The sequence below is a fragment of the Trachypithecus francoisi genome, unplaced genomic scaffold (assembly GCF_009764315.1).
Source record: "Trachypithecus francoisi isolate TF-2019V2 unplaced genomic scaffold, Tfra_2.0 Lachesis_group3, whole genome shotgun sequence".
In the NCBI taxonomy this organism is placed as follows: domain Eukaryota; kingdom Metazoa; phylum Chordata; class Mammalia; order Primates; family Cercopithecidae; genus Trachypithecus; species Trachypithecus francoisi.
In genome coordinates, this window is record NW_022681468.1 from 21,202,574 (window position 1) to 21,274,662 (window position 72,089).

At 38.0% G+C, this 72,089-nt stretch overlaps 1 protein-coding gene across 1 annotated transcript; it reads left to right on the forward strand.

The window, feature by feature from the left end:
* Positions 1-42,407: 42,407 nt before the first annotated feature.
* Positions 42,408-45,992, forward strand: LOC117071002 (eukaryotic translation initiation factor 4 gamma 2-like; the record flags this gene model as incomplete). Its single annotated transcript, XM_033190822.1, is given in 4 exon segments — positions 42,408-43,122; positions 43,125-43,721; positions 43,724-43,747; positions 43,750-45,992. Coding segments are annotated over 4 exon segments (2,808 nt in total), but the record flags the coding sequence as incomplete, so codon positions are not given.
* Between the last annotated feature and the right edge of the window lie 26,097 nt (positions 45,993-72,089).

Sequence of the window (72,089 nt, forward strand, 5' to 3'; positions counted from 1 at the left end):
CATATGTTTATGAAATTTTCTTTAATTAATAAACTAAAGATATTGAAATAGATCAAGTACTTACAATGTGTCAGTAACAGTGCTAAGAACTTGGCAAGCATTTTTTATTTAATTTCACATCAACTAAGTGAGGTTGGAACTAAAACCATCCCTATTTCAGATGAACAAAATGAAGCTACTAAAAATTAAATTTTGCTTAAGGCATATAATTAGTAAATGAAGAACTAGAGTTTAAAGATGATTGTATTTATCCCTTTAAATAAGTTCTTTACCACTATATTCTGCTGATTTAAATTAATCACGGATCAGTTGATGTGCTGGGTAGGAAATAGAAGCAGAGCTCGTTACAGACCAGTAAAAGTATTTGAGAGTCTATCATGTGCCAGGTGAGATACGCAACTGAGTAACTGAATTGGATAAACTTGGAAAGGCACAATCAGTATTTTCATTTTCTTCACCAGTGCCTTCAAGTGCAGTCTGAAGTATTCCTGTTCTCTGACATGGGGTTATAGTGGGTCAGATTGTAGTAAATTTCAGCTCTAAGGATAGTCTAACTTTCAGGAATTAAAAAGTCTGCATAAAAGATTTCTAGTTTCAGCCATGTTGGAGTAATTATCCAGAGCTTCCCTTCCAACCATAAGCAACAATAAAACTCAGCAAAATGTAAAAATAAAAGTTTTCAGACTTTGGATAAAAGTCTATGCAAGTCGTGATATTTCAGAAAAGGGAAATAAATGAAGTAAACCCTACAGTAGTCCTGGTGTTCTTCTGTGGAGGCAACTGCTCTTAGAGAAGTGGAAGTCAAACAGGACCCTGTAGTCTTGCTGAGTTCAGGAGACTCGAGTAAGAGTTTGAGGAGGAGGCTAAGGCATGGAAAGTTTTTGTGGCAGAGTTTCATAAAAACTGGAACAACACAGGAAATGAGCTCAGGAAATTTGCATAGAGATCCCTTTACATATTTGCTGAGTATTAAATCATGGATATTATGTCAATCAGGGATCAATCAGAGAAATAAAATCAACATAATGGATGTATACATCCATTCTACTGGTTTAATTGATATATATGTATATTAGATGTAATATATATTATATATGTATTTTATATATATATATATAACATGTAATTATTATAAAGAATTTCCTCATGCAATTTGGTGGAGTAGGGGTGCAGTGTGGTAAACTGAGCTGAAGCAAGGTGGACAGAGTTAGGAAGTGAAGATCATGATCAGGCTGGAACTCTGAATTTAAGCTGATGCTTGAGTTCACAGGTGGGCAAGTAGAAAGGATAGATAGAGCGGAAAAAAAGAGGGAGCGATTTCAGGCCTCTCTGCTGCTTGTATTCTGTCTTCTCTGGGAAAGCCTAGGCCCTCTTTTAAGGACTTCTATATGAATCAGATCCCTTTAGGATAACTTTGTTTTGATTACCTCAAAGTTAACAGATTTTGATTTTAATTCCATATGCAAAATTCCTTTAAAACAACATCCAGATTAGTGTTTAATGGATAATTCTGGAGAAGGTATATATAGCTACAAAATGGTCGATGTCTCCCCTGTAGCCCATTCTAACCTGCAACATATTAAAAAGGGAATCTAGGGAGTATTGCTCATATAGAAAACTTGGCACCTCACAAAGTGATCACAGATGTGAAAAGTAAAATTTCAAAAGACAAGCAATGAAGGAGCAATTCCCTAAACTCACATAATGAAGAGAAAATGTGAGTTCCAACAAGCCAGGGTAGAGAAACTCGAGGAGTCTATCTCTGGAATAAAAATTACTCTAACTACGTCCTAGAAAAGTTTCAAAACAGGATTGAAGAGATCAGACTGATCTTCCAGTAACATGACTGTCTGCTAAAACAAACATCAATGCTCCTTAAAGAAAGAAAACAAAATCCAGACACTTAACAAGATAATATCAAAATGTTCAATAAGCAATCAAAAATTAGTAGACATCTCAAGAGAAAGTAGTGTGACTCATGAGCAGAAGAAATGTCAGTCAACTGAAGCACTCCCAGAAGTGGGAGAGATAAAAGAATTAGCCAACAAGGGTGTTACAACTATGTTCAAATATTCAGAGGAAAACAGGAATATAGTAAAGTTATATTGTAAATGAAAAATACAAAAAAAAAAAAAAAGCACCAGATGGAACTTCTAGATATAAAAAGTAAAGTTTCTGGAATGAAAATTTCACTGAATGACATTAATTATGTATGAGACGGTACAGAAGAAGATTTTAGTGATATTGAGACAGAGCAATAGAAACTATTTGTAATGGAGCAAAGAGCCAAAAAAAAAAAAAGACTGAAAGAAAATGAACAGAGCCTAAAATACTAGCGGGAAAATAACAAAAAACCTAAAGTACATGTATTTGGCATTCCAAATTATAAGACAAAAGAAGAAAATGGCAAAAACAATGACAGCAGCAACAACAAAAAACAAACAGAAAAACACCCCAACATATTTGAAGAAATAATGAATATTTTCCAAATTTGATTGTAAAACACACCACACGCGCACACGTACATACATATGCACACACACATATACGTACACCCGCATACCCACAGGTCAAAGAGCTCAAAGAACCCAAAAGAGGATAAATACAGACACAGATATACACTCTTCAAGACATATCAAAATCAGATTGCTACAAACAAATCATAAGTAAAAAATCATAAAGGCAACCAGGAAAAATAAACAATTATATATAGAAAAGAAAGGTTGAGAATAATCATAAATTTCTCTTATGTTTCCAAAGCATTAAGAGAGCTGGAGGTCTTATAATCAGACTAAGGTCCAGAAGAAGGTATATTATCAGAGATAAAATAGAAATTTTATAGTGATAAAAATAGCTATTAATAAAGAAGACCTAACAATGCTAAATTGGTATGTATCTTAAATTAGAGTTCCAAAACACAGAAAGAAAAAATGGATAGAATGAAAACAAAACAGACTAATTTAAAAGTATAAACGGGTATTTCAACACTCCTCTCTCAAGAGTCAGTAAATTATAGTTAGGAAATGAATATTTATACAAAAGATTCTAAAACTATCAACCAACATGACTTAATTGACATTTACAGAACACAATCAGACTGCACATTGTTTATGGGTGCACAGGCAACATTACCAGGATAAGTCATGTTTTGGCCCACTAAACAAGTCTTAATAAATAAATACAAAAATATTAGAGCAACATAAAATTCTCTAACCGTAAAACTAAACTGTTACCAGTAGTAGAATGGTTGGTAATAGGAAAATATTTGGAAATTATATAAAAGACAATACGTTTCTAAATAACACATAGGTAAAAGAAAAAATCACAAAAAAATGAGAAAATATTTTGAACTAAACAAAATAAAAATTACAACATATCAAAAGTGTTGGGTGCAACTAAAGCCATGCTTAGAGGAAAAATCATATATTTAAAATTTATGTTAGAAAATAAAAAAAAAACAATTATCTAAGCGTCCCCCTTATGAAGCTAAAAAAAAAATAGAGTAAATTAAACCCAAAGTAAATATGAAAAAGAATATAAGGGTGAGAGCATAAGTCAGTGAAATAGAAAACTGAAAAACAAATATTTGAAACCAAATGTAAACATCAAAAATGAGAAAACTCCAGCTAGAAAGACTGAGAGAGAGGAAGAAAACAACTTCCCAATATCAAGAATGAAAGAGGAAAAATTATAGGAAATGCTTCAGATGTCAAAAGGATAATAAAAAATATTACAAGTAACATTAAACCAATAAATTTTAAAAAATAGTTTACGTAAGCTAATTCCTTGAAGGTACAAACTGTCAAACAAGCTAAAGAAAAAGGTAATCTGACTATCCCTATGTCTGCTAAATGAATGAAATTTGTAATCAAAAACTTACTCACAGAGAAAACTCTAGTCCTAGATAATTTTTCTTATCAATTCAAACTTAATAAGGCAGAAAAAATATCATTCCTATACCAATTCTTTCATAAAGTAGAGGAGTGATTACTTTGAAACTCATTTTATAAGGCTAACATTATCCTGATATTAAAGTCATAATATTTTTCAAAAAAGATAACTAGAAATTAATATCTCTTATGAATGAAATTCTTAACAAAATATCAGCAAATATAATTCAGCAATAGACAAAAAGAATAATCCATCATGCACAAATTGGACTTATCCTAGGAATGCAAGGCTTGTTTTACATTGTAGAAAACCAATCAATGCAGTACACATTAACTGACTTAAAAAGAAAATGCGCTATGATTACTCAGTGTGAACAGAAAAAACACTCGAGGAAACTCAACACCAATTATAATAAAAATTCTCAAAAATTAGCAATAAGAAGGAAGTTCCTCAACTTGTCAAGGGAATCTACAGAACACCTACAATTAATATCATGGATAGGGTGCTATTTAATTTCTGCCTTTACTACTTCTAATCAAGGTTATATTAGCCATCCTATCAATAAAAAGTAGTAAAAGAAATAAAATTGAAGGACTTGCATTAGCTGATTTCAAACTTATGTAATACAAAATAATCAAGAACTTTGGTACCTGTGTATAGTTCAGAATTAAACCCATTTATACATAGTTAATTCATATTTGACACAGGTACCCAGATGGGGAAAAGATAGTCTTTTCAACAAATGTGGTTGAAGCAATACAAATTTTAATTTAGAAAAAAAGCAAAGTCAGGCATTTATCTCTTGACATACACAAAAATTAACTTTAAATGGATCATAGATCTAACTGTAAAATCTAAAACTAGAAAAGTCCTGGAAGAAACCATAAGAGAACATTTTTACAACTCTGGGATAGATTTCTTAAACAGGGCTCCAAAAGCATGCAACGTAAGAGAAAAAAATAATTTGAACTTTACAAAATGAAAATATTCTCTTTTGGTAACACACGGTTTATAAATGAAAAAGATAAGCCACAAATTTGGAGAAAATATTTGCAATATGCTTATTGCAAATAAATACAGCATATTTATTGCAAATATTTTATATATACTGAGTACAAACTCCTTGTATTTGCAATAATCCTCACAGAGTATTATTATACTTTTGTTTCCGGTATTTGTATCCAGTATATACAAAAACTTCTTACAACTCAATAAGAAGACAAACAGCCTAATGCAAAAGTCTTTGAACATTTCTCAAAAGAAAATATATTAATGGCAATAAACACATTAAAAATGCTCAAAATCAATAATCAACAGGGAAATGCAAATCAAACCAACAGTGAGATGGCACTACTCACTTACTAGATTAGCTAAAGTTAGAAACACCATATCAAGTTTTGGCAAAGGCGTGGAGCAACTAAAACTCACATATACTGCTCATACAAACTAGTGTGACCTGGAAAATAGTTTTATAGCTTCTTATAAAGCTAAACATACTTACCAGACAATATAGAAATTCCACTCCTAGGTATTTACCTTAAAAAATGAAAGCTTATGAGTGCATAAAGACTTTATTCTGTGTAACAACTCTATCCATAATAGCCGAACACTGGAAACAACCCAAATGTCCATCAATAGGTGAAGGGACAAATTGTGGTATATCCATACAATAGAATACCAGTCAGAATTCAAATGGCGCAAACTACTGATATGTGCAACAACATACATAATGTCAAAAACATGAGCTAAACACTCTGCAATATTTGTTTGAAATTTGAAAAAAGACCAATCTGTAGTGACAGAAAGCAAATCAGTCATTGCTCGGGGCTGGTAACGGGGACTGGGAGGCAGTATCTTATATAGGCCTCAAGGAAACTTCTAGAGATGATTGTATTTTGGTTGGGTGGTAATTACATGGGTGTGTACCTTGTCAAAATTCATCAAAATATGCACTTAAAACAAGATGGTTTGTAATAAAATATTTAGCACTGTCTGGTTCTTCCATTGCTCTTCCCCAATGGTGCGACTTTGTCTTCTAATGCCAGGGCTCCCCTATGTTGGGAGTGGGATTACAGGAAACCAATAAAGCCTTGGGTACTATGATCGGTATCAAAATACTGTCCCTTGATCTTAAAGTTCATGCGGGGGATTTTTCCAAGGCACTTTCTTCTCCAACTCTCCTTCAAACACTGGATTGCACCTTTTCCTGACAAAGTAATGGACCTGGCTGACAAGTGATCCCCTTCTGTTTCTGCCCCCAGACACTAATATCTACAGCTTTTTTTCTACGAAGGTCCCTTTGGGCTACCGGAGAATCAAAGGCCAGTTTCTTTCTGAATAATACTTGGTCACTAGTAACTAGGTCATTTCCCTCTGAGAAATAAAAATAATGGCTTCCCCATGGCAGATCTTTTTTCCTCTTGTCCAGCTATAAAGGACACCACTAGATATGCTCCTCTCACCCCCGTTCTGCCTTTTCCAGATAAAAAAGCAGGCACAATTATCTCCACATATACACATCAGATTGTCAGATCACTTCCATCCTCTGTCAGCTCCTGTAATAGCACAGGAACAGCCTACATCTCAGCAATAGTCTGGGTGGGAACAAAGATGCCAGATGCCATAAAAAAAAAAAAAGAAGAAGAAGAAAGAAAGAAAGAAAACTCTCAAGTGCTTATGAGTGATTCTTCCAGTTTCCCCTTCATTTAGCCTGAGGGACAGGGAGAAACATCTGGTTCTTTCCTTCACCTTAATGCAAGAGAAAGTACCATTACATTTTCTTCTTTTTTGTTATAGGATCACTTTGTTCAAACTTTTATTTTAGTTTCAGGATACATGTGCAGGTTTATTACATAGGTACATTGTGTGTCACAGAGGTTTGGTATACATACATATATATATATATTTTTTTTTTAATTATACTTTAAGTTCTAGGGTACACGTGCACAACGTGCAGGTTTGTTACATATGTATACATGTGGCCATGCTGGTGTGCTGCACCCATTAACTCGTCATTTACATTAGGTGTATCTCCTAATGCTATCACTCCCTGCTCCCCCCACCCCAGGACAGGCCCCAGTGTGTGATGTTCCACTTCGTGTGTCCAAGTGTTCTCATTGTTAATTCCCACCTATGAGTGAGAATATGCGGTGTTTGGATTTTTGCCCTTGGGATAGTTTGCTGAGAATGATGGTTTCCAGCTTCATCCATGTCCCTACAAAGGACATGAACTCATCCTTTTTTATGGCTGCATAGTATTCCGTGGTGTATATGTGCCACATTTTCTTAATCCAGTCTATCATTGATGGACATTTGGGTTGGTTCCAAGTCTTTGCTATTGTGAATAGTGCTACAATAAACGTACGTGTGCATGTGTCTTTGTAGCAGCATGATTTATAATCCTTTGGGTATATACCCAGTAATGGGATGACTGGGTCAAATGGTATTTCTAGTTCTAGATTCTTGAGGAATCGCCACACTGTCTTCCACAATGGTGGAACTAGTTTACCATCCCACCAACAGTGGAAAAGTGTTCCTAATATAAGACCTCCCATTTCTTATTGCAAAGCTTCGTCCTCTTAGCTTATTTTCTGATCAGACTGTGGGTTCCTCAAGAGATGACTCTCTCTGTGACTATCACTGGGTTTAACTATCTTGCATGGAAATGATTTGTTCATCTGACTATATGTTCTACTTGCCTGCGGTCTTCTGGGAGGGTGAGAATACCTCTTACCCCTATTGGGCTCCTTATCCCAGGAATCCAGGACATGTCACAGAATGCCAAGTGGAACTTTTCTTCATGTCTCTGTTTGTCTAAGGAGCCAAAGCTGGAGCCAGTAGGTGACAGGAAATCCTACATATATATTTTTAAATTTCTAGTCTTATCCTGAAGATCAGTATGGTGTTGGTAGTCAGTTTGCCCAACTCTTACTAAATCTTAAAGAAACGTGTGTAGCAGCCCTCATAACTCAGGATTTCCTATCACCTACTGGCTCCAGCTTTGGCTCCTTAGACAAACAGAGACATGAAGAAAAGTTCCACTTGGCATTCTGTGACATGGGCTGGATTCCTGGGATAAGGAGCCCAATAGGGGTAAGAGGTATTCTCACCCTCCCAGAAGACCGCAGGCAAGTAGAACATACAGTCAGATGAACAAATCATTTCCATGCAAGATAGTTAAACCCAGTGATAGTCACAGAGACATTCATCTCTTGAGGAACCCACAGTCTGATCAGAAAATAAACTAAGAAGATGAAGCTTTGCAATAAGAAATGGGAGGTCCTATATTAGAGAAAACGACAAGACAGAATGAAAGTGCGGAGGAGAAGCACACAGGACAGCCTCGAACTCCTCACCCATTACATTCATCCCTACTACTTTTAGTATTTGTTGTACATAATGTTCTCTGGTTGCTTTATTTAATTCCATGCCTTTGCAATTAGCTGGCTCTTCTTTATTTTTTTCAGGCAATCACCATTTGATATCTCCCTAGAAATTAGATATAAATATAGTTTTCTAAAATTCTTCATGTTTCTCCATCTGGGGGCTACAGAAATTTACTGGAGGCATGGTTGGCTTAAATAAAATGCTTAACATCAGTATTATATGCATTCAATATAGGCATTTATGTATATATCCATATTTATGTAGTTTTACACAATAAGTATAATTTGCCAGTGTAATTACCAGTTCTAAGGATATCTAACTGCCCATAAGTAATTGTAAAAACTAAAAATTCCTACTTCTATATTTACCTAAGTTAAAGAATATAATTAGCAAGTTAAATGTAATTGAAGGTCTGTGACTTTAGTGTCAGATCTGTATGAAACTGAAATGAGTTAACTTCAACAATACTGGATTGCCAAGAAATATATTGTGTCTTGGATATTTCTGTTTCTCTATCTCGCTTCTTACTTGCCTTTCTCCCACCTCTCTCCAGATGTGATATAAATATTAAGCAATTGAAATAATTCTCAACGAAAAAATATACATGTGACTTAGAAATGTTTTGTTTTGTTTTGTTTGTTTGTTTGTTTGTTTTGAGATACAGTCTCCCTCTGTTGCCCAGGCTGGAGTGCAGTGGTGAGATCTTGGCTCACTACAACCTCTACCTCCTGGGTTCAAGTGGTTCTACCTCAGCCTTCCAAGTAGCTGGGATTACAGGTGCCTGCCACCACCCCCAGATAATTTTTGTATTTTTAGGAGAGACAGAGTTTCATCATGTTGGACTTAGAATTTGATCAAATATCACTTCACTGCCATTCAGTAGTATTAGGTTTGCAAACCAATAATAAATGAGGTGATTTAAAAGATAAAAAAGGAGTGAAAGAGAGAAATAAAATTCACTGGGCTAATGCCCATCTGAGTGTTTTTACCATAAGCTAATCCTGAATTAACAGGTGTGCTCTTGGATAAACAAATCACTTGGCTCACCTACACACATTTCGCATGTAGTCTGAAACAAAATTATTTTGCAACTCACACATTACTTAAAATTAAAAATATAAAAATGTATAAATTTGCTATTTCCTTTTAAGCGACAAGTAGCTCAAAGGGACCAAAAAAAATGGCATGAAAAATAGTATTTTTCATCCTTCCCATTATATACCAGGTTCTATCCTAAAGAGTACATCTTAAAATAGTTTCATTTAACAAACACTTTGACAGTGCCTACTGTGTGTAGGACTCTGTTTTAAGCCACTTTATATATTAACTCATGTAATTATCATAACCGCCCTAAGAGTTGGATAATATTAGTCCCACTTTACCCATAGGGAAACTGACAAACTACAAAGATGCAACGGAGCTGGGAATTAACCCCCAGGCCTTCTGGTTTCAGCAAGTTACTTTTATTCTGAAAGAAAGCAAAAGAAAGTTTGATTCAGTCACATGTCTTATGTTTGGCAGAGCTGTAATTTGAACTTTGTTATATTTGCTATCAGCATTGGTGATCTCTATTTTACAACAGTAGGTGTAGCAATTCAGATCAAACCAGTTAGCTACAAGTGAAGAGAGCACCTCTACAGTTTGGAGTTAGTAAAAATTGACATGTATCACGCTCCAACTATGCATATGCTAGGTCTGAGGAGAAACTACAGCAAAGAAAAAGTTTTCACAATTTTTCCATCAGTGAACCTGATGATTTATACTTGTAAGTATACGGTAAATGTTTCTCGCATGAATAAATGTTTAATAGATTTAAAAATTACCTACCCTCAGTGAACTGAATTTGAGGGTGGAGAGCTTAAAAGAAAGATCGAGGATCTAATTTGTTCTAGGCAGGGGCAGAGGCAGATGCAGGAGAAACTTTCAGAGGGAGTAACAATTGATCCGAGATTCAAAGAATTAAAAAAAAAAAAAACAAGGCGAAAAAAGACACAAGAACCAGATGGCCATTCCAGCGTATGAAGTAGTGCGCTTCCGTTGTTGAATTATGCTAGATTCACTTGTTTATTCCTTCTTAACAAACATTTCCAAAATTAATGGTTTAAAACAATGGTTGATTACTACTGTCATGGTTCCTGAGGTGATAGTTGAGCTGGGAGGTTTTTCCTGCTCCAGGTGTTTTCAACTTGTTCATATTCAGCAGGTAGACAGGCAGGTCCAGTAGATATAAACCATGCCTGGAACCTTTACAGGGATGCCCCCCAAATGCTGGACTCAGCTTAGAATGTTGAGCCAGGAGCCTACACCATGATGGTGTTGGTTCAAGGGGGGCACTTGTGAACTTTCTTACATGGCAGTGCAAGAAACACTAGGAAAAGAATTCCAAAAGACCTGAGGGGAATCTGCCAGGCTTCTTACAACCTAAACTTGGAATGTCCAACCATTACTTCCTTCACATCTTATCAGTGGAACAAGTCACTTAGGCCAGCCCCAGGGGAGTGGAGTTAGACTCTGTTTCTCAAAGAACTTCTAGCTGTCTTTAATCTACCACACTCTGGTAGCACGTTGAACTTCAAATCACAATGCAGACATACATCCAAAAAATAGTAACTATGCTAATACTTCTGATGGATGCAGAAGACCTTAATGACCATCCTAACAACACCCATGTGATCTGAAGCCCAGCCTTAAACATAAGGGAAACAAATCCTATGGCTTCACTTTTATGGATCAAGCGTTTGCTGTAGAATGTAATTAGCAAACAGTGAAAACAGTCAAAATAAAAAGGTAGATGATAAATGTTGTTTCCCAGCAACCTGAAGTTAAGGTACCTCTGGATTTAGCCCTTACCACAGGTGGAAATGCAGAGACAGGAATCCCATCTGTGCAAGAAAGATTACTGGATTGGTGTTCCTCTCTTTTTGGTAAAACCAGCTGAAAGCCCATTAGTGGAAACGTGCAGTTCCCTTTACATGTGAGTGCTCTGAAATTTCCTCTCTCCCTTTATTCCCCATCCCTCCCCACCAATTCAAAATAAACCTCACTAAATTAAAGCCATATTTGTGGATCATAAAAGGAAATTCATCTTAGTAGCCAATAAATAGTAGTAGGTTTTGACTCTTGTACATGTGCAGTTTGCTGTCCTGAGCGGTTCACTTTATTTAGCATTGCTGGGAGATTGGTAATGGATTTCCCCGACAGATACATCTCTGGGTAGATCAGGTCAGGGAAATGAGCTCTTTTGGGGCACAGGCTTGTATGGAATTGTAACAGTATGTGTTCACCGACCCCAAGTTGAAGGAATGTTTCATTCCCCTCCCCTGAAATGGAAACCGATAGTCTCTGTTGTTTTCATTGCTTAAACTGCATATTATTATGAGGGACTTCATTTTAAACTAACTTGAGTGATAGCGTAGCTTTTCACAAAAAGAAAAAAAATAAATCAAATGCTTCATATTTTGCTGGCAGCATATTGGTTAACTAAAAAATGTCTTTATGCCTTTATAGAAAAGACAGCAAACTCCTGAATTTAAGGTGAACTAACAGTAGTATTTCTCTCTCTCTCTTTCTTTCTCTCTCTCTCTCATTTTTCTATGCACTTGAATAAGAGTAATACATTCTTTCACTCGCTTAAAAACTCTCTGGCCCAATGCCTTTGAAAAGAATCTCTGAAATCTTAGTTTGAACTGAGTCTGAGTTCATAACCGTCAAAGATGTCTGCCTGAAGTTGTGCTGTCTTCGAATTTTAGTTTCCCTTGGACACAGTATTTGCAACCAAAGCAATCTCTAGAATGGAAGACCAGAAGCTGGCCAGCCTGCGTCTGACCTTTCTGGCAGATGTTTTTAAATGGAATGGATTGCCTTTCCCAGCCCGAAATGCGTAATCTTTGGTTAGGGTTGTTTTCCATGCAAATACTTAGACAGACTGTGGTTTCTGCTGCTGGGCATTGGAAACGGGATATGCACAGAGCTCAGGTCACTGACTAAACCAGCTGGATCAGAAATGACCTTTTTAAATCTTAGGATGAAAGTTTGATACATTAGGGAAGTTAGTTGATCTGGTCAGCACTTTTTCTTCTTTTCTTTTCTTTTTTTTCTTTTCTTTTCTTTTCTTTTCTTTTCTTTTCTTGTGAAAGACCAAATTATGATCCAGACAACTCATTGGCATGATGAACAGAAGAAATAGAGATATATCTTAATTCTGATTTGACCAAAAAGTTAATTGGCCAATGCAACTATAAATATGTCTCATCAAGTGATGTAATAAGATGAGGCTACATATGGTTGTTTAATGGCTGGTGATCAGCAGATAGAAAGAAAGCATGGGAATGCTTCCCCCTGAATGCCTCTATTTGCACAAGGAATTCATGCAATTGAAAAGACTGGGGAAACACAGTCTCATAGCAGTCTGTGAACCAGTGTTCAGGGAACGAAAGTCTTATGCTTATTTTATGGTAGTGGGGTTCCTGAAGGGTGTATTAGCCATTCTACTAAAAGTTAAAAACAATAACAAAGCTTATGACTGATGACTTACAGGTAGCTTCCTTTCTTTTTTTTTTTTTTGAGAGGGAGTTTCGCTCTTGTTGCCCAGGCTGCTGGAGTGCAATGGCATGATCTCAGCTCACCTCAATCTCCGCCTCCCGGGTTCAAGCGATTCTTCTGCCTCAGCCTCCTGAGTAACAGGAATTACAGGCATGTGCCACCACACTTGACTAATTTTGTGTTTTTTTAGTAGAGATGTGGTTTCTCCGTGTTGTTCAGGCTGATCTTGAACTCCTGGCCTCAGGTGATCTGCCCACCTCGGCCTCCCAAAGTTCTGGGATTACAGGCATGAGCCACCGCGCCCGGCCACAGATAGCTTCTTAAGAGGAAACACTGCAACGAACTGTGACTCCCCGGATGATGGACCAGGCAATTCATATTGCACTGGACTCCTCCAGAGAGGTGAAGGAAACCAATAATGAATGTGTCTCACAAGCAATAAGGGCCCTTTTGGGGGCAGAAAGTTTACTGCAATGAAAAGAGCAGAGTTTGGGTAGGTCAGCTGACCTGTATTAGATTTCATTTCTGCGACTTTTGTTTATCTGGCCTTGGGCAAGTCATTTAACCTGCCTGAGCTCATCTTGTAGGTAATACCTTGAGTTTTATAGCAAGGGTTAGTAAAACTGTATGTAAAGCATGTAGCATTATGCCTGGTACATGGTAATGACTTATAAATTGCATTCTCTATGATCCTTCTTGTTTTACATGACAATATCATTTAGTGAATGAGACAGAACCAGGTCTGAATACCAGATTTAACCCCTTTGTAGCTGTATGAATATAAACAAATTTCTTTCCCTCGTTAAATTTCAGTTTCTTCATTTTATAATGGGGAAAACAAAAATTACCTTGTAGGAATTACTTAATCAGTAAATCAAGGCTCCTCTGATATAATAAAGTGCCTAAGAGAGTTTGTGATGTATAATAGTGTCCATTGGTGTCATTTTTGTACACACACTTCCACAGATTGCGGTGTAGATGAATAGGAAAACTTGTCAAGGGTCCTTGTTAAATCTGGGGGGAAGATAGAGCCAGATTTGAGCTCGCCCTTAAGACAGAACTATCACAGCAAAAAATGTGCCAATAAACTCTGAGGAATTTGTTACATTTGAAGGTGGTAGAGCACATCCATGGAGAAGAAGACACAGGGAAATAGGGATGAAATTAAAGTAGTCACAAAAATGACTCCTGACACAAACAGTGGGACTTGTAATTGAAAAAATAAAAATAAAAAGAGATTCAAAGGGGCTGAGAGATGTAACTAGTGCTTGATTTGCCATTAACGGGGAAACTTCAGTGGTTTTCGTTGGGATGATAACCAGTTACAGACTTGAAACTCCAGGCACACTTCTCTTTCTTTAATGTGCTTCAACTAAGTTTGAAGTGATTTACTCTTCCAATTTTATTTGATTTCAGCATTTTCCCATATTTTTCTCTTTTGGAACATTCCAGGTCTTTTTACATATTTCACTTTAAAGCTATAGAGCATGCCAGGAGCTTCAGGGAATGAAAGAACTGATATTTATGCTGCTGTGATACTTAAACGTTTCCCCCTGAACTCACACCCAAAAACTTGTCTGTAGGCCAATTTGCATTTTGGCCACATTTGGAGGAGTTGGCAGCAATAACCATGCTGCAAACTCACATCACATGTGGTACTAATTGGCGCAGTTGGCAGTTTAAGAAGAGAGGCTAGGGATTGAGTGGGCATGGAAACCTAACAATGCCTTCACACAATGGTTCTCAACAGGAGATAGAAATTAGAACTGTGAGGGAAATGACAGGCCTCTGTGGCAGGGCAATAAGATGAATTGCTCAGTGCTTTGCAAAAGCAACCAAAATCCAGAAAAACAAAACAGGGAAAAGGCTTGAAGTAGACACTGTATCTTTTTACCAAACTTCCAGAATAGACCAAGGAAAACTTGTTCAGGTAACATGTACAGTCAAGGAGCATAAATACACAGATGAAGGAACGATCTGAGGTTAAACAGGCACCTTGGACCATTTGGATATTCACCCATTGATTCCGGCCAGTAAACTTCCCCCAAGTCAATTTCTCCATCTGCAAAGCAAGCATGAGTCTTTCACAGTATTTGCGTCCTACCAGCTAAAGAGAACAGGGGGCATATATGTAGTTTGTTAAAGTGCTTTGATTTTACAAACTTTAAACACAAACACAGGAATCTCTCATAACATCTTAGCTGTGGGTCTCAGTAGGCATGAGGAAAGCGGCAGTGGTGTTGGGGATAATTATTCTCCTAGACAGCTGTGTTAGAAACAGAATTTGCAAGACACAGAATGGAGCCTCAGGGAATTGAGGTTAATTGTAAGGATACATGAGGGAGGATGGAAACACAGAAGCTGCCTCGGTAGCTACATCGAAAGGCTCATGGAACCGGACAGTTTTGCTTTTTTTAATTCAAGCTAAAACAGCAGCTTTGTTTCCCCATGGCAATTATAATGGTCTGAACATTCAGTGTCTCTCTTTTCTTTCACTGTGCCTGTATGTGCTCACTTCATATCAGAGCACAATAAAATCAAAGAGAGATCCCTGATCTGACCCTATCAAGTTCTTTACAGAAGCTTCAGTTTTCCTTTCCCTAACAATAGGAATGCAATTACAAAAACCTAAAACTACGAATGTGAGTATTGCACCTCTCTCTGTCTCTCTCTGACACACACACACACACACACACACACACACACACACACACACACTTCTTTAAAGCTCATCTCTGAAATTTGCAGGACCTGAGGCAAGGATATGACTGTAGACCCCTATACTTCACCCCTTCTTTTCCCATCCCAGCTCTGTTCTCAGTATGAAGGGCTTTAACACACCTCTGTGTGAACACAGCCCATAAGTCCAAGCTCCATTCATTCCCACATACCTGCTTTCCCACATACCCTGACAAATAGCCATTCCTCCGAGACTTCGAGAGGTCAACTGAGGAAGAAGACTGTGCAAGAATAGAAGTGGATTCAGGAACACTGGGTCAGGGCATTCCAGTGCCTCAATCAACCTACTGTGGCCTAGAAAAGACACCTTGTGCTAATGAACGTCTTGTCCTATGGGACAGAGCTAAGTAGGACCAGGATGCAGAGTCATCTAAAGTGCACAACCCTGGGAAGGACCTTATATTACTTGGGATTAAAGCAGGAGTATCTAATCTTTTAGATTCCTGGGCCACACTGGAAGAATAAGAATTGTATTGGGCCACACATGAAGTATGCTAACACTAATGATAGCTGATGAGATTTTTTTAAAATTATAAATGAATTTTTATGTTTTAAGAAAGCTTATGAATCTGTGTTGGGCTGCATTCAAAGCCATCCTGGGCCACATGTGGGCTGTGGGCCACAGGTTCAACAAGTTTGGTCTAAAGCAACTTATTTTAGTTTTCTTTGCTCTTCTCAATTCATATCTGTGTCTTTTGAAACAACTACTTCTAGGACTACACCTACTATCGCCATCAGTATTATTACTACTGTATGAAGAACAAATGGAGAATCATATTTAAGGAATCTCCTTTAGAAAACATGAGGCAGATTATTCTTGCAGACTGCTTTAGTTCAGGTTCCCATAACACATACCATAGATTGGGTAGCTTAAACAGCAAACCTTTATTTCTTACAGTTCTGAAAGCTGGGAAGATCAAAATCAAGGCTCTAGCAGATCCAGTGTCTAGTGAAGGCTGCTCTCTGGCTTGTAGATGGTCTTCTTTCTGTATTCTCTCGATGGTGAAGAGAAAGGGACAGAAAGTAAGATTTCTGTAACTCTTCTCATAAAGGCACTTCTTCCATCAATAGTGCTACACCTTCATGACCTAATTACCTCCCAAATGCCCCATATCCAACTAACTCATCTAATGCATAAAGAATGCCATTTCTTCCCTTGGCCATCCTAATCACCCCACTGATTCCAATTCTGAAGTTAGAATAGGTTCCCAATGTGTCAAAAGGGGTCAAATACAAAGTGTGTACTAGGAAGAAAAGGCTAAAACAACAAAAACAGCAATAGTTGTTATTTTTTATCAGCAGAAACCTGGTGAAAATGTGCAGTTAGAGTCAAAGGGAGCTATCCTAGGTAGAAATAATCATAAACAGATTGGGCCAAATTAGCCAATACTGGTACATGTACCAGAGCCTATATGCAATGAGCTGACCCGAGTAGCTCAGAGTGATTATAATTGTGTTGCTTTCTGGTTTGGTTGACTGAAATCCAGACTCAACAATGGCTCACACTAAATGAAGTTGAGATGCAAGAAATTCCTTGGCATATTGTGGAATCTGAAGCTTACGGTGTATATTAGGGAGTTTGAACTGCTGTAACTAAAATACCAAAGACTTGATGGCAAACAACAATAATAAACAATTACTTCTCACAGTTATGGAGGCTGTGAAGTTCAAAATCAAGGTGCCAGTAGATCTGGTGTCTGGTGAGGCTATTCTTCCTGGCTTATAAAAAACTGCATGCATGTTTACAGCAGAACAATTTGCAATTGCAAAAATATGGAACCCACCCAAATGCCCATCAATCAATGAGTGGATAAAGAAAATGTGGTATATATATATATACCATGGAATACTACTCAGCCATAAAAAGGAATGAAATAATGACATTCACAGCAAGCTGAATGGAATTGGAGACGATTATCTTAGTGAAGTAACTCAGGAATGGAAAACTAAACATAGAATGTTCTCACTCATCTGTGGGAGCTAAGCTATGAGGACACAAAGGCATAAGAACAACACATTGGACTTTGGGGACTCAGGGAAAAGGGTGGGGAGTGGTGAGGGTTAAAAACTACATATTGGGTACAGTGTACAGTGCTTAGGTGATGGGTGCACCAAAATTTCAGAAAGCACCACTAAAGAACTTGTTCATGTAACCAGCCACCACCTGTTCCCCAAAAACTATTGAAATTTTTTAAAACTTTTAAAAAAGTTATTAAAATTTGTTGTGAAAAAACCTGCCTCCAGAAAGTTCTCTCCTGTCTCTTCTTACTAAGGGCACTAATCCCATCATGAGGACTCCACCTTTATGACCTGATTTCCTCCCAAAAGCCCCATTTCAAAGTACTATCCCATTGAGGGTTAGGATTTCAACATACGAGCTTTGTGGAAACACAAACCATCAGTCCACAGCATAGGCTAAACCTATTCTAAAGAGCAGAAACAAAAAGTGGTCAAGCGTTGATGGTCCTCAGTACATTCAGCAGCAGCTTGGGATGAATGTTAACAACATTGGGGGAGCTGAAAAGGCACGGAATGAAATATATGCTAACACTGATGTCTGGGCCATTTCCAGGCCTGGTTGTTGGGTGCTCAAACTGGAATTCATTTTTGAGAATCCTCTTTAGAAACTGAGTTCCCAATTTCTAAGCATTTTCACTCAAGTCAGCACTCAGGTTAAAGTTAGCCCTGAGCCAAGCAATATAGGTGACGCCAGGGCTGTCAACCATGCAGACCTCACTCTTCTTCTTTTTTATTGCTTTTAGAGAGAGACAAGGTCTCACTTTCTCACCCAGGCTGGAGTGCATTTGTTCACTGCAGCCTCAATCTCCCGGGCTCAGGCAATTCTCTTGCCTCAGCCTCCCAAACAGCTAGGACTACAGGCACAGGTAACCACACCTGGCCAATTTTTAAATTGTTTTGTAGAGTTGGAGCCTCACTATGTTGCTCAGGCTGATCTTGAACTTTTCTGGCCTCAAGAGATCTTCCTGCCTTAGCCTCCCAAAACACTGGGATTACAGGTGTGAGCAACCGTGTCCAGCCTAGTCACTCTTTTTGTCCCTTTTCCTGCATCACACATGAGAGATGACCTTCATTTTTCAGAATTGAAAAGATTCAGTAAGTGGCTTAGGTCACAAAGTTAAAAAGTAGTAACATTGTGATCTGAATACATGTTTTTGATTCTTAAACCTACAAGGAGAGAGTTTCTCTACCAGCAACTTGCTCAGAAACATGTTAATGCTAACCCGATACTTGCCTCCACAGCTTTCTCTTAATAAATCATCAAATAAGTAAATAAGTCAGTTAACAAATAAATAAGTAAATAGTGAAAGTGAAGGGAACCTATTTTAATAAATAGTATCTTACTTATGACAGAACAGTGGAACCAAAGAACCAAGATTCCTAAAGAACCAAGGTTCCCAAAGCCTAAAGGAGTCAAGGCTTCACTTCTCTGAGACTCGTTTTTAATGCTAATTTCAGAGAAGAACAAAAGAAAGTGGAGAACTTGAGGAGGGCATTTTAAGAGATAACGTTTGACTTTCAACCAAGCGTTATTTTAGTGTAATCTATTTAAATGCTTATAGAATAGAAATGACTTCAAATCTAACAATATAAAACATTTAAGAATGTGCATGGTTATAGATAAATAATATTGAATCATTTTACTGTAGAAGAAAAAACAAAAACAAACAAAAATTGTACTAGATTGAACTAGAAGGTCAATGGCTTTTGTTGTTTCTCCAGACTGACATGGTGCTACAAAAGCTCGTTCTTAAATTCTTTTCTTGATACACATTTGTGTGTGTGTATATGTGTGTGTGTGTGTGTATTTAAAGTGCTTCAAAGTATTTCCAGAATGTTTTGTGCTCTTCCTCTTCAAGGCATACAGTAGGAATGAATATTGCATGCCTTTTGTTAGGTGGGACCATGTGACATTTTGGCCAGTGAAATGTGAGCGAAGTCACACATGTGATTTCTGTATAGAAACTGCAGGAGCCATGCGCATGAGTAGCCCTGTTCCCCTACTCCTGTGGTGGTGATCCCAGAGACACATTTTAGTTGAGAGCCTCAGTTATCCTGAGTTCTACAATGAACAGAGCCTACCTACTAGGTTGGTGCAAAAGTAATCGCGGTTTGGGACTGTGAATTTTAAATCTGTACAACTAAGCTCAAACACATCTTTATTCATTTGAATAAGAACCATTACAATGAACATATCATGGCAATGAGAAATAAGTTTATTTCCTGCAGCCTAAAAATTGGTGCTTGGGGGTTCGACAAACTCTTGGAAAGCATTTTCTGCAAGCTGTTGGTTGTGGAAGTGTTTTCCCTGCAAAAAGGTATCAAGATGCTTGAAGAAGTGATAGTTGGTCAGTGAGGAGTCAGGTGAATACGGTGGATGAGGCAAAACCTCCTAGCCCAATTCGCTCGGTTTTTGAAGTGTTGATTGTGCAAGGTGCGGTCAAGAGTTGTTGTGAAGAATTGGGCCCCTTCTGTTGACCAACGCTGGCTGCAGGTCCTGCAGTTTTCAGTGCATCTCATCATTTTGCTGAGCATATTTCTCACATGTAATGGTTTCACCAGGAATCAGAAAGCGGTAGTGGATCAGAGCAGCAGCAGACCCACCAATCGGTGACCATGACCTTTTCTGGTGCAAGTTTGGCTTTGGGAAAAACTTTGGAGCTTCTTCTCAGTCCAACCATTGAGCTGGTCATTGGTGGTTGTTGTATAAAATCCACTTTTCATCACACATCACAATCCAATCAAGAAATTGCTCGTTGTTCTTGCGTAGAATAAGAGAAGACACTTCAAAATATTTTTTTTTTTTTATTTTCACTCAGCTCACGAGACACCCACTTACTGAGCTATCTCACCTTTCCAATTTGCTTCAAATGCCAAATGACCATAGAATGGTAGATGTTGAGTTATTCGGCAACTTCTCGTGTAGTTGTAGGAGGATCAGCTCTGATGGTTGCTCTCAACTGGTTGTTGTCAACTCCCGATGGCTGACCACTATGATCCTCATCTTCAAGGCTCTCGTCTCCTTTGCAAAACTTCTCGAACCACCACTGCACTGTATGTTTGTTAGTAGTTCCTGGGTCAAGTGTATTGATGTTGTGAGTTGTCTTTGCTGCTTTATGATCCATTTTGAATTTGAATAAGAAAATTGCTCATATTTGCTTTTTGTCTAACATCATTTCCATAGGCTAAAATAAATATTAAATAAATATTAAGTAATAAATCATTAGCAAATAATATAAAATGAAAAATTCCCATTAGAATGATGTGTAACATAATCACAATCATTTAAGAATGTATTCCAATATCAGACAGCAAATTCCAACAACGTAAAAACTGCAATTACTTTTGCACCAAACTAGTACTGAGTCAGGCTGCACCTCCAAAGTGAATGAGAAGTGATAGAGGAATAAAACTACTAAAATTTTATACTTGTTATGACAACATAGCCTAGCATTTCCTTAATAATACAGAAGACACTATCTGTGTTGACAGAGATAACGTGTTAAAATGAGAAGAAGAAATTGCATAAGGAGGTGAGAAACCCAGATCAAATCCTACCTCTGCCATTTCCAAAGTTCATGCACTTTACTTCCATTTCCTTTTCTCTAGAATACATGGATCAGAAAAGATAATAAAATTGAAGTTTCTGACAAGCTCTTTGAAAAAATTAGACATAGGAATGCATTTTTATACCTATCTTTTATTAAAAATTCCTACCGATTATTTAGTAAAGAAAATCTGACAATTAGAGCATGTAGGAGAGTGGTTAAGTCATGGATTTGAATTTTGATAAATTGGCAATGTCTGCTCTATCCCTTATTCTGGGTACATATTGGGAAGTTAACAAATATGTGTTAAAGAAATTAAGTTGCATATATTCTGAATTTTGCTCTTTATCTAAAATATATTTACTTTAGAGCCACTACAAACGTTAAGTAAGATAACTCTTAGCAATATTTCCGGCAAATAGCATAGACTCAAAAATGGAGACTGTCATATTCATTTATTGTTATACAAAGACACAAAGCTTACTTTAATTGTGGGCAATAGGAGTTGTTGAAAGGGGAGAAATATGAAACACAAAGGGAGTTAGAGTTAAAAGATGAAACACACCAATATATGTAAAAGGCAAGGCAAGAAGGAATACTTAGATTCTGTAAGGCAAGTAGGGATGCTAGAAAATGCAGAGATTCTGGAAATCATGGGATATGTGGGGAAATGGAGGGATGATACTAAAAACATGCTATGCCAAGCATATCACATAGAATCTTGTGAAACTGTTATTAACTCCCCTATTTTACACATGAGGAAACCACATCTCAAAGAACTTAAGAACATTGATCAAAATATCAAGCTTTTCATTGGCAGAGTAAAAATTCAGGCCGTGGACTGTGATTTACATCCAGTATTCCTTCAGCTGTATTGTGCTGTGTTCTGGAAGCTGTCACTCAACAATTTTGTTCACTTACCCCTTAGACTAATACTGGTCTTGTTGATTTTTCAGGTAACACTAGGACCCATTTGTATGATGTTTTCTCCTACTGTATACCCAAAGAAATATCATAAGCTTGTGTGACAGAGAGTCAGAGGTAATTTGTCCTCTGTTGTGACACAAAGCATATCTGGCCATTTGTTTAAATGATCAACAATTGTTGATTTGTTCCACAATTGTTCAAATGATCTTGGACGTTGTTACCAGTGTATAAGGAGGACCTCACAACTCCAAGAAATATACAGGGATTATAGTTGCAAGTTAGCAGTTGCAAAGCATTTTACGAAAGAAATTTTAATATTGCCCTTCTATTTGAGGTTCATGTAGGAAATATTTTTCTTTGTGGATTTACATATAGAGCTATGAGACTTTTCATACCCTAGAAACTGATGAAAACAAAGGGTTTCTTTGTTCCTTGGCTATTTTGGTATAATACATTGCTATAGGGAGTCATGGTGCAGATCATTCAGCCTTAACCTAGACCTTGTGGATACAAAGATAAAGACACAGCTGTAAGCCACAAAAGATCTCAAACTACACTTGAACTGATGAAAAAATAAAGAAAACAATAGAGTGTGAAAAGTCCTGTATAGAGAGGTAGGAACCATCAGAGAGATCTTCATCCCAGGTGACTCAGAAAATGTTTTCTCGGGGAAGTAAAGAATAGATGGCATTGGCTAAGTATTAAAGACGACAAAGGAAACACTGAGGGAGAAGATTACAAGAGGAAAGATATTCCATGAAAAGTAAAAAGCATGTGCCAAGGAAAGGAGGCATAGAACTTCCAAACCAAAGCATCTTATATATTCACTATAGTCTCTTTTCCTTTGTTCTTGTTAAGCCACCAAGACTTTGGGAGAGTCATTTGTTATTACAACATAATGCATCCTCAAAGTACACTGTTGTACTGAAAGTTGACCTGTCCTTTATAGCTTGGGGTGACTATGTGAGGTTGCTCAGGCCAGTAACCTAAGCAAGACTATACATGGTTGTGAGTAGGGGAGTGCCAATTCTGGGAAACCCATGGCTCTCTTAAAGAAAGAAGACAGATGTGGCAGACTTGGTTTTATAAGGCTTCTTCCTCAAGCTTCTTCCGTTTTCCTGCTTTGAACTGAGACATGACTATAAAATGACAAGCATAGGATAAAATAAGACCTATTATGAATGAAGCAAATAATAAATAATAACAATAACAATAGATAATTAAAAGATAGGGAAGCCCTGATAGCATCATTGAAATATCTCTAGTAATCTCCTACCACTTAACTTCTTGTTATGTAGAAAAATACTTATTTTTTGAGTCACTTCAGTTGAGTACTTTGGATTGCATTCTCATCTATACTAATCCTATGTTCAAACCAACTATGTCTATCAAGCTGGAACCGTCATTGTCCCCTAACCACAACTTACTCCTCCATGTAACTTTGCTCCAGTCACTTCCCTAAAATGAGATGGCTAACGCTTCTTTTTGACTTACTTAGATGTATATTATGTAAACACAGCCCATGCCCAACCTCCTCATGGGAGACAAGAAGTGGTTAGTTGTCCAGGTTTCAGAAATAAACATTGTGGGTCCAAATCCAGACTCTGTGTATTGCTAGCTGTACAACTATGAGCAGTTCACTTAAACTATATGGATCTTAGTATACTGATGTGTAAATGGGGATAATCAGCTAAATCTTACAGATTTCCTATGTGCACTGATATAGTTTGGCTGTGTCCCCACCCAATCTCAACTAGAATTGTAACTTCCAGAATTCCCACGTGTTGTGGGGGGGACATAGGGGCAGGTAATAGAATCATGGGGGCCAGTCTTTACCATACTGTTCTCATGATAATGAATAAGTCTCGTAAGATCTGATGGGTTTATCAAGGGTTTCCATTTCTGCTTCTTCCTCATTTTTTCTCTTGCTGCCACCATGTAAGAAGTGCCTTTTACCTCCCACCATGATTCTGAGGCCTTCCAGCCATGTGGAACTGTAAGTCCAATTAAACCTCTTTTTGCTCCCAGTTTCAGGTCTATCTTTCTCAGGGGCATGAAAACAAACTAATACATGCACTAAATGAGATATTTTGATGATAGCATCTTTATAAGGCCATGATTTCACATGTAGAAAATGCTCTTATAAATGTAAAGTTGATAATTAATTTATTGCAAAAGAGGCTCTTCATCTTTCTCATCCCTAAAATCCTGCTAGTTTCCTTAGCAGTTAATGCAATGCCACCAAATGCTTAGCTCTTTTCTTTATATCATTTTGTCTTTCAAATGGATTATCTTGTCTTCATCAAAATACTTCACATTCCCCATGATCCAGAAACGTTTCTTCCTACTTGTAATACAGTACAAGTAGGAAATGGAATTTGCTGTACTGAATTCATAGCACATGTTCATCAATAATATCTTGGGCAGTGTTCTAAGTTATTTTTATGTTTTGCCTCTTTAATCTTCTCAATCTGATGAACTAAATATGATTTTTAATACTGGTGATTCCATGGAGTTATGCAGCGCTGTGAACCTCATCTTTGGCCCAGGTTCACACAGTTAGCAAGTGAGGGGTTGAGACTCACACTCAGCCCATCTGCAACATCCTGGTCGCTCATCTATAATAATAATGCATGCATAGTCTGCCATATACTAAAGGGTAACCAACCAATACATGATCATTGAATATGATTAACTGCTGGTAGATGAGTCATCCTTTCTCATTTCCACATCAGTGTAAAAAGCAGAGCAATGTTTCTTATAAGGCCATGGTGCTTTTTTCATTTAGTCCCTATCAGAGTGTACCATCTATTTCCTGCATTAGCCGGTGAGTACCAAGTGCATCATATTTACCTTTGAATGCCCAGGAAATACCAAAATTCTTGGAACACAAAATATCTCAAACGACTGTTAAATAAAATAGTATTGGAGATAGGAGTTTCGTTTTTTAAAAAGACAGCACAAAGATTGGAAGATATCAATTTACTTCCTGAAACAAATTGGTATTTCCAATATTGTAAGCCAGATAGAAAAGTCTAAAATTTATATTTTTGTGTGTTAATAATTTAACATAAATTCAACTTTGTATTTCCTAAGTCATATATTTAATATAGGATGTTTCACCTATTTTTTAAAATTTAGGTTGCAATAAATCCCCTTTTATTTTCAGGTTGAATGAACTATAAGGTATCAAACCATCTATTAGACACCTGTCATTGCACTTTGACTTGAAACATAATGCATTAGTTCATTTTTACACTGCTGATAAAGACATACACGAGACGGGGTAATTTATATAGAAAAAGAGGTTTAATGGACTCACAGTTCCACGTGGCTGGAGAGACTTCACAATCATGGTGGAAGGCAAAGGCAAGTCTTACATGGTGGCAGACAAGAGAGAACGAGAGCCAGGTGAAAGGGGTTTTCTCTTATAACACCAACAGATTTCGGGAGACTTTTTCACTACCCTGAGAACAGTATTGGGGGGAACCAACCTTATGATTCAGTTATCTCCCACCAAGTCCCTCCCACAGCACATGAGAATTATGGGAGCTACAATTCAAAATGAGATTTGGATGGGGACACAGACAAACTGTATCACATAAAACAAGAAGCTCCGATTTTCATTATAGAAATATTATTTTAAGGCAATGTCACAATAAAACCAATATTAAAAGCTAAATATGTAAATGTAGCTTCAACAAGGGAGAACTGTACTAAGAGAAAGCCACAGTCAAGAAATAAAGGAAAGATTTTTCCAAACTTGAGTATTTTCCTAGAAATAGGAAAATTGCTTTTGCCAAACTTCAGCAATTCCAGTTCAGAAACCCAAACTTGGAAGATCACGGGCAACTTCTTCTTACAAATGAAGAGCCTTTGCTCTCAGAAATGTGTAGACCACCCGCAGGCAGCTGGACCTGCTAAGAACAGGAAACAGTGGGAAACTGGTGCTTTTTCTCTGCTACAAAAATTCAAGCCGAAAATAAATGAATCTAGATGCACAGGAGTGCTTTCCTTTTCAATTGCCCAAGGTGACCTTCATCAGAAATAAAAACAAAAATGTTTTTTCCTCCTAAAGGAGATCATTTCTCCTTGAAATAACATATATGGAAGCACTTAAACACTCAAGTGTTCATTGCATTGCACAGTGTTACTCTTCATAGTGAGTCCGTGGTATTCGTCTATAATGAGAAATGCCTGAATGAATAAAATTTTTAGAGATTAAAAGCACCTAATCCTGGAAGTCTAATGAGCAAAATATTCCTGTTCCACCCCTTTCGTATGCCTAAATGCTTTCTGCTATCACTTGATACTTAGAAGCAATTGTCCTAAAATCCCAGAGCATACCCAGGTTACTTATGTAGAAGGCAGTCCCAAGAAAATGCAATTTTCACACAATGCAGTTGATCACTTACTCCATTCACCAGATGAAAGTATAAACATGCAAACCAAAAATGCAGTTGAGTAGTCAAGAATTTTCAGTTTTAAAATATGTATGCAAATGCCAGTGCTTAATACAATATTTTTTATAAAAAAAGTTTACAACATGTTTTATCTTATGTCAGATAGTTAGACACCAAATATTTATAACAAAATAAATCAGAAAATTGGTTGCTCACTTATATCTTTTTCCCACCATGAGAAACCCTTTCTTCTGCTTCTTCCTTTTTCTAAATTACCACAGCCCCTGCATCACTATTTGGTAGATTTTATCACATTCACTTAAATTATTATTTGAGATAATAATTTCACAAATAAATATTACAAGAAATTCTCAAAATTATCTCTTAAATAAATCAATATGCATGTAAACACATAGTTGTATTTCTGAATACCAAGGACCAGATGCCACTATCTTGCCTGCCAGAGAAGAATTTTGCAAACTAGAACCAACAAGGGTGTCTCTGAACTGCCAAATGTAACCCCATCTTTCTTTTTTAATGTGTAATGTTGTTTTGTTATCATAGATTATTGTCAAAAAGACTGGACTTTTAAGAATAAAATATGGGCTGGGCACTGTGGCTCACGCCTGTAATCCCAGCACTTTGGGAGGCTAAGGCGAGTGGATCATGAGGTCAGCAGATCGAGACCATCCTGGCTAATGCAGTGAAAGCCCATCTCTACTAAAAATGCAAAAAAAAAAATAGGTGGACGTGGTGGTGGGCACCTGTAGTTCCAGCTACTCGGGAGGCTGAGGCAGGAGAATGATGTGAACCTAGGAGGCAGAGCTTGTAGTGAGCCGAGATCACGCCACTGCACTCCAGGCTAGGAGACAGAGTAAGACTCTGTCTCAAAAAAAAAAAAAAAAAGAATAAAATGTGGGGTGCAGTGAAAGAGAGAGAAAGAAATAAGAAGCTCTGTTTATGTTAAGCAAACTATAGATGTAATTTTAATTATTAAAGGCTAACATTTATAAGGCTTTTCACATATATTAAACTCTGATGTATGGTAATAAATAGAAACATTCACATAGGCACAAGCTTAGACAGATTCTAAATCATATGATCATATCCCATATTGTTTCCTAACTAACAATTCCGGCTTCTTATCAGTATCTATAGCTTCAGGTAGTGTATCTACATAGTCCCCAAACCCAAGTTAAAAGAAATTCAAATCAGTCAACCAACCAGAATGTTAGTTAATTCAACACTAAACATCTGTATGTTTGAAGCTCTCCAAATCATTATTTTTTTTGTAGTTTTTATCCAGATGGCAATGCATTTTACACTTGAGAGATAAATGTAATTGCATAGTCTAGTGGGTAAACAAAAGAAAAATAACAACATGGGTTCAGAGGATGAGAACAGTGATTGAGATTTATATAAATGATATTATGAGCCAAATAAGGGGGCACATATAAAATGCCATCTAGCTCCTCAGATTATCAGGAACACTATATCAATAATTTTATCAGAATTCTTCATTGGCTCCTCATTTATACATCTAATGCTTTGAATCCATGTTTTTACTCAGCAGCCATGTGTAACTTTCTATACCCTTGTATATATGTTTTCTACGCTGTGTAAGAAATTAACACAAACTTAGCAGCTTAACACAACACATTTATTATTTTGAAGTTTTTGTAGGTTAGAAGTCTGGATGTATCTTACTTGGGTACTCTACTCAGGATCCCACAGGGTTGAAATCAAGATGTTGGTTCGATTGTGTTCTCATCTGAAAGCTTGATTAGGGAAGGATCTGCTTTCAAACTCAATCATTTTGTGGCAAAATTTATTTCCTTCCTTGTTGTTTTAGAATTCATGATAGGTTGCTTCTTCAAAGCCAACAATAAACAGAATCTCTAACTTAAGGGAAGAGCTTACATTATGAGGTCAGGCCCACCCAGAATAATCTCTCTTTTGACTAACACAAATTCAAATGATTAGAGATGTTAATCACATATAAAAGTATATTCCCTTCACCTTCTTCATTTTCAATAGGTTAGAGGAAAGTTGCAGGTTCCTCCCATCCTCAAGGGGAAGGAATTACACAAGTCATATACGGGGGAGAAACAGAGAACTTGGGATCATTTAAAAATACTGCCTATCACATTTTATCAATTAGGATATTTGCCACCTCATAATCATCACCAGCCACCTCCATATATACAGTAATAACAGTGGTAATAAATCAAAATTTAGATTTTTCAATTTAAAATTTTTTAATTTTCTTTTATCATGGTAAGAACACAACATGAAATCCACCATCTTAACACATTTTTAAGTGTGCAATATGGTACTGTTGACAGAAGAAGGTACAATATTGTACAGCAGATCTTTAAAACTTACTCATCTTGCTTAACTGAAACTTTATGGCCATTGATTAATAAATTCCCCTTTTCCCTTCCCCCCAGCCACTAGCAACTGTCAATCCACTTTTTTATTCTGTGAATTTGACTATTTTTGATACCTCAACAAGTGGAATCATGCAGAACTTGTCTTAGGTGACTGGCTTATATCACTTAGCTTAATGTCTTCAAGGTTTATCCATGTTATCACAGATTGCAGTTTCCCTCCTTTTTCAGACCAAATAGTATTCCATTGCAGGTTCAATGTCACTAATCAAATGCAAATCAAAACCACAGTCAGAATCACCTCATATCAACTTTCAAGACAGCTGTTATTAAAAAAAAAAAAAAAATCAGACAGCAAATGTCAGTGAGAATGTGGAGAAACTGGGACCCTTGCATACTGCTGATGGGAATATAAAATTGTGCCGTTGCTATGGAAAGCAGTATGGGGTCGGTCTTAGTCCATTTGAGCTGATAAAACAAAATATCATAAACTCGATGACTTCTAAATGGCATAAATTAATTTCTCATCATTATGGAGGCTGGGAAGTCCAACATAAAGGCACTGGCGGATTTAGTGTCTGGTGAGTGCCTGCTTCCCGGTTCATAGAAGCCATCTTTTTGCTGTGTTCACACATGTTGAGTATGATGGAAATCGGGTGCAGTGGCTCACGCCTGTAATCCCAGCACTTTGGGATGCCAAGGTGGGCAGATTACTTGAGGTCAGGAGTTCGAGACCAGTGTGACCAACATGGTGAAACCGCATCTCCACTAAAAACACAAAAAGTAGCTGAGCATGATGCTGAGCACCTGTAATCCCAGTTACTTGGGGAGGCTGAGGCAAGAGAATCGCTTGAACCCAGAGGGTGCAGGTTGCAATGAGCCGAGATCGTGCCAGTGCTCTCCAGCTTAGGCAAAAGAGTGAAACTCCATTAAAAGAAACAAAGAAAAAAAAAATAAAAAAGTTATGACGAAGCCCTCTGGGGCCTCTTTTATCAGGGCATTAATCCCATTCATGAGAACCCCTAACCGCTTCCCAAAGGCCCCACCTATAAATACCATCACATTGGGAATTGGATTTCAGCATACGAATTTGGGGGAGATATAAGCATTCAGTCTATAAAAGAGGTTCTCCCCAATAATGAAAAGTAGAACTACCATATATTCCAGCAATCCCATTTCTGAGTATTTCTCCAAAAGAATTAAAATCAGGATCTTAAAGAGATATTAACACTCCCAAGCTTATTACAGTACTATTCAGGAAAGCCAAGAGGTAGAAAATATAGATTTTTTTTTTTAATGGGTCCTTTCTTTGAAGGTCTTGCCACAGCTTATGCAGCTGAAGATGTACACACCCAGGAGGGTTCTTTGACAATGATGCTGTAGTATACTGTGGCAAACTTCTCACACTCAGTGTAGAGGGAAAGCTACTCACTGGGGAGAACTTATTGTCAGATAGAAAACGGGTAATGAAAGGAGACCCATGCCCATCGCCTTTCCAAGGACTGGATGCAGCTGCTATTATCCATCTTGTTGCTTCCACCAGTGTAGAAACAGTATGTTTTATTTTCTATTTCCAAGCAAGAAAATATAAGAACAAGGTAAAATATCATGTAGTACCTTCCCCTTATAATCAACAAAAATTCAACTTCACATAACATTTTAATGGGGTTAATCGTCAAGATGCTTTATTTCTAAACATATGTGTGTATGTGTGTGTGCATCTCTTATATTCTAACATCAGGATTTGTATCATGGATTCAAAGGGGAATATTTATATGCTCCAGTTCATCGAGTGTGATGTGTTTCGGCAGTAAAAACGACCAAAATGAATTCAGTTTTTTATCTTAATTTTCTATCACGCTCAATCTACACTTTGGTGTTTTTCTAGCACTTTATAAGCTGTTCAGATTCACTGTGATGCTAGTTAATTTTGTAGCTTGAGGAATTGGTTTGGCTGCCTGCAGCTGATCAAAACTTACTTGAGGAACTGCAGAAATGAAGGCAAAACCAGGGATACTGCAATTATTTTCAAAAGCTGTAAAGAAGGCAATCAGCTGAATGTGAACTTGCCATGTCTTCTTCCTTACACAACTATAAATGTATATGACAGTTTTTCAGGTATACTGAACCTTTCGTTCATGTTGAGAAAAATAGATTATAATATTCCTCTCTACCTTTTACACAATAAGTCTTTCCCTGGAGACAAGCAGTAGATTGATCTCATACCTCTTTATTCTCTTTTCATTATTATTGTAATGTTATAAACTGCACCCAGCTTCTCTCAGGACCATGTGGAAGCTATACACACTCTCTAAAAAAAATCGTGAATACTTGGGTTGTTCAGAAACAATGTAAGCAAAGACAATCACTTGAAATCATACCTATATGTAAGGCATCAAATAATAATATTCTATTCAGCTTAATGATGCAATGACTCAGAAAATATTTATTGAGATCCTGTAACCACATGCTGATAGTGTTTTGAAAACCAGAATCCTAGCAAGAACCAATAAAAAAGTTCATGACTTCCTTTCCTCAGGGAGCTTACATTCTAGTATATAATATAATGTTAAGTGGTGATAAGGGCAGAGTAGAAGGGTAAAAAGGGAAAGAAAGACTATTGCTTAGGCTTCTCTTATGGAGGTGACCTCATGATACACATTCTCTTGTTTATTCATTGTCCTTACCCCAGTAAACTTTTCCCCCAGTAAACTATCAAGTCCAGTACACTGGACTTTTATTTTTTAGTTTTTCAAATTATGGAAGATATAGATAACACTAAAATTACCATTCTAACCATTTCAAAAATACAGTTCAGTGGCAATAAGTGTGTTCACATCGTTGAATAACCATAGCCACCATCCCTCTCCAGAGCTTTTTTATTGTTCCATACTGAAACTCCATACCCATTGAACAATATCTTCTTATTCCCTATTCTCCTCAGCCTTTGGTAACTATCATTCTATTTTCAGTCTCTATGAATTTGAGTACTTCAGTAATCTCTCATAAGTGGAATCCAATAACATATCTCCTTTTGTGAATGGCTGATTTCACTTACAATGATTTCTTTAAGATTCATCAGTGTTGTAATGTGTCAAATTTCCTTCCTGCTTAAGGCAGAATAATATTTCATTGTATGTATGTATTGCATTTTGTTTACCATTCATCCATTCATGTCCTGCTGGGTGGATTCCACCTTTTAGAGATTATGAATAATGCAGCCACATAGTGAGCATTCTTGTATAAACATCTGCTCTAATTCCTCTTTCCAGCTCTTTGGGTAAATATCCAGAAGTGGAACTGTTGGATCACAGGTTAATTCTATGTTCAATCTCTTGAGGACCTGCCATATCATTTTCCAATGTAGTCACCATTTTACATTTCCTCTAAGAGTGTACAAGAGTTCCAATTTCTCCACATCATTATGCATGCTTGTTATTTTCCTTTTTTTTTTCTTTCTTTTTTTGAGACAGGGTCTCATTCTCTTTGCACAGTCTGGAGTGCAGAGGTACAATTATGGCTCACTGCAGCCTCAAACTCATGGGCTCAAGCGATCCTCCTGCTTCAGCCTCCTGTGTAGCTGTGGACACAGGCATGCCCCACTGTGCCTGGCTAATTTTTTTTTAAATAGGGTCTTGCTATATTGCCCAGGTTTGTCTCAAAGTCTTGGGCTCAAGTAATCCTCCTGCCTCAGCCACCTAATGTGTCGAGATTACAGGCATGAGCCATTACACTGGCTCTTCCACCTTTTTTTTTTTTTTTATGGTTGACATCTCTATGGGAGTAAAGTGGTTTTTCACTGTAATTTTGATTTGCATTTCCTTAATGATTGACACTAAGTGTTTTGTTCACTGCTGCACACTCAATGCCTAGAAGAAGCCTGAATGACTAAATAAATTAGAAAGTGGTATCACAAATGGCAAAGAGAAATAGTTGAAGAAAGAAAGAATGCATCCAAGAGTGTCAAATATTGCAACAAGCATCAGTCATACACACGCTGAATCATTTCTGTGTGAATTTAGCAATTTGGATGCTGAAGGCAGCCTCTCTAAAGTGGTGCTGGGCGATAAGGGGTTAATGGGTAAATGGAGGATGAGGACAGGGATACAGCAGCAGATGCTGTTCACACAGGCCTTGAATGAAGCCATGAGACCACCCACAGAGATGGAGAAAGAACATTTCATACAGACAAAAGAGAAGATGCAAAGATGGAGAGGCAGAAGCATGAGCACTCATAAGGAGGCTGATACGAGTGAAGAGTAGTAGCACAATAAACAGAGGTCGGGATGAGGCTGGAGTTGGGAGCCTCATGCACCATGTAGGTGCTACAGACATGAAAGGTGTGAGAAAGTTTCACTCTAAGAGACATGAAAGGTGTGAGAAAGTTTTGAGCATTAGAGAGAAATGATCTGATTTATGTTTGTGGAGTCCAGATTCTAAACAAATACGAGTGGAAACAGGGAGACCTACTGGGAGTCAATTGCAACAGGGAATAGAGAGGCAGCTGCAGAGACAGTGACATATGATCAGGTTTGGCACAAATTTAAGGGTAGAGCCAAGAGCATTACTGGTGGACTGGAGTTAATAATAATGTCTTTGTTTAGTGATATATGAAAAACCATGTGAGGAGAAGATTCAGGGTGGGAGAGTTCTCAAGGATTCTGTCTTGGATGTTTTAGGTTTGAGGTCTGCTAGCCTCTGAGCAGAAGTGGCAGGTGTACAGAAGGGTCTGTAGTCACAGAGGTCAGAGTTGGAGCGAGAAAAACATGAGTCATCTGCAGAGAGATGGTCTTTGTGATGGTTAATACAGTATGGAATCTGGAGGGCAGGATGGGATCTCTAAGGATGAGAGAGAAGGGAGAAGGGCCCAGCATGGAGCTCAGGAAACTCCAACATTTAGAGATTGGAGGGAAAAAAAATGAAACAAAGATGGAAAAACTTTGAAAAATGGCTGTTGAGGGAGAAGGAAAAACAAGACATAGAGTAGAAGAGGAAAAAAAGGAGGAGAGAAGAGACTCCAGAGTAGCCCCTCACCACAATCAGACTGCAGCCTTGTATCCCCCAGCAAATGGACATTTTAAGCTATAACTATGAGCAGGGATAATTATAAATGTGTACCTTCCTCAGATCAACTCTGAACTAAGTTGAAACCACGTCACTTTTATAATAAACCAATGGAACCACTTCCACAACACTCTGTCATCCTCTTTAATTTCAGCATGTGAAATTAATTCTCCAAACTCCATATGTCAAAATTATTAAACAAAGAATGTATTCCAGAGTTATAGGCAAAGTAGTTAACAACCAGTCTCACATTCTTCCAAAATACATGACTGTAGAACCACTGCAATTAGCCCTAGTACATTCCAGCCAAGGAGACTGATTGTCTTTTAATTAACTGATTGTTTTTGCTTTTAATTAAATGGCCAGGCAACCTGAAAAATTATTATATTTATTTTTTCAGCACAACCTTATTTCTGAATTTCAGATCTATATCCCCAGATTCTGTTGGGTTGTCTCATCTAGACGACTGCTGGTCTGGCAGGACTTCGAGTCAACACTACTCAGACAGAGTAAACTACCTTCCCCAACAACTTTGCCCCTCCTTCCTATTCTCTCTCTCCCTGAGGTATTTTGAGATATTTTGCATATTTCATGTATGTCAGTGTATTTTATGATGTTGCCAAATCCTTTTCTCACCTGTATCCATCCATGACTGGACTCTGGAAAAAGTGGGGCAAGATGAATGTCACCCCAGAAATGAAGGGGATATAAGGAAATGTCCTCCTCAATTTTCATAGAACACAGAAAACCCCCTTGCCTCCTGAGAGTGTGAGAAGAGAGAAAATGGTGAGAGAAGAGCGCAAGGAAGCCTCTGTGTCCTGATACTCAGAGCTATGAAGACAAAGAGTTAAATATGAAGACGTTTCCTGGGGAAAGTCTGGGGTATGTTGTCAGCCTCCCAAAAGAGCTCCACGTTTGGTTGGAGCCTAGATCCAAGACAGCATGGGAGCAATTGTAAAGCATATATGGGAGAAGATGGCTGGATAGAGAGCTGAGACTGCACTGCTAGTTGTCCATAGTCAAGATAGGACGCGGAGTAATGGGAATTACTTCCTCCCTTGCTGATAGAACCAAGAGACGCTGAGAGGTCAACTGGGCTAACAAGAGCCTGCATCAGAAAGGGGAGACAATCAGGAATAGAAATATTAATAACCATGGACAATGGTAGATAGCAGGGTGAGACAGAAGCTGTCACACCTCACTGGATTCAGCCCATCATCTCTGGCAATACCACTGACATTGAGAGACCTCTAATCATCTCTAATTCACCATATAATACCTCCCCGCCCACTCCTCCTCAAATAGCAAAATGGTATCTTTTCAGAAGCAGATAGAGAGAAGAAAAATATATGAAATAATGAGCATTTGCCTGAAAAAGGTTGAGCTTCTTGACGTAGACTTCTTTTTTCCCCCTTGTAGCCTCATTACCATTAATTGGCAATTTAAAGTCCCAGACATCCCTTACTACTTAGTGGAGTGAAGACTTATGAGGAAAGTTAGAGCAATTATAGAATTGATATGTAGTTAGATCAATTATAGAATAAATAACCGTATTTTCTTGCATAGCTGAGTGGTAGTGAGTAAATTTTTCCTGCTACACCATCAAAAAGAAACTTAACTCTTCAAACTAAAATGTTTTACTACATCACTCATGGCCCGAACTTTTCCTAATTTCCAATCTGTCACAAATAATTTCCAATTAGACATCTGGCTTCTTAAATCTGCCCCTTCCCTCTATTTTTCTAGGCCACTGAAGTATTCTTTGCACTGGTCTTCTGATTTCTTCCCACTCTGAACAGTCTTCTAATATTGATTGAAGTACTATGATTTTCATTACATTAGTTACTTGATTTAAAATTTATCTTTGTCCTTTATTACATGAACAGAAATTTTTACCTGTGGATACTGAGGCAGTGGTTCTCAAAGTGTCATCCCTGTATTGGTACTAGCAGCATCAACATTCCCTTGAAACTTCTTAGAAATGAGAAAAAAAAATTGTAAGAAATGGGGTCTGGTCTTGAACTCCTGGCCTCAAGTAATCCTCCTGCCTCAGTCTCCTGAGTAGCTGAGATTACAAGTATGGGCCACCATGTCTGGCTCCCAAAATGAAAATTTCAGGCTCCTACCATAAACCTGCTAAGAATGGGAAACTCTGGGGATAAATCCCAGCCATTTGTCTTCTAATGAATCTTCCAGGTGATACTGATGAAAGCCCACTTTCGAAAACTACTTTCCTGGAAGAACCATAGAAGAAACTCAGAGGTCACAATGGCTGATAAATGAGTTCTAGATGGAATTTCTGAGGAAGAAATGAGCAGAAAATGAAAGACTGTAAGCTTGTTAGCTCTGTTTCAGATAAGGACTGTCCATTCCTATTGTTTTGTACAAACTTCCACCTAATATATCACTTGTGACATCTGTGAGGTTTGGCTTCCACATAATATACCATTTGTAAAAGATGTCAGATTATTTCCTCCTTCCTTCCTTCCTTCCATCCTTCCATCCTTCCTTCCTTCCTTCCTTCCCTTTTCCTTTCTTTTGCCTATGGATGTTCAGTTGTCCCATTGCCATTTGTTGAAAGGTCTACCTTTCCCTCACTGAATTGTGATATAGTTTGGAGGTTTGTCCCCACCAAGTTTTACATTGCAATGTGATTCCCAATGTTGGAGTTGAGGCCTAGTAGGTGTTTGGGTCATAGGGGTGGATTCCTCATGAGTGCCTTGGAGCTGTCCTTGTGGTAATGAATGAGTTCTTTCTCTATGAGCCCATGCAAGATCTGGTTGTTTGGAAGAGCATGGCACCTCCTCCCTTGCTCTCTCTTGCTCCCTCTCTCACCATGTGATATGCTTGCACTCCTTTCAACTTCCACTATGATTGGAAACTTCCTGAGGCTTCACCAGGAACATATGCTCGTGTCATGCTTGTGCAGCCTGCAGAACCATAAGCCAAATCAACTTCTTTTCTTTATAAATGACCTCACCTTAGGTATTCCTTTATAGCAATGCAAAAAGACTAATAAAAAATGGTTTTGTATATATGTCAAAAATTAGTTGGCTTTTCATGTATGGGTCTATTTCTGGGTTCCTTATTCAGTCTGTTGGTCTAAGTGTGTCTCCCTACTAAGGGCACACTGTCTTGATTACCGTAGTTATATAGCAGGATGTAAATTTGGGTAGAGTGATTCCTTCCACTTTATTCTTCTTTATCAGTATTGTTTTAGGTGGTCTAGGACTTGTGCCTTTCCAAATAAATTTTAGAATAACTTTGACAATGTCTACAAAAAACCTTGCTAGAGTTTTGTTAGGAAATTCACTAAAGCCATATAAACAATTTGGAAAGCAATGAGCATCTTCATTACGTTGAGTTTTTTGATCCATAAATATAGTATGTTTATCCATTTAACATAGTTCTTATTTTAGGTCTTTTATCAGTATTTTGTAGTTTTGAGTGTATAGATCTCATAAATGTTTTGTTAAGTTTATGCTTACATATGTTATTTCTTTGGAGTTGTTGTAAGTGTTTTTAATTTTGGTTTTTAAATTTTAAATTTCTCAATCTTGTTTTTAAGTTTGTTTTTTAAATTTGATTTTTAATTTTGGTCTTTAATGTTCATTTTTAGCAGGTAGAAATGTGATATTTATTTATTTATTTGATCTGGTATCCTGCAACCTTGCTGCACTCACTTATTAATTCTTGGAGGTTGTTTTTGTAGATTCCTTGGCCTAATATATTATCAGAAAGAATAATTTTGCATTCCTCAGCACAAAACACTCAAGTCCTATAAAAACACAACTTCCATTTACCTTTCCAGACTCATTCCCAATCTTTGTTCTCAGTGGAAATCCTTTCCCAGTGTTTTGTGAAATTGTGGTTGAGGACCTCCTGCACCGTCACTTGAGGTGGCTTAAAAATGGAGGCTCCCAGAGTCAGTCGAAAGTCTATAGGGGCTGCCTGAAAACCTGCGATTTTAACATGATACCCTGGATGATTCTTATACCTCCTGAGGTTTGAGACAACTTAGGTCTCAGCTTAAACCGAAAAGACATTCTCATTTTCCCTGAACTTACCACTCACTTCTCAGTTATCAAATCTGCTCCTTGCGTCGTCCTTTGTTTTATGTTTACCGCAGACTTCCTTATTTAAGATCATTACTTCCAAGCTGGAAATTCATTACTTCCAAACTTATATAGTAACACCTCTCTACCCTTTGCACATAGTCTGCAATTTTATTCAAACTGAAATTCTTCGTGTCTGCATCAAACTACTCCGTTTTGTGTGTTTGTTTGTTTGTTGTTGTTGTTGTTTGAGACAGAGTCTCGCTCTGTCGTCCAGGCTGGAGTGCAGTGGCCGGATCTCAGCTCACTGCAAGCTCCGCCTCCCGGGTTTAGGCCATTCTCCTGCCTCAGCCTCCCGAGTAGCTGGGATTACAGGCGCCCGCCACCTCGCCCGGCTCGTTTTTTTTTTTTTTTTGTATTCTTTAGTAGAGACGGGTTTCACTGTTAGTCAGGATGGTCTCTATCTCCTGACCTCGTGATCCGCCCATCTCGGCCTCCCAAGTGGTGGGATTACAGGCTTGAGCCACCGCGCCAGGCACAAACTACTCCATTTTTAAAAAATTTCTTCATCTATGAGAAAAATTACTCAGCCCTTAATAAAAATTATAATATTTGACCTGAGGTGGGCCCTGAACATGGCACAGACAGCCTATTGCATGCACTCGGTCAAGTGCTTTTCCACATTCACAAGTAGTTGCTACAAATATGCATTCATTTTTTCTAAGTCTCCTCCCCATCACCACATCACAATAGATGACCTAGTTTCCAAATTTATGGAACTAAAAAGTTATCTCAGTCCTTCATTTAAAAGTTTGCTTTTATTCATAGTTCAACGTACTTCATCCATAGTTCAATGGTTCAAAGACTATCCTATTAACATCACCTTTATTTCCTAATACCTATAACTCATCTTGATTAGAAACAACTTCGATCCCCTACTCCTTTCTCAAGGAGGCTTCTTTACTGCCTTCCATTGGATCATTCCCCTAAGAATACACAAGTACTATAATACAAAAATAAAATATTCAATAATCCTTTATTGTATGTATTGTATAATGTGTTGTATCCTCTTTGGCTATTGCCCTATCACATTTTCTTTTATCATTCCTCAGCTTATCAAAACAGAGCTCAATACATGGTATCTCCCCTTTTTCACTTCTTAAATTGCTGAAAGTTTGCTGTGTCTCCTTGAAAACGACATGAAGAAGTCATCAAGCATTCCTAATCTTCAAATCTAATGGGGAATATTCCATTGTTATCTTACTGGCCAGTGATACTGTTGACCACTTTCTCCTTTCTCAACTTTCACTACACTGCACTGCCCTGAAACCTCCTTCTTAGTGTTTAGGAGGTTTTTTGTAATTGTTTGTTTTTTGTGTTTTGTTTTTGAGATGGGGTTTCACTCCACAACCCAGGCTGGAGTACAGTGGCATAAACCTGGCTCACTGTAATCTCCGCCTCCCAAGCTCAAGTCATCCTCCCACTTCAGGCTTCCAAGTAGCTGCAGCCACAGGCATGTGTTACCACACCCAGGTATTTTTTTTTCTTTCGCATTTTCTTGTAGAGACAGGGTTTCCCCATGTTGCCCAGGCGGGTGTCGAGCTCCTAAGCTCAAGTAGTATGCCCACCTTGGCCTCCCAAAGTGCTGGGATTACCGGCATGAGCCACTGCGCCTGACCCCTTCTTAGTGTTTTTGTTTGTTTGTTTTTAACTGGATCATACACTTCTTTTTGCCTCTTGTGTATTAAGAGTTTTCTGTGATTGTAGAGTTTTAGAGATCTTTTTCTCTCCATAATATCCCTCTGGAGTCTCCATTTTATGCCACCTTTTCAATTACCTCTATTGCTTCCCCGTTTTGAAACAACACTTTCCTACTCTCTGGAGCCCTCACTGCTGTCTCTTAAGCTCCTCATCTTTTCTTCCAAATTCCAAGTTGACAACTCAGCATGAAAGTTCTGAGTGTACCTCAAACTCAGTCTCTCCTAAAAAATAAAAAAATAAAAATCTCATTATTCTGTTTCTACCAGCCTTTCCTCCCGTTTTCCCTGATTTGGTAAATGAAATGCCCTCTTCTCTAGTTGCCGTAGCCAAAATCAGAGAGAGATTTCAACCTTCTTTCTCTCTCATTCCTGCAGTCAATAAGCCACTAAATTCCAACATTTCTACTGGCTGCTCCTCTCTATCCTCAAATCTGCCTACTCCTCTCCAAGTTTGAGGTCGCTGTCACAGTTCATTACTTAATCATGCCTCACTGGAACCACAGAAGTAATGATCTACTTTCACTTCCTTTCCCAAGCCTAGTATACTCCAAGCCATCAAGACACTCTCCACACCACAGCCTGGGCAGTGTTTCAGAGATGCAAATCACTGGTCATCTTAGTGTTTTTCCAGATGTTTCCTATCCCTTATAGTCTTAGTAGGGCATAAAATGCTCTTGTATGACCTGACTTCTACTGTGTTAACTCTACAAGTACTCTGCACCTAACACTACTGAATTGTTTGCACCCATTCCACAGTCTAATTCTCATATATTTGAGTATCTTCTAAGAGTCTTTTCTCATTTTTGCCCCACTAATACATTTCTCTTCATCCTTTAAGACTTAATTTTATTAACCTGCCATTAATGAAGCCTTCCTTTGCTCTCACAGATGGACTTAGGTATTTTTTCTTCTCTTTTTATATAACATTTCATATATTCTTTTATGAAGACTTTTATCAGGTTGTTTTGTGACTATTTTGTTTAGCTGTTGGTCCACCAAATTCAATATGAACTGCACTAACACAAAGACCCTGTTATATTCTCTTTCTAAAACTTTTTATAAAATAGCATGAAATGTTTGTGAGTGAAGTATTGAGTGTTAGACGTGAGACAGGCATATAAATTATTAAAATACAGTACCGAGAATGACACACGCATTATTGAGATATTGAAGAAGACTGAATGTATGGAAGAGGAAAAGATTATGACCACACACATTCAATTTTGGCCTAAAAGTACATATATTACAATAGCAGGAGAGGGTGAGATGCCATTATAGGGAGCAGTGTTCATTTGAAGTCCTGCTATCTGTTGTCCAATGAGATAATCCAAAAAAAACCTAGGGATATAGATCTAGAGTTCAGAAATAAGATTGGGCTGCAGAAATAGACATAATGATTCTTCAAGTAATTCCTCAGGTTGCCTGGCCATTTAACTAAAAGCAAAACAAACAGCTAATTAAAATCTAACTAAGAACATGGAAGTAAAAATCACAACACATACTGTTTCAGCTGCATAGTCTGATGTGACAAGTCTGTGTGGTAAATGAAAAAACTGAGTGTTTTGGGAAATAAAAATTTAAAGGAGATGTTAGATTTTATTTTGAAATGTTTCTGATACTCTACTAAGGAATTAAAACTGCAAGTATTCGAGAGGGTCATTTAAATATTTTTGACAGGTGTGGGTTTTAAGAAATTTTCTTAAAATATAAAACAATGCTGTATTCCTAGTTACTCAGGAGGCTAAGGCAAGAGGATTGCTTGAGCCTGGGAAGCAGTGGTTGCAGTGAGCTGAGATCACAGCACTGCATTCCAGCCTGGGCAACAGAGGGAGACCCTGTCTAAAAATAAATAAAAATAAAAATAAAACAATGGATTGTAGGAGGTGGAGAGGATGGGAAGTCCCTTAAATAACTCAGGATAGGCCAGGCAAGGTGGCTCACGCCTATAATCCCAGCACTCTGGGAGTCCAAGGTGGGTGGATCACCTGAGGTCAGGAGTTTGAGATCAGCCTGATCAACATGAAGAAACCCCGTCTCTACTAAAACTATAAAATTAGCCAGGCATGGTGGCACGTGCTTGTAATCCCAGCTACTCGGAAGGCTAAGGCAGGAGAATCGCTTGAACCCAGGTGGTGGAGGGTAGCGTGAGCTGAGATCACGCCATTGGACTCTAGTCTGGGCAACAAGAACAAAACTCTGTCTCAATAATAATAATAATAATAATTCAGAATAAAGGATAAAGGGTTAGGGCAGTGAATACCAATAACAAGCATCTGGAATCTGACTTCTGACTTTGGTGGCACCATTATATCCTCCGAGGCCCCAAAGGGCATAAAAAACTTTATCTGCAAGTATGTTCAAAAAGAAAGACTATATTTTACTACATATTATGTAGGCTACATCGTGTCGTGAAAATTGCTTTTTCACAATTTGTTCTTTCGATTTATGCTAGGTACTCAACTCACCCATCTCTCCTACAGTTCTTATTAGAAGTCTGTGCAGTTGTTTACATATCTGCCCCACCCTGCAAATATCAGAGCAACTTACAGGAGGTAGTTGGATTAAAAAATCTTTCCACTAAGAGAGAACAGAGCAGTGAGTCGGAGCTCTATGGAGGTGGCAGTGGGTACCGGGTGGCGGCTGCAGCAGTGACTCCTCTGAGCTGAGTTTCAGGCCGTCCTGACTCCTTCCTTCCCCTTCCCTCCTCCCTTTTTTTTTGTTTTCCGTTCCCCTTTCCCCTCCCTTCCCTATCCCAGACGACCGGATCCTGAGGAGGCAGCTGCGGTGGCAGCTGCTGAGTTCTCGGTGAAGTGCTTCTTCGGGCGGAGAAGGAAGTAGGGGTGCACCTCAGCACTATCCCAAGACTGCTGGCAACAGCGAGTTCCTGGGGAAAACCCCAGGGCAAAACGCTCAGAAATGGATTCCTGCACGAAGCACTAGACGAGATGACAACTCCGCAGCAAACAACTCCGCAAACGAAAAAGAACGACATGATGCAATCTTCAGGAAAGTAAGAGGCATACTAAATAAGCTTACTCCTGAAAAGTTTGACAAGCTATGCCTTGAGCTCCTCAATGTGGGTGTAGAGTCTAAACTCATCCTTAAAGGGGTCATACTGCTGATTGTGGACAAAGCCCTAGAAGAGCCAAAGTATAGCTCACTGTATGCTCAGCTATGTCTGCGATTGGCAGAAGATGCACCAAACTTTGATGGCCCAGCAGCAGAGGGTCAACCAGGACAGAAGCAAAGCACCACATTCAGACGCCTCCTAATTTCCAAATTACAAGATGAATTTGAAAACCGAACTAGAAATGTTGATGTCTATGATAAGCGTGAAAATCCCCTCCTCCCCGAGGAGGAGGAACAGAGAGCCATTGCTAAGATCAAGATGTTGGGAAACATAAATTCATTGGAGAGCTTGGCAAGCTTGATCTTATTCAAGAATCTATCCTTCATAAGTGCATCAAAACACTTTTGGAAAAGAAGAAGAGAGTTCAACTCAAAGATATGGGAGAGGATTTGGAGTGCCTCTGTCAGATAATGAGGACAGTGGGACCTAGATTAGACCATGAAGGAGCCAAGTCCTTAATGGATCAGTACTTTGCCCGAATGTGCTCCTTGATGTTAAGTAAGGAATTGCCAGCGAGGATTCGTTTCCTGCTGCAGGATACCATAGAGTTGCGAGAACACCATTGGGTTCCTCGCAAGGCTTTTCTTGACAATGGACCAAAGACGATCAATCAAATCCGTCAAGATGCAGTAAAAGATCTAGGGGTGTTTATTCCTCCTCCTATGGCTCAAGAGATGAGAAGTGACTTCTTCCTGGAGGGACCGTTCATGCCACCCAGGATGAAAATAGATGGTGACCCACTTGGAGGACTTGCCGATATGTTTGGACAAATGCCAGGTAGCGGAATTGGTACTGGTCCAGGAGTTATCCAGGATAGATTTTCACCCACCATGGGACGTCATCGTTCAAATCAACTGTTCAATGGCCATGGGGACACATCATGCCTCCCACACAGTGCAGTTTGGAGAGATGGGAGGCAAGTTTATGAAAAGCCAGGGGCTAAGCCAGCTCTGCCATAACCAGAGTCAGGGACTCTTATCCCAGCTGCAAGGACAGTCGAAGGATATGCCACCTCGGTTTTCTAAGAAAGGACAGCTTAATGCAGATGAGATTAGCCTGAGGCCTGCTCAGTCTTTCCTAATGAATAAAAATCAAGTGCCAAAGCTTCAGCCCCAGATAACTATGATTCCTCCTAGTGCGCAACCACCACCCACTCAAACACCATCTCTGGGACAGACACCTCAGCTTGGTCTCAAAACTAATCCACCACTTATCCAGGAAAAGCCTGCCAAGACCAGCAAAAAGCCACCACCATCAAAGGAAGAACTACTTAAACTAACTAAAACTGTTGTGACTGAATATCTAAATAGTGGAAATGCAAATGAGGCTGTCAATGGTGTAAGAGAAATGAGGGCTCCTAAACACTTTCTTCCTGAGATGTTAAGCAAAGTAATGATCCTGTCACTAGATAGAAGCGATGAAGATAAAGAAAAAGCAAGTTCTTTGATCAGTTTACTCAAACAGGAAGGGATAGCCACAAGTGACAACTTCATGCAGGCTTTCCTGAATGTATTGGACCAGTGTCCCAAACTGGAGGTTGACATCCCCTTGGTGAAATCATATTTAGCACAGTTTGCAGCTCGTGCCATCATTTCAGAGCTGGTGAGCATTTCAGAACTAGCTCAACCACTAGAAAGTGGCACCCATTTTCCTCTCTTCCTACTTTGTCTTCAGCAATTAGCTAAATTACAAGATCGAGAATGGTTAACAGAACTTTTTCAACAAAGCAAGGTCAATATGCAGAAAATGCTCCCAGAAATTGATCAGAATAAGGACCGCATGTTGGAGATTTTGGAAGGAAAGGGACTGAGTTTCTTATTCCCACTCCTCAAACTGGAGAAGGAACTGTTGAAGCAAATAAAGTTGGATCCATCCCCTCAAACCATATATAAATGGATTAAAGATAACATCTCTCCCAAACTTCATGTAGATAAAGGATTTGTGAACATCTTAACGACTAGCTTCTTACAGTACATTTCTAGTGAAGCAACCCCCCCCGCCCCCAGCGATGAAACAGATTTATCTTCTGCTCCTTCCAAAGAACAGTTAGAGCAGGAAAAATAACTACTTCTTTCTTTCAAGCCAGTAATGCAGAAATTTCTTCATGATCACGTTGATCTACAAGTCAGCGCTCTGTATGCTCTTCAGGTGCACTGCTATAACAGCAACTTCCCAAAAGGCATGTTACTTCGCTTTTTTGTGCACTTCTATGATATGGAAATTATTGAAGAAGAAGCTTTCTTGGCTTGGAAAGAAGATATAACCCAAGAGTTTCCGGGAAAAGGCAAGGCTTTGTTCCAGGTGAATCAGTGGCTAACCTGGCTAGAAACTGCTGAAGAAGAAGAATCAGAGGAAGAAGCTGACTAAAGAACCAGCGAAAGCCTTAAATTGTGCAAAACATACTGTTGCTATGATGTAACTGCATTTGACCTAACCACTGCGAAAATTCATTCTGCTGTAATGTTTTCACAATATTTAAGGCAGAAACACGTCAGTTAGGATTTTCTTCTGCATAAAGTTTTTTTGTAGTGTAATGTCTTAATCATAGTCTACCATCAAATATTTTAGGAGTATCTTTAATGTTTAGATAGTATATTAGCAGCATGCAATAATTACATCATAAGTTCTCAAGCAGAGGCAGTCTATTGCAAAGACCTTCTTTGCTGCCAGTTATCATAGGCTGTTTTAAGTTAGAAAACTGAATAGCAACACTGAATATTGTAGAAATGCACTTTGCTCAGTAATACTTGAGTTGTTGCAATATTTGATTATCCATTTGGTTGTTACAGAGAAATTCTTAACTGTAATTGATGGTTGTTGCCGTAATAGTATATTGCCTGTATTTCTACCTCTAGTAATGGGCTTTATGTGCTAGATTTTAATATCCTTGAGCCTGGGCAAGTGCACAAGTCTTTTTAAAAGAAACATTGTTTACTTGCACAAAACTGATCAGTTTTGAGAGATCGTTAATGCACTTGAAGTGGTTTTTGTGGGTGTGAAACAAATGGTGAGAATTTGAATTGGTCCCTCCTATTATAGTATTGAAATTAAGTCTACTTAATTTATCAAGTCATGTTCATGCCCTGATTTTATATACTTGTATCTATCAATAAACATTGTGATACTTGAAAAAAAAAAGAGAGAGAGAGAACAAATACAGCAGGGCTCACTCTGCCACCGGTAATGAGCCCACTCCTCTATACAGCTCATACCAGAAGTCTTTGCTAAGTTATACAACCAGAGGGGCAGTGAAAGGTGGGACTAAGTTCAAAGACACCACTAGGATCTACACCAACAAAACTCACTGTAGAGAAGAAAAATGCAAATAACCTGGTCCTGTGCTATAATTTCAGAAACCTTTCAACAAATTCTTACACAGAGTCATGAGATGGGAAGTAACTGGCAAGATGAGATGAAGGTCAACCTTTAAGGCGAGGCCAGATTCCCTTAAATTCTACTGTAGCGTAGCAACTCAGCTGATACAGACCTTTGCAGTCTGCTTCTAAATCTAAGTTTTCCTTGTTTAACCCCAACTTTTTTGACTCCTTTTACATTGTGTGTGTCTCTATTTCTGATCCCATAAAACTTCTTTCTTTTTTGACCCTATCTTGAATATTGAGAAGTACTACAATAGAATTTCAAAAATACCAATAAAAATTATGAATCATATTATTTGCGTTAGACAAGCTTTCCCCAAGACAGATGTAGAGATTGCTTTTAAGTTGTTTTGTTCTACCTTTGTGTGTTAAATATCATTTTGTCCCTCCAGATTCACACTTCTCCTTTCTTCACTCTGCTGGACTCTGGAAGGCCAATGCTTTTACGTTACATAGATGGACCCCTTCTCTCTGTCTTTGTAAGTTGGTTTTGGCCAATGGAAGGTATAGACAGGAGATAAGAGAGCGAGAAGAAGGTGAGGTCGACTTCCTCCCTGCCAGGTGACTGCCATCTAACTGAATCCTTTATGGAGCTCTTGAGCTTACAGTTACCTCTTTCCAGAATCCTTGAATTTTAGTCTTTTTCCCTCTAGGCCTCTTTCCAGCCCCTCATTAATTTTCCTAAATTCTTCCCAAACCTGCTTAAATAGTCCCTTTAGTAAGCTTTTTCAAATTACTGGTTTAAATGTGCCATCTGTTTCCTACCAGGACCTTGATTGATATGTCTCATATCTGTTTACTGGAAATCAACTTTTTAAAGAGTGATGAAAAGATGGGAAGGAAAAGAGCATGGAAACCTTGTATTCTTTGGCCTTGTCTTAGTAAAATGAAACCCTGTTTTCCATTCTTCTTTCCCATCCACAAGTCAAGGCTGATAGAGCAAGTCCCCAACAGACATCCAAGGCTCATAGGTAGAGCCGGCAGGATCGTGGTGTGCCTCATAGAACTTCTAACTCTACGTAGTCCAAAATCATCTCCATCTTGGTGGCTTGGTAGAGATTGTTGTGTCCTCAATTTATAGTCTGAAAAATGAAGCAAACTTAGCTCCTAGACTCTTGTGCAGATTGGGTCCTGGTGGCCCCCATGTGCTTGTGGGGCAGTTCCAACTACATTTCTCTGTACTCTGGTCCTAATTTTTATAATATTATAGTTATTACGTGTTATATTGGGGAAATATCTTGACCCCAACTTACTCAATATTTTTAGCTACAGATGGATGTGGTGGCTCCCACCTGTAATTTTAGCACTTTGGGAGCCTGAGGTGGGAGGATTGTTTGAGGCCAGGAGTTTAAGACCAGCCTGGGTAACAAAGGGAGAACCTGTCTCTACAGTTTTTTTTCTTTTTGGACTTCGCCAGGTGTGATCGTACGCCTATAGTTTCAGCTTCTCGAGAGGCTAAGATGGGAGGATTGCTTGAGCCCAGGAGTTCAAGGCTGCAGTGAGCTGTGATCACACCACTGCACTCCAGCCCAGGTGATAGAGCAAGAACCTGTCTCTGAAAAGAGAAAAAACAAAAACAAAATATTTTTAGCTACTACCCTTTTTTGTCATCTAGTTTATTGACATGAATATATGTCACAGATGTCAATGTTTTTGACTAATACTTACAACTCCACCTTCTAATTTTCATATGACTATACATATTCATAAACAATATTTTCACATCATGTTGAAATTTAGCTATGATCATTACAAAGAGCTGTAGATATGAAAGAGGTAGCTTAACAGACTTTAACAATTTCTTCAAAGCTCTCCCTTCTCCACAAACTGTTCTGTAATTCTGATCGTAAGTACATATACTAACAGTTGTTTAAATGAGAGACCAAAATCCAATCCTAACCTTGTAATTTATTTTGTCTAAAAAAAGACACAAATATAAGTTGGCACAAGGTTTTATATTATTTAGGAATAATTTATTACATCATATATTATGATGCTAAAGTTATGTTGGTATTTCTCTCCTCAAGAATAGTTTTGAAAACATTCCTAGCCATGATCATCCATCATATAAATATGTAGAGTTTGTGCAGATGTCAGGAAAATAAGTGAAAACCAATAATTATTTTCATCTGCATCAAATAACACGGTTATTAGTGAGAAATCATAATGATGATGATTATTTTCAGAATGTTTATCAAAACTTCTCTGCTTTTGTCCCCAGAAAAGAGAAAAGAACATCTTCTAGTTTATGTTTATAGAAATATGAGTACCTTTTTAAGATCTCCCGGAACTATGCCAAAGTTGATTATCTTATGTTTTAATAATGATATGAAGTCACTTAAATCTGCTTTAAATGGAATCAAAAACAACTAGCAAAAGATAATTCAACAAATTGAGATAATATTAGTGAAAGAAATGTAAAAATGTTTTGAGATCTGCAGACTGGATTATGCCAACTGTTATTATTGCACTCATATACTGAGTTTTAATGCCTCTAGGAAACAGCCTCTTCAGTATTTTATGTTCTATGTCAGCTTAATTTTACTTATTGCACAATTAAATCTCTCTTAAACAATTCAAGGAAAATCTTTATTCTTTCAATGAACTTTAAAAGTATAATAAATTGGCAGCTCTACTTAGAAATTCTTTTCTAATAAAACATTATAAGTGGTTAGATCATTAAACCTGGTTTGAAAAGCCTACATATTGGGGAGAAAACCTACCATAGCTTATACAATGGAAGCATCTGCTAAACCTTCTGACACAGACTCGCAGAGAGAGGAATATATATATATGTGTGTGTGTGTGTGTGTACATATGTATGTGTATATATATGTGTGTGTGTATATATATATATGTGTGTATATATACTTTGTTTTTTTAGATGGAGTTTTACTCTTGTTGCCCAGGCTGGAATGCAATGGTGTGATCTTGGCTCACTGCAACCTCTACCTCCTGGGTTCAAGCAATTCTCCTTCCTCTGCCTCCTGAGTAGCTGGGATAACAGGGGCCCACCACCACGCCTGGCTAAATTTTTTTTGTATTTTTAGTAGAGATGGGGTTTCATCATGTTGACCAGGCTGGTCTTGAACTTCTGACCTCAGGTGATCCATCCTCTTTGGCCTCCCAAAGTACTGGATTACAGGTGTGAGCCACCACACCCTACCAAGAGGAATATATTTTTAAAACAGAAACCAAATGGCCAAGACTGAATGCATGGTCCTTAAGGGACAGTGCTATTTTCTATCTGCAAAGGTCACCTGGCCTTTGAGCATGCAGCAAGCAATGAAAATGCCTCAGAGCTAAACCCAGCAGGACTGTTCTTTTAACAAGGACTCATCCTAGTATGAAGTCATGTCTTTTCTTAGGGAAGTAGACAATTCTATCACTACTAATATTTGAACCATAAATAAATGGAAAAATTCATCACTAGATTTATTAGAGAATTGGGCAATAATACAATGAATGGAATTGCACACTGGTGAAATAATCAAATAGATATGTCAACATATTACTCGGGATAGTAACTTAGAGTCAAGAAAGACTTTCTGCAGTGGTTCAGAAGCAAGTTATATACACAAAGTGTAGTCCTGAGATAGAAAAGCCATGAAGTGGCAGATATCCTGTAGGAATGTTCATTTCTTTTTACACATACTTCAGATTTACTTTGCTTGTAGCTCGAACTCCATCTTTTTTAAACTGTTTCAGACCGTTGCTTGGTGAGATCTGTATGTTCCAGTTTCTTAGTTAATCAATCCTTCCTGATAAGCACTCTCTGAGTACTTTTAAGTTTGCAGAATGTTATACAAGCTTTCAATATTTTTGTATTTTTGATGAACATTGAGATAAGCCTAAAAAATTTGTCATGGTTCCCCAAAACTAAGTTCAATTGTGCATATTCAGGTAAAAAGAAAATGCTTACTTCTACCCAGGGTCAAATCGTAGCTTTAGTCCAGAGAAAACGTTGTAGAGGAAAGAGCCTTGGCACTACATAGACTTGGGTTTCAAACTGACATCTTTCACATTTTTTGAAGACGAACAGATTATTGAAGTCACTGAGTATCAGTGCTGCATCTATAACTTCTGGATTTATTCTTCCCACCTGTCAGAATCTGTTTCTGGCTTCTGACCAGAAACGTTGCTTCCCAGCCTGTCAGAATGGCCTCCCTGCAGGCTGCAACAGTTACCAGCAGCAAATCTGTGTGGGTCTGCAGCAACCTCAGTTCTTGCCTCCTTAGAAGAAAGAATTTGACCAAGGGGCATAAGGCATAGTGAGAGACCGAGGCAAGTTTAGAGCAAGAGTGAAAGCTTATTAAAAAGCTTTAGAGCAGGAATACAGAGAAGTAAAGCGTACTTGGAAAAGGGCCAAGTGAGCAACTTGAAAGATCAAGTGCCCAGTTTGATCTTCGACTTGGGGTTTTATAAATTGGCATTCTTCTGGGATCTGTGTCTCTTCTCCCCTGATGCTGCTACAAAGACACACGCACACGTATGTTTATCGCGGTACTATTCACAATAGCAATGACTTGGAACCAACCCAAATGTCCATCAATGACAGACTGGATTAAGCAAATATGGCACATATACACCATGGAATACTATGCAGCCATAAAAAAGGATGAGTTCATGTCCTTTAAAGGGACACGGATGAAGCTGGAAACCATCATTCTTAGCAAACTATCGCTAGGACAGAAAACCAAACACCACATATTCTCACTCATAGGTGGGGATTGAACAATGAGAATGCTTGGACACAAGGTGGAGTGGGTTGTCTTCATGTAGCAAGAGATTATTCTCTTGGAAGGGCCACATGCACGGTGTGTTTACTGGAGTTGTACTCAGGCTCACTTGAGGCATTCTTTCCTTACCAGTTGTATGTTCCTAGAAGGTCATACACCCATTAATCTCCACCATTTTGGCTCTTAGTGCACATGCTTTAGCCCATTCACCCAATTTCTGAGATTTTATTGGGGAACTGCTGATCATCAGTTTTACATATTTCTACGTATTGGGAGATTACCTTTCCCTGGTGCTGGCTGCAGCCAATTATTTTAGAGAGACAGTTAACAACTGCCTGATCATCACCTGAGGGTTAACTAATATTCCTGGTGGCCGCGGGGCAGGTCGGGGGGGCCTCTCCTGCCCTGCTCGTGTCCGCCTGACTACCTACTGTAACACAACCCTTTATGAGAAATAAAGTTCTCTTTTCCAAATGTATGAACTTCATCATTCTTCAGTTGACATCATTCTTCAGTTGACAATATATAAAGAGGTTTATTATACGGATTCAGCTCACATGATTATGGAGACAGAATGGTCCCAAGACCTGCAAGGTGATTCAGTAAGCTGGAGACCCAGGAGGGCCCATGGGAGTTCCACTCTGACTCTAAAACTCTGAGATTCACGAGAGCTCATGAAGTAGTGTCTGTCCATAGGCTGGCAGACTCAAGACCCAGAAAGCACTGATATTTCGGTTGGGGTCCTAAGGCAGGAAACAAGCCAGAGACCCAGTTTGAAGCAGTTAGGCAGAAGGAATTCTCTCTTAATCAGGGGAGGGCCAGCCTTTTTAATCTATTCAATAGTTTGGCTATGGCCTATCTGCATTATAAAGGGCCACCTTATCAACCTATTAAAATATCCAAAACAGTCATACAGACACACCCAGAATGTTTGAACAAATATCTATGGACCCTATGTGTCCCAATCAACTTGATGCATAAAATAAACCATCACATTCTAATCTAGTTTTGAAGAAAATATTCCTTTAAAAGTTTATATAACCAACATAGCATTAATCCATCCAAGTCTTATAGGTAACTCTGAACAGGTATTTATTGATGGCCCACCATACATTAGACTCTGTGTATTGAATCTGGTTGGCAGATAAAGACATAAAACAAGTGTAATATATACCTTACATGACATAATAGGGATTTTGGACTTTGTCTTATAAAACCTAAGAAGGTAAAGGTAACTTTTAAGTAGAAAAGTAATTTGATCAGACATGTTTCAAAATAATAGTTTTGACAGTAATCTTTGGGATGGAGGAGTTAATATTTATATTTGGGCTCTCCTAATCTCCTGGACAGGGCTCAGTACTCGTATTTCTTATCACTTTTATTTATTCTCATTCTGTAAGTAGTAGCATCCAAATGTTTTGGTGTTTACACAACTAGGAGGAATTTTTTTTTTTTTTTTTTTTTTTTGAGACAGAATCTCACTAGTCGCCCAGGCTGGAATGCAGTGGCGTGATCTCGGCTCACTGCAAGCTCCGCCTCCTGGGTTCACGCCATTCTCCTGCCTCAGTCTCCTGAGTAGCTGGGACTACAGGTGCCCGCCACCACGCCCAACTAATATTTTGTGTTTTTAGTAGAGACAGGGTTTTACTGTGTTAGCCAGGATGGTCTTGATCTCCTGATTTCGTGATCCACCCACCTTGGCCTCCCAAAGTGCTGGGATTACAGGTCTGAGCCACCATACCCAACCTAGGAGGGATATTAAGAAGGTTTAACAATTAGTATGACAGAAGAATGAGCGATTAGAATAATTACTGTAGTATTCTAACAGAGCCCTGGAAACCTCCACATTACTAAATATTACTCCTTTAGTAGCATGATCATGAAATTGAAGCAAATTTACAAGGAAATGAAGTGCAAACACTCTCAATTACACCAGACAGGCCCTACTGTACAGATTACAATTACGAACTCTATAAAAATGTACTCAAACCAATAGCTGATATATAAAATACTTAGGAACAAAGACTCCCAAGGGTTTTGGACAAAAATAATCAAAGATCAAAAGGAAGTCTGCTCTTAAAAGTTCCGGCCACCCTCATGCAAATTCTATGAATTTTCTGCCTTTATAAGGGAGCACTCTGGAGTCATATATACTTTGGTTAGCATAAAGCTAGAGCATATTGGCCTGAGGTGTCAGAGAATAGAGAACCAGGCTGAGAGAGCAGCTGGAAATAAGGAGCGAACCCCTAGAAGCAAGAAAATCATAGAAAAGCTAGGCCCTTTAATCTGAAAATAATCTATGCCTAAATCTTTGACTAACAATCAAATTAAGCAAACACAGAGGAGACCACCAAGGGACAGGACAAAAAGGTTTCAACTGGAAGCCACTGGCAGCACAGAAATAGGAGATGCTGTACACAGTAAGGAAAAACACATTTGCGCTATGAATCCAGGCAGGTTAATTGCCTAGTAGAACAAACTAAACAATAATTCTCAACACAGCAGAATTCAGAACATATTACAATATCTAGTTTTCAAACAAAAATTACCAGACATTAAAAAACAAAACAGGAAAACATAACTTTTAGGAAATAGAAAAGTGAAAATAATTTGAATTCCAGAGAGCCTAGATGTGGACTTCAGGAGATAATAATTTCAAAGAGGTTATTTAAGATATGAAGAAAAAATTAAAGGAAAATACAGTGCCAATGAATTAACAAATAGGGAATCTCAACAGGCAAATGCCAAATATCAAAAATAGAAATTCGCTAACTAAAAAGTGAAATGGTGAAATTAAAAATGTATTAGATGAGCTCAAACACAGATTAGAAATGACAGAGAAAAATCTTAGAAAATGTTAAGGTAAACAAAGAGAAATAACCCAATTCAAAGAGTAGAAAGGGGAAAAAAACATTTTTTAAAAAAGATGAGAAGACTTCAAGATTCATAGGACAATATCAGACAGCCTGATCTATGGAAATTAAAAGGCTTAACAAACATGTTACTTGAGTTCCAGAAAGAGAGGAGAGAAACAGTAAGAAAAACTACTTGAAAATGTAATGACAAAAAGCTGCCAAATCGGCCAGACGCAGTGGCTCACACCTGTAATCCAAGCACTTTGGGAGGCTGACGTGGGCAGATCACCTGAGGCTAGGAGTTCGAGACCAGCCTGGCCAATGTGCTGAAACCCTGTCTCTACTAAAAATCCAAAAATTAGCCAGGCGTTCTGGCGCATGCCTGTAATCCCAGCTATTTGGGAGGCTGAGGCAGGAAAATTGCTTGAAGCCGGGAAGCGGAGGTTGCCGTGAGCCAAGATTGCACCACTGCACTTCAGCCTGATCGATAAGAGTGAAACTCTATCTCATTAAAAAAAAAAAAAAAAAAAAGTTGCCAAATCTTGTGGGAAACTTAGTTAAAACTTGATTCAAGAATCTCAAAAATCTTCAAGCGCCATAAACAAAAAGAAAACTACTCCTAGGCATAGGATATTAAAACAGCTGAAAGACAAAGATAAAAGGCAATCTTGAAAGTCTTGAAAGCAGTCAGATGTAAACATCACGTCACCTACAGGGTAACAATGGTTACAATAAATGCCTGATTTATTATCTTTATCATTAGAAACCAGGAAGGCAAGAGGAAACCAGAAAAACATATTCAGGTGCTGAAAGAAAAAAAAATAAAAATAAAAACGTATAACAAAAAAATTCTATATCCAGCAAAACTATCCATTAAAAATGAAGACAAAATAATAACATTTCACATAAATCAGGCATAACAAAGGAGGTATTAAGGCTAAAGGCAAATGGCACTCAAATGTAATTCAGATCTCAAGGAAAAATGAAGAGGATCAAATTGGTATACCAACGACTATGTATGTATGCATTTATATATATGCATCTATGAGTAAATATATATTTGTTTTCTTCTATATTAATTAATTTAAAAAGCATATGACCACTTAAAGTAAAAATCATAACCCCTAAATTGTTAAGTTATTATATATAGATATAAACATGATATATGATAGATAGATACATAGATAGAGAGATAGATAGATAGATAATCTTATGTATATAAAAATAGCACTAAGGAGGATGGCTGGGGAGTAAATTAAAATAAACTGTTGCAATGTTTCTCTGTTTTACTTGGAACTGTTGATGCTCTACTACAAGCATTGTCTGAGGCTCCATACAACATCTATATTTGCAGCAAATACACATGCATTAATGGCAAGATGGTGTAGAAATAAAAGCAGGCCCCATGAGAATCTGAGCCACCTGCTCATGCTGTTTGTGTTCCTCTTCCAGATTTCCCTAGGCTTGGTTTACTATAGCATTTCCATTTTTTTCTTGGTTTTGGTGGTTAGTGACACAAGTAGGTTAGTCACATAACCTCTAGATATTCTATGATGAGTTGTCAATGTCTACATGGGCCTAATAGCAAGTCAAACATTGCTTTCAAAATGCGAAATATTTGTTGGCAATGAAGAGCATTGCCCTTCTCCAAAACCATAGGCATCTACACTGTTGTTTTTCCTGTGAGCATTTGCCAGAGGCTCTATATAGCATCTCTATCTGCACAGACATTTCCTTTATCAGGGATTCTGCTGAGTTACAAGCCCCAAGTGGCAGAGAAGCTTATATCAATGTCTGCATTTGTTACAGAGCCATGTTCTGAACTCCTTTCAAAACTGGTAGTCTTGAAGGTTAGGCAACATATGGGTCAAACTAACACAATTTGTTTCTTTCTTTGTGGTGTAAGGTACAGATACACTTGTTTCTGTAAGTGAGGTAATGTACTGACATGTCCTAGACTCCTAGTCCTTAGAAAATGTATCAATGAAACCACAGGCCTCTGAAATTTCTCAGTTTACTGTTTACCCTCTTGCAATCATGAAATTTAATAAGTCACCTAGAGTGCTTGCTAATTCTTGCTAACCAAGTCCAATGACCTTCATATCATGAACATAGTGAACCACATCTGTGTGCTATGAAGATTATCAAATTTCCTCCAGATTATATAATGAGAAGTAGAAAAGCTCACGTAATCCAAAGGCAAGAGAATGGAGGTACACTGCTATTCTTGCCAGGTGAGAACAATTTCTGGTTATCGTTGATACTAGGGATGTAGAGAAAAGCATTTTCTAGGTAAATATTAGTAACTATATACTAGGTGCAAAAGTCCCTATTTTTTTTCAGTAAAGATACCACATTTGAATTTTACAGCTGTGAATTAAAGCATGATCTGGTTTTTTCTAAAATAGTCTAAGTCATTTTCTGTGAACCAAGTTTTGTGCTGACTAAAATGTGTAAGTTAAATAGGAATGTAGTAATCAAGAAGACTTTTGCTTCTATCAAGGCTGGTGAAAATAATAATTTGCCATTCTTCTGGAGATGCCATATATCTTTTGGTTTATGATCTTGGGGTGGGGTATTTTTAGAGGCTTCTTACCTTTAAAGGCCATAGTTTAGGTAACATTTGGGCAGGTATTTTCAATCACTTAGTATATCTATTCTTATTATATAGTCAGGACCTGGAAAACAAACAAAACAAAACAGTGGGTGGCTTCTCAGTCCCATGGAGAGACTATGAGAAAGAACTTTGTTGAGATGGGTAGATAGATGGAACAACATATTTATATTATAGGGATGTAACTTAATATCAGGAAAAGCATAAATTCAAAAGACAAAAAGATACAGGAAAAGGATACATAGATATTTTGGTGGTTGGTTTTCCAGTAGATTATGTCTTTCTTGGTCAGCACTACTTTGAAAGAAAAGCCCAGCTTTCCTAGATGAACAATGACTTAAAAAAAAAAAAAAAAAAGACTGCTTCGTACCACTGGGAACATATATGACAATATTTCAGGATCAAAGAAATTCCTATCTTTACTCTGAAACATTTCACTCCAAATCAGTCTGTAGAAATCTGTGATTCTGTTCCTATTATGATAATATTCGGCTCAACAGACCTTTCTCATGTTAAAATAATAGGCTGCTTGGGAAGAGAATGATTACCCACTGCTTGTAGAAAAAATAATAATCATACTTTTCTTGAGAGAATACTTTTATTGAGTAGGAGAAAAAAAGCAGAAGCAAAGAAGGAATATATTTCTAATATTGGGGGACCAATAAGTAAGGAAAGAATGAAGACATAAATGATAAAATTTACAATCTATGGCAAATTGTAAAAAGCACTGGCCAAAACTATTTTGAAACTCCACCCATTAAAACATGAAGCCCATTCAAACCGTTGGGTCTGGGCCTAGTCATTGACTTACTTTAAAATAGGAGCAAATATGTTAGAAGCAAAGTCTTGTAAATTTGCAGCTTGCTATAGTTTCTGGGAACCTTCCTACCTCCATGAGAATGAACCTGGGCTAGACCGCTAAATTCTGAAAGATACATGGCCCTGCCTCAGAAAATACCAAGCCAACTGCCAGACAGGTGAACAAGACCTAGACCAACTACTGCCAGCAACCAGGCATGTTTATCAGGCAATTCTAAGTCATCCAACTTCAGGTAGCTTGGCCCAGACCAGAAGAAACACCTAGTCAATCCAAAACCCCATGAAAAGGCTGGCCTAGCCTTCCAGCCTACACCTTTCTCCCATGCTGGATGCTTCCTGCCCTTGAACACCAGACTCCAAGTTCCTCAGTTTGGCTCTCTTTGATCCTCAGCTTGCAAACGGCCTATTGTGGAGTCATGTGATCGTGACAGCACCCAGTCTTAGCCAGAGGAGTCTTATGCCTGTCTAAAAGAAAACATTGGGGAAAGTGACTCACGGTCATCATGGCGGGCGGGAGGCAAGACTACATTGTAACTCTTGACTCGGATGGACAGAGCAATGAGTGCAGGCTCACATGGTGAATTTCTGCTCCGGAAGGACTGCAGCAATAAATCAGGAAACCTGAGAGGACCCACAGACCCCCTGAAGGAAGCAGACTGCTCCTGCGGGACCCGCGAGACACTTCAAATACTGTGCTGATATCCACGGCTGAGTGATCCACAGGTGGTTCACATCACAGGGCTCTGCGCAGACAAGGCCCAGTACCAGCCAGGAGTCTGGGAGACTTGCTGGGTGGCCAGATCCAGAAGAGAGATAACAACCACTACAGCTCAGCTCTCAGGAAACTACATCCAAAACCCCATGAAAAACAATGAATATTTTAAATTTTAGGTCTTGGAGTGATTTGCTATACACCAAAAGCTAATTGATAAATGAAAGTCACATTTTTATTAGCAATTTGTAAAATGTTTCTCCTTGATAAAAAGAAGTAGTCATTTGTCATGCTTAAATATTAGGAGGGACAAAAATACTTGGAGGATGAGATTTACTGAAGAAGCCACACCTCTGACTCCTACCCTTATTTACTAGACGTTTCTCACTCTTCCCAAGGGATTCCAATTTGGTATTAGATCTGTTGTTGGCAGAGTCAATCATAATTGTTATGAATGAAAAGTCTCCTTGCCAGAGATACATCAGGGTCATTTGTCGACTTTTACTACAGGACCTTCATTCTTGTTTAAATGTCAATTTTTTTAGGTTGAGGTCATATTTTAAACTGTTTTCTGTCCCTTTTGCTTTTCACAAGAAGGAATTTCAGGTTCATTCTCAAGAAGAGATTTTTATGGAGAAAACATGAGACAGATGAATGCATGAAGGTAGGGAGTGGCAGTCATACTGATGAGAAATAAGAAATGGTGTTGGGGAAGGGAGAGAACTCTAAAATTAAATCCAAGTCTTAATTTTGCTAACAGTCGACTCTGATCATATGTGCATGTCACAACATACTGTTAACATCTTCTATAATTGAGTCATTTATAAAACTTTTATGATATCCAATATTTATCTATCTGTATCTCCAGTCTAAGACAAAACCACCTCAGAATAATTTTTTCAGGACCTGAATATAATGATCCTAGATTTGAATTCCATGTACTAAACACTAAATGCAAAATGTTCAAGTATGCACTCAGCTGACAGAAAAAAAAATGGACTTCTCATAGCTAACTGAGGTGCATGAAGATAGAAGCAGGCAGCCATGGCTGGGTGAGGGAGTGGTCACATACCCTGTGTTCTCATAAAGATGTTGCAAAAGTATCACAGGACCTCCCTTTCTACAATCAACCAAATCAGTTTCTGGTGTCAGTGGGTGGTAACTCCCTGCCCGCAATGGCCCTTTGAAAGAAACATCTGACGGAGACTTCTGGTTATAGGCTTGGAAACCAATCAGTGAGAACTCACCTGCCCCAGCCAACAGGGCCCAGCTGCATTCATCAGACCTAAGCAAGTTTGAATCCTTCATTTGCAAAAACAGACGTGACTGGGAAACTGGGCAAAAACTTTTGCTATAAAACCCAAACTTTCTCTTTGTTCTCTGTAATTCACCTTCATTTTACACTAGACACTGCATCTACTCAGTTTGCAAACTGTTTCACAGGAATAAAGTCTTTAATCCAAATTCCGTTTCAGAGAATTTTTATTCACAAAATAAGCATTATATATATTTTATAATATTTGTGTATATATTTTATACATACATAAAATATATAATATACCTATATTTTATACTCCAGTGCATGCTATGGGATTACAGCTTTCTCCCCTCCTTTGCTCTCCTCCACACTTTTTTTTTTTTTTTTTTGGAGACAGTTTTACTGTTGTTGCACAGGCTGGAGTGCAACGGCACGATCTCGGCTCACTACAACCTCCACCCTCCCAGGTTCAAGTGATTCTCCTGCCTCAGCCTCCCAAGTAGCTGGGATTACAGGTGCCTGCCACCATGCCCAGCTAATTTTCTGTATTTTTAGTAGAGACAAGGTTTTACTATGTTAGCCAGGCTGGTCTCAAACTCCTGACCTTAGGTGATCCACCCACCTCAGCCTCCCAAAGTACTGGGATTACAGGCATGAGCCCACACTTTCATAATTATTAAAATCATGCTTTCAGCAGTAAAAAAATAAAATAAAAATAAAAATGCGGTATTAATGTGATGCACCTTTAACTGATAACATAGGAATAAAAGACAATTATCATCTTTGAATGGTGTTATTTCGTTATAGCGGTGAGTTCCATATGAGAATGACGGAGCCCTTTTCAAGGTTATATGAAAAATAGCTACTCAAACAATGCATCATTTACAAAACACATTTAAGCTTGCCCTGTGTCTTGTCACAATTCAGGAAAACGAAGTACTTTTTGAAATTTAAAAGCAACACTCCTGAAGCAGGTAAAACAAGGTGATTTAGGTTTTTCCAGGGACACAGCACCTTGTATCCCAAAGAGCTTTACAACATAACAATTTGCATTTCCATAGTACTTTTCTTGGGAGATATTTCAAAGCCTATTGCATTAACATGAATTCGACTATGATGCATTCCCTTGAAGTAGGGATTTATTCTTCATATCCCTGTTTTACAGGCAAGCACAATAGGTGCCTTGCTGAAGGATACACTGCAACCCATAAATCAGTTGGGAAATTGATCCTAGAAATTCTAATTTTCTATCCCTTGTTCCGGTACCTTGACAAAACTGTTTTCCAAATAGAGAAACATATTACTCTGCAGCTAAATAGCAAATTAAAGACATGCTGTCTCATGTAATCTTATAAATATGCTTTAAAAGCCACCAGTACCCCCTGAATGGCTTACCATCTGCTTCTCATGGTGGCAAAAAGGAAGTGGGGCTGAGTGTGGAAGAGAGGCTGAATTGCATTCAGAAGGCAGATGTAGACTTGTGTACCGTCTGCAACACCTGAAGTAGAGTTTTCAGACTATCTTTGCAATGGGGAAACTAATATCACATGAATTCCAGGTGAAGAGAACCATAAATGGCAAAAAGAGAAAAAAGTGTCAATATTCCTAAACAACATACGGTCAACAGATTTGTTATCAAGTGCTTACAACCCGTGATAGCCAACATCCAAGATGGCTCTCAATAAGATTTGCTTCCTGCCATCTATGCACCTGTGGTAGCTAGTCTATTCCATATAGAATTAGGACTAAATCATAAAAGGTAGAGCAGCTTCCACCTTGGTCTCTTGAATTATTCTCTGGGAAGTCAGCCAACTGCCATAGAAACACTCAAGGAGCTCTCTGGACAGGTTGCATGAAGAGGAACTGAAACTTCCTGCTAACATCCAGCACCAAGTTCCAGCTTTCCAGCGATGTGAGTGAGAATTATCTTGAAAGTGGATGCTGCAGCTTTAGCCAAGACTTCAGATAACTGCAACTCCAGTCAACTACACCCTCACAAGATACGCCAAGCCAGAACTTCACAACCAAGCGGTTCCCAAAATCCCGAGCCACAGAAACTGTGACAAAAATTGATTATTATTGACTTAGCCGCTAAGTTTTGGAGGGATTTGTTATATTGCAGGAGGAAATTAAAATATAATCAAACAATTGTTAGGTCTAAGGAAAGTACGTAAGCAGTTAAATTAGTCAGATCAATTCAATTCAACCACTACTTAATTGATATCTGCTTTCCATTAGGCATCATTGAAGAGACACTATTAGTAAGTAATAACCACACCCAAGAACAACAGTAGCTTTATTGCCTTAAAAAGGAAATTAAAGCAAATACTCTTTCAACAATTATGCAACCTTCAAAGTTGAAAAGATCTACATTATGAAATTGTAAACAATCTCTTACTTAACATTTCGCAATGACATTCTACAGCATTTTTGTGTTACAACTAAGTAGTATGCCACATCTGGCCTCTAACTCAACCTCGCTTGCTACCTTTCCAAACACTCAAGCCTTTGATCTTTTGAGAATGCCAAGTTCTTGATGGCCTGGAGCTTCAGCAGATATTTTCCTTCAGCCTTGTCTATGTCCACCCCCACCCCTAACCTTGATCATGTCCTTGACATGATTAACTACTCAGTTGTCAGCTTAAATGTCACTTTAAGAGTGTTTCTGGACTGAGCATGGTGGCTCACGTGTGTATTCACAGCACTCTGGGATGCCAAGGCAAGAGGATCACTTAAGCCCAGGAGTACAAGACCAGCCTGGGAAATGAAATGTAGCATGACCTTCTCTGTATTTTTCTAAGTGTTTTGGGGGTACATTTTATAAACCTCTTCCCTTCTCACTGCATCACCGCACATACACATTTTTATCATCACAGGACCTCTATTTGTGTCCCTCAAATAATTAATACAGTTTATAAAACAGGATCAGTGACTGTTTTCATCACTCACTGATTTTATACATACGTTGGTTAGCACCATGCCTTCATATATTAGGTACTTAATAAACATTTGTTAAATTAATATTTAAGAATTTAAAGTGTAAATAAACAACTACAACAATGAAGGCCATGTTATATCACTTCAGGAAAGACTTCCTAAGAAAAGTGGCATTTAAGTGAGCCTTGTTGATTAAGCATCGGAAGGCTAATATTTGTGGTAGAAAATTCTTCCAAGGAAATCACCATACATGTGAGTCAGGGTAGAGAAAAGGTAGGATTTTTCGGTCTGTTGTGCTTGGTTTCTGTAGCCAGTCTTCATCCTTCTCAGGACGAACACTAGAAGGCATGTAACTATATATCCCAGCATTGCCTGGTCGAACTTGTATGGATGAGAGACGATACCACCACAGCTCAATACCAGCATTATGTGTTGAATCATTGCTATGATTAAAAATGAAATGAAGCAGTAATATTCTATTAGTGGTGATTCTGAGGTGAAGGTGTAGGGGTTGTGTGGAAGGTTTAATAGCATCATCTGCAGTATTTTTGTTCGCATGCTCCCTTTCCCATTCTGATACGTTGTCAATATTTGAGACAATTATACAAAGGCTGCAAAATTGAACACTGATGAGAACCTCTGGACACAGGCTGCTCTAAGCAGAACACCCAAGATTGGGATATAAATATGAAATAATGTCCAATTAAAGAACAGCCTACAATAGAAATATATATTATAAAAAATTGAACTCTCAGCTGCTTTAGGAAGACAGATATAATCACAGAAACTAAGAGTTTAAGTTACGAGAGTTTTTCACTTTGACTTCAATCCAAAAAATGGCGTTTTTTGCAAAATATCAGAGAAAGCTCTAGCAGCTCTCCGTGCTTGCAAAGTGTCAAGCTTAATTAAATACACACACACACACACCTACACACACATACACACAATGAAACTACCAACCAAAAAGTACTAGAGAAGGACACACATAGCTGGCAGCTTAAGAGGAGAATCTGATCAGTGAAGTTGTCCATATATCGTGTGGCTAAACCTACCATTTGAAATGCAAAAGACAATTTGGAGGATCTTCAGCCTGGGTTAAGAAACTATAAACCAATCATTATCCAAGTAGAACTACTACTTTCTCCACAAATTCATACTCTGTGTTAAGCCCTGAGGTTACAAAGATGAATAGAACATAGACTTTGCTTTCAAGTTTCTCCCTGGCTGGTAGATAAAACAATCTAGACTTAGCAACAACTCAGATTATTATGGTTTTTATTTTCTCATATGAAATGAAGAAGCATTATCAACACCAAATTTTCCTGATTTAACACATACCATCGGCTGTACCATCCTTGGAAGAGAGTGCTGCCTTATTTTCTCATCACCTGGAACCTAGACAGATCTTTGTAACTGCCTTGGTCAAAAGCCTGTGGCAAAAATCACCCTGATTGATTTCTGAGACAAGGTCATAAGAGGCAACAGCCATACCACCTGGCTCTCACTTTCTCAGGATATACCTATGTTTTACACTTTATTTTACCTTTTTTTAGCAAACTTCCACAGAACTAATTTATAATAATGTTAATATCTTCCTTTCAACTTGTCAATATCCAACTTGAGTTTTTAATGTGCCAGTATCCTACTACCATACTGTCACTAATTTTCCTAACAAATTTTAAGTGACAACTCAAAGAAGGCCAAAAGCTTAATTTTTTATTTTTTCATCCCTGGATTTTGTAACGAAACGCAAAACATATTATATGTGTTTACGTCCTTGTGGTCTTTCTAGTCTCTTTGGATTTTTGTTGCTGTTCTTATTTTAATTGCTCTCTGGAGGACACTCTCCTGTCTTTTCAGTGTCCTCAGATCAGACTTGCTAAAAATGTCCTCACCTCTTAGCCTTTATTTACCCTTCCTCTAGCCTAGGAGTATCTTATCCATTTCTCAGTCTACAATCCAAACTTGAAGATCAAAGTCCTTCTCCAATCTGAAATTTCTCAGAATGCTTCATGGCGATCTCTTTTCTCTGAATTAAAGACTCTATTCTCTCTATGATGTTATAAAATAAAAATCATACAATGTCCTTTTCTAGCTCTTTTATAAACTTATATTGTTATGCAACATTTGTTAACGTTCGCTGTAACTTGATGTTGCTTCTCCTTACTGAGTTGCAATCTCTTAGAGTTTAGCGATCAGAAAATTCAACTTGCTGTGTACCTAATAAAGATTAATTATTATTCATATCACAGATTGTGTTTTCCAAAGACTACAACAAGAGTATGTATCTTATCCCACGTGCACTTCCTGCAACATGTCCATGCTCTTCCCAGCAGAAATGGTGTCTATGTTTCCTCTCCTTGACCTTGGATAAATCTTTATAAATTTTTCCACCAACAGACTCTGGTTGAAACAATACTGACTGATCCTAGACTTGGTTACAAGAGCAACACATTTCCAACTTGCTTTTCTCTCTCTTTCTCAGGCCATGTGTCTTTGAAGCAATAAGTTATAGTGAAGCCACCATGCTGAGGAACCTCAAGAATAGACCATACAGAAAAAGAGAAAGATGCCCAAGGATCTGTAGCTCTTATAGGCCCCCAGTTGTTTGAGTCTTCCTGGCCTAGTTAAAATACAGGGTAGCACAGAAGTCATAGAGGTGATTCGAAGCCAGCCATGGTTTGACTAGGGTTGGAATCTATTCAAAACAATGAAGAGACCCTAAGCAAGCACTGCCCAGCTGAGCCCATTCAAATCCCCAAATTGCAGAGGATAATAACAATAAGCAATTGCTATCATTTTATACTATTGTATTTGAGGTGAATTTTATATTGATAGATGACTAAGTTTGACAAATTTTTATTTTAATGTGTGACTATAAGGTTTCACACCAATGCAATTCACATAACAGTTTCAACACTTTTCAAACTATATAGGTGTTTTTTTTTTTACTAATCTTGTCTTAATATTCTTTAGTTTTTTTAACCTAAATTGTCCTAACGTATTCATTACTATCAAGAGTCCTCACTCATTTATGTTCCCCTCCACTAGAATATAAGCTTGATAAGGACAGGATTTTGCCAGTTTTATTTATGGCTGCATTCCCAGTAGACAGAATAACATCTATTGTGCCCTTGGCTTAGAAGTCAGTCATAGGACAACAGGATATAATTCTAGTTTCTGTTGGAAGTAAGCGGAAAATTTAAGCATTGTATTATGGATGATTGACACGTACAAAGATTCCTCTGGCTTTTATTCTTGGTGATTGAACTGTGGAAGAATAAATGAGGATACCTTCATTTTGTATAAATGCCCACATTCTTAAATCCGTGTAGTAGACACAGTACACTAATTTATCTTTAGCTTTTCACCCTTGGGTCATATTGCAAGTTCCTTTAATTTTTCTTCCCATTATAAATCTGAGGTATTATTAAGTACTTCTGATTAACAATATACCCTTTTCATTACATGGTGGTTCTGAGTGTCACCTGTTCTCAAGCTCTGGGAGGCTCCTTTCTCTTATTTCAATCTTTTCTCACCTATTCTAGGTTTTACAGGCCACTTAATTTTTTTTTTCCCTGACCTCACTTGGGCTTTCAAAGGCTATTGAATTAATATCATCCAAATTTAATGTGCTGTTTGCTCCTTTTTGATCATTAACGAAGAAGTAAAACAAGACCATCTACCTAGCCTTTTGTCATCTTTCTTGATTTGCCACCCTCAGTCAGCCATCATACCAGTTAATAGAGCTCATTTCAAGTCCAATTTGGAAAGATGCCCTTTAAAAATAACTAATTTCTGCCTTGTTATTCCCAATGCATGTATTCTGTGTGCACCAGTGGAAAGCCAAAAGCTCAGAATGGTTTTCTGAGCACTAAGACAGAAACTCAGAAAGATATAAAATAGAATAAAATATTGCTGCACCTGCCACCTAATGGCATTATTTTCTATGAAATAAAAAAATTTGATCTGACTGGAGTCAGGCAATTCTCTTTTTGACACATGGCTTCTTGAAGCAAAAAAAAAAAACAAAGATAAAAAAATAATCTTGCTAGGCAGCTTTGATATGGATAAAGTCAATTTATTGGAAAGATTGAGGTAGTATGGATTTAACTCTTTGTATCCTTGTTTGTATTCTTGGCCTCAGTTCCATAGGAAAGGTGATGTATGCATACCCTTCACAGATGGAGATCTAGTTTTATAGTTCTTTTGTTAAACTTACCCATCCAGCACAAATCAGAGCTTCCTTCTTTCATTTTGAATGAATTTCTTGCTGCAAATAATATTGCAACCCATTTAGAACATAGAGATACTTTTAATGTAGTGGCTCTCACCCTCAAGACATTTTGGATTATATAAAGAACATGACCAGATTCTGAAAGCACAATGGCATTTAACAAGGGATTAACAACATTCTCTTCATCATATAATTATATTCAAAGCTTTGCTTTGCTAGTCTTCAGTACAATCATGATTGACAACCATCTACCACCAGAGGCTCCGAATAATCCTGATATGTCCTTCAGCAATTTGTCATTAACCCAAACAGGCAGAATATAGCGTGTTCACAGTCCCACACACCAAAGAGTTAACAATATTTTCCTTATTACTCACTTCATTTTATAATTTTAAGTCTTTAAAATGTAAGAGATAAGAATATGTATATCAAATTTTAGTAAGATAGAACATTTTGTTAAACTAAGTAAGAACAGTGAGTTTGAGAGTCAAGTACCTCACTGACATTTAATAAAGTATTTGACATCTCATTTCCTCATCCTCCCATCTCTATAATCTAGGCCAATTTCCATTCAAATGAGTCTTAAATCAATAATCAGAAACTGACCCAGAGAGAATAAATAAAGCCATTAGAGTGAATGAGTCAAATCAAAAACCTGCCCTCTCAGTTGTGTCAGACCTCCTTTCCTCTGAGCCTAGCCCTCCCAAGGCGTATCTATTGTGAGTTGTAGTTCTGTTACACCCCTCCTTATGAAGAGCATACATTCTCGTTAATCCCAATGCTTGGCAAAAGGGAGATGTCATTATTTTCCCAAACTACTCACTCCCACATGGTCCCATGTCCAGAGCCATACTGGCAAAGCAATTACCCAGATTTTCTTGTATATGTTCCCCTGGCTAATCTGTCTCCTGGCCTCATACATCCCCCACATACAGGCATGCAGAGATCCCAGTGCCTAATGCATAGTTCTGCCCCATGCAGGCTCAATACCGGAGCCCAGACCTGACTGCCTGCCCTAAGTGAAACCTTCCACAGCCCATGCCTACCACTTACAGTCTTATCTCTTCAAAAAGGAATACTGAGATCCCCAAGATGAGATACTCATCTTACCCCTTCACATTATTTTCAACATTTAAATTCATTTATTGATAGATACCAATTGAACACTGTTATGGGCTGAGTTGTGTCTCTTCAAAATTTGTATGTTGAAATTGTAAACGCTTCATCTCAGAAATTGACTATATTTGGAGACAGTGTCTTTAAAGAGGTAAGTAAATTAAAATGAGGTATACTAGAGTATATCTTAATATACTATGATTGGTGTCATTATAAGAAGAGGGAATTAGAATATAGGCATACACAGAAAAAAGACCACGTGAAGACAGAGAGAAAGTAGCCTTCCACAAGTCAAAAATGGAGGCCTCAGAGGAAACCAAACCTACTGAAACCTTGATCTCAGACTCCTCGCCTCCAAAACAGTGAGAAAATAAATGTCTGTGGTTTAAGACACTTCGACTGTGACACTTATGGCAGATCTAGAAAACTAAGACAAGTATATATTATATGTAAGCCACTTTGAAAGTCACTAGGATATATCATGGAACAAAATAGATACAGTCTCTTTCTGCATGGAACTCAAGATCACCAGATAGAAGAAACATTTAAACATTATTGGGTGTTAGGTCTCTTTTGTGTACTCTGCTATAACATCATATATGTGTTTCTAAAGTATTTTACATGTGCAGAATCACGCACTAAAAATAACAGGACTCATGGAGGAAATGGGGTTGGATGCAGACCTCTTAAAACAAGTGAGACTTTGTAATGGGAGCACTTACAAAAATAACAACTAAGTTGCACAATTAAATCTCCACTAGCATTTACACCCAATATCACAGCCAGTCTCTCTTTTGCAGCCTAAAACCTTACAGTCATGCTTCCTGCTTTAAGATGTAAGGCATTGAAGAGGCTTGCCTCTTATAGTGACTAGCTTGATCATATTTGAAAATCTAATCCAGGACATACATCTCTTCCAATTTTTTGTTAAGATGATGATAATCTTTCCAATTGCCTCTTCTGCATTCCCAGATTAATTAACAGATGAATAATTTCCCAGATTAGTAGTGTAGATCGTTCAATGTTTCCTGAAGCCACTATATCAGTCACTACTTATGCTAAAGATTGCCAAATTTTTGTCTTTTTTTTCCCTTAAGGCTTTAACATTTGCGTAGACTTTCTCTTTAGCCTAATCACTTTGAAACATTAATCTTCTGGAGAAAAATCCACATAAACTAACCAGTTTTCCAGTCTCCAAGTGACATTGACATCATTATCCTATTTGCAAATTGATTATGAGCTAATTAGCATCAAGCACTCCTTGAGGCAGAACACACTGTCTGCTATACCCATACAAAGAAGGGTTAGAAGGTTGTATGGCCTATAACAGAGGACCCATATTTTACACTCATGGAAGGACTCAAATATAAATTTAAACATTTATAGCCACAGGAGATATGTGAATGGGGCTGAAAGAATATATTTATTCAATTTAAACTTGTATCTACATATTAAACTATAATACCTATAGTATCCTATGACTATTTTAGAAATTCTCTTAGTATTTATAAGCAACAAAATCATATTTCACTGTATTTTCTTTTTTTTTTTTTTATTGAGACGGAGTCTCGCTCTGTCGCCCAGGCTGAAGTGCAGTGGCCGGATCTCAGCTCACTGCAAGTTCCGCCTCCCGGGTTCACGCCATTCTCCTGCCTCAGCCTCCCGAGTAGCTGGGACTACAGGCAACCGCCACCTCGCCCGGCTAGTTTTTTTGTATTTTTTTTTTTAGTAGAGACGGGATTTCACCGTGTTAGCCAGGATGGTCTCAATCTCCTGACCTCGTGATCCGCCCATCTTGGCCTCCCAAAGTGCTGGGATTACAGGCTTGAGCCACCGCGCCCAGCCATTTCACTGTATTTTTATGGTTAATATAAAAACATTTAAAATAAGTCATTTCTTTCTGTAGCCCCTGATTTGTAATTTTTTAAACTTTGGTTATACTTTCAGCCTCAGAAACATAAAGGGACTTGAACCTGTCAACCTCCAAGAAGCCTGGCCTTGGAATTTCTGTAATTGCTTTCATCAGATTGTGGTGAACTACTTCGTTTAAACATAAGATACCCATCAATGGTCAATGACTTTTGGGAGTGTGGGATTATGCCTGATTCATTTTTGTATTCCCAGCAATTAGTCTTTGTAGCAATATAGAACATCAGTATAAGTTTGAAATATAAATGAACAATTGACCTGATTGATGAATGAATATGGGAAAGAAAGGAAGGAAAAGAGAATTGCCTAAAACTTCAACTATGATGCAGAAGATATAAATATAACCCAGAAAAAAAGCCTCTCCCTCTCCCAGTTGTAGACAATGTACAGTTCTTTAAGGAGTACAACTCCTGCTACATATTGGCACTCCATGTTTGAATGAATGAATGAATGAATGAATGAATAAGTGTATGAAAATCTGGCAGGCATAATTATAAATCCCAGCTCTCTACTTTTTATATGCACAACAAATATCTTATAAATCACAGTTTATAGCAATAACAACAAAAATGAAGATAATGAATTTTGAGATGACATACGTATGACCAAGGGTCAAATGAAAGCATAGCTTAAAGAGTCATCTAGTTCAGAAAAATGGATCATCTCCGAATACTAAAGAAATTTAAGAAGTTATAAGATTGAAAAGGTCTTAAAATAATGACTAAATTTAAATACATGAAAAAGATGCTTCAGAACATTATTAATTAAAAAAAGACAAAAGTACAAAAGCAGGAGCCATGAAATCGTCTCCAGCTTCATCATCTAGTCCACACAGGGATAATTATTACAATCTGACTCACTGCCCCAGCTGGCCTGAAAATATATTCACACTGTCAGCAAAACTAAAAATGGACCTAAAATGTTTTAGACATGCAATGCTGAGAAAGACTTCAGTCTTCAGATACATTTTTTACTAAAAGGAATCTGGATCCCTCAAGTTTACGAAAATGTGTACAGTTTGCACTGGTATTGTGTTGTCTTCCATTGTATTCTATTATATTAAGTAAGATCTGAATGTATTGCCTATCTATCCACTGCTACCTCAAAACTGAGTAAGAAAGAACCTCTTCAGGCTGCATACATAAACAGCCAAGCACTTGGGAAGGATGTTATTTGTGTACAATTTATTCTATAGCAGAAATTCATACATTTTACTGAATTAATTATATCTAGGCCTAACATCTCAAGTCAAAAGCAGGTTGCCCCTTTTTTCAACTTAGCTTTCAGGATTTGCACTGGACGAGGAGAAGGGCAGATGCAATCAACTGCCTTTAAACAATCCTTTGCTCTCGTGTTAAATAGTCCAGCTAGTAAAAATCAACAATTATCAATATGCTATAGTGCATTTTATAGCAAAATCATTTTCTTCTTCAAAGAAGAGCAATTTCATTTAAGGTGTGTTGCCAATAGTCAGTAGCAAAATATAGGCAGATATTAGTGAACTAAAACAGCCCATGATCCTCTAATTCCTGTTTTATCCATGTTTTCAATGCTGTAGCTGTCTTACTCTCTCTCCCTCTCTCTTTTTTATGTGTGTAAATCCTTCAACATTACATGCATGACTTTGAACAGAGTGACCCTCTAGTGGTTAAGTTTTCCGCAAAATCTACAATTGCTTTCATAAAATGAAAAGTACTATTTGCCTATGAAGTTGGATGAAGACAGGGCTGCTGTTCCATTTCCTGCCTATTAGCAGAGGAAGTTGAAGTGCATTATTCTATTCTCCAGCCATTTCATGGTGTCCTTGCCTTATTTTTCACAATACAACATTGAGATGCTCTTTAATTTGCTGTGCCTATCCCGGGCTGATGTGACCAAATGCAGCTTTGGGGAAATAGATACACACTCATCACGCAGCCCCTTTCTACAAAGTATTTCCTTTCTACTCCACGCTGCCCCCCCGAACAGCTAGTGTCTGACTGAAAAAATAAAGTGAGAGATTTACTCATCAGACCTGAGAAAATCTCATGGTGTGAATCCTTACCCTTGAGAGAATTTGCTGAGTAGCATTAGCCAAGCTATTTTCTGACAACTTGTAGCTAAAGATTAAATGATAGCAAAGTGTTTCAGAACCATCCAGACAGCTGACTCATGGGTAAGCACCTTTCTTATGTAAAATATAAGTTTCACTGTAGCTTCTGGTTCTGGTTCGAAAATCTGATTTTTCAAGTGCAGCTCAACAGGTGAGAGCTCTGAGGCATACTGAGGTGATCTCATTACCCAGGGGTCTGTTTGGAGCTAGAAGCATAGAGAGAACAAGTTTTAGATTTTAATTACTTTGTTAATTCCATGCTTTACTCAGAGTAGCCCTTTAAAAAAAATGCTTGAAAATTATTTGAGCAGCATTATTATAAAAAAATCATGGCCTGACTGCACGTAAGATACATGGGAATTTGGATTGGAGGAAGAAAGGTATGCATCAGTTAAGCCTCTTTTTTTTTTTTTTTTTGAAAATAAAAAAAAAATCTAACTGAAATTAGCTTAAGCAAAAGAAGGAACATACTGGTACAATGCATTCAAAAGGGCAGAATAGCTTCAGGCATGGTTGACTTAATGTACTCGGATCTAGGTTTCTCTCCATC